Source organism: Hydra vulgaris, chromosome 04 (genome assembly GCF_038396675.1).
Source record: "Hydra vulgaris chromosome 04, alternate assembly HydraT2T_AEP".
Taxonomy (NCBI): Eukaryota; Metazoa; Cnidaria; class Hydrozoa; order Anthoathecata; family Hydridae; genus Hydra; species Hydra vulgaris.
In genome coordinates this window covers 38,400,106-38,472,194 of record NC_088923.1, presented here as the reverse complement: position 1 = coordinate 38,472,194, position 72,089 = coordinate 38,400,106, and the positions used below count along the sequence as shown (strand labels likewise).

The window sequence follows — 72,089 nt, the reverse complement described above, 5'->3', positions numbered from 1 at the left end:
AACATTTCAACAAATTTTCAAGTGATTTTTCCTGTTAAATTCGATTTCATCGCTATCAAGTCTAGTTTTCGTACTCTTTTTCTCTCAAGTTTTAGCTCTAGTAGATTTTTATAAATGCTCATAAAACTATTCTCAACAGTGTATCTGTGTTGTTATTAGTGTTTTTAAAGAAATTAAGTGAGACTTTTTCTGTAGCATAATACTTTATAGATTCAAACATGACCTTTTCTATAATTTGTTATTTTTTCTTTGTGCCTTATCGATTCAAAGGGCATAGTGTAAAACATTAGAAATAACACAATACAAATAAAAAAAATAAATTTAGATAAGCACGTAAGCAAAGGTTTTTGCTACCTGAGAGAATAGCTGAAGTATGGCTTCAACTAAAATGTTTCGATCTTATCTCTCATCTTCGGGTGTTAAATTTTTATTGATTGAGGATAAACTTATCTGAGGCAAAACACTGAAGTTAGGAAAAAGAGTTTCTTCACAGTGTGAAATCGGTTTCATGGCAGAGGAAATGTTAAAATAAACAAGATATTGTTGGTTTTTCCAGTCAATATCTTCCAGATTTAGAGCACAAATATAGTAGTCATCAACATAATTATTGAACCCCCGCGGGGGTCCGATAGTTATGATTATAGTTACATTTCTTAAAAATTTGTCCAATTTTAACTTTTATAAATATTTGTTTTACGGAATTAGGATAATAGTTCCTAATAAAAAATTATTTACAATTTTTCAATTTTTCTTTTTTAAGAGGTTATTTTTTAAGAGGTTAATTTTTAAGACTTTTTTAAGAGGTTAATTTAACACGGTTAAAAAAAATGCATGTTTTGATATATTTGTGAATTGCTTATGATAATAATCAAACTATACTATAACTATATTTACTTATATTACTTAGAAAAATACTTCAATTCATTTTTACGGCTTTGAACTGTATAGAGAACTGACTGATTTTTCTCCTAAATCCTTTGTTATTTATTGTAATAAAATAAAACGATATAATAAATAAACATGCTTTAATGTTCAATAAAGAAAACTATAAGTTTTATCAACTCTTTATTAGCGGTAAATTAAGTTAATCAAGAAAAGAAGAAAAAAACTCCAATTTTCTAAGTATTTTAACGTTAATTAAATATGAACAAAAATGATTACATGATGTTCTGTGTAAAAATTATTTCAAAATATTTAATAGTTCTTGATTTAATAACCTATTTCCCTTTTTAGAAGAAGTGCGACACTTAGTGCGCTATGCTATTACTATAGCAAACCTCATACTTTTTTAAGTCTTTTTAGTCTACTGTCTCAAATGATATGTTCATTATTTGCCGACACTATTTGCCGACACTATTTGCCGACACTATGCGGCGCCTAACATTTACCTTGATCTTCAAGATATGCAAAACAAGCACTTATATGAAAATCAGCAATATTCTTTTCAATTTTCAAATAATGTGTATTATCCACAAATATATATATATATATATATATATATATATATATATATATATATATATATATATATATATATATATATATATATATATATATATATATTAAAAAAAAAAAACATTTGGAGAATTAACGCAACATCTTCATGATAGCATCGTTCATTTGACTTTACAAACTCATTTTATAATGCAAATTTACAAAACCTAGAAAGATTGAAATAAAATCATCATGCAACATAGAACCAACTGTTGTAGGTGACATACACTCATTCATAGTGAGGGATTAGCCGTACAGTATCGATCATATCATACCTATACCTATATACGAAATTTAACGCACAAGGAGTACGGGCTAGGATGTAAATCTAATATATTAAGTATGTTTAATAACTTAAAAAATTGACCTAATTGATCTAAATAAAAGCTAATTTTTAGTTTTGGAGACCAATTTAATAAAAGAATGATGTTTATTTTCTAAATATCAGAAAAAAATGAACTGTTTTTAAACAGCTAAAACTAATTTACCATCAGAAGAGAGTAAGATTTATAATTTATAAATTTGTGTTATTTATTGTTTTGTTTGCTATTCAAATAAAAAATTATTTAAATTAATTAGTTATTAAAAATAAGTATAACCTAACTCTTTACTCAACAAAAAGTTTCTATGAGCAAAAAATTTCTATGAGCAATATGATTCTATGAGCAAATGAACAATTAGCTGATAGTAAATTTTCTATTTCTAACATATTGAAGAAAATTTTTTAATCTATTAATTATTATTATGTAAACCTAAACTTGCATAACTTACTTAAAACTTAAACTCACAAACTTAACTTTCTAACAAGCCACGCAAGTATGCATATATACAAACTGACGTGTGTAGACGGGTGTGTTCTTATTACAAAAAAACTAAACAATGGCTTCTTGTTCGGACAGTTGTCATAATACTAATTTTAGTGATGATCCAATATTTTTTATCTGTCAATCAAAAAAAAAAAAAAAAATGCAATTAAAAGTTAAAATGTTTAATGTCATTAAATACTTATGTATTTTAAAAACTACATGAACGTATGATTTTACATTAATATCTAGAATAAATCTATTAAAAACTAATCATGAGCTAATCATGAGCTACACCAATGTTACGTACATATATAGATACTTATACTGACGCACGTAGACGGGCGTGTTTTTTATTACTAAAAGATAACTTAACAACGCTTTTCACAATCCTTATTTTACCAACAATTTGTTGGAATTCACTTGATGTGAGTTTTATGAATATAGTAAACTTTTTCCAATTTCCAGAGCCTTTTTCTGACACTGCTTTATCACCGATTTTTTCACTGGTCTAAGCAATGTATTTTTATCTTGCATGTATTGATTATTTTGTTTTGCAATAGATGATATTATAACATATTGGTACTAATATTTTTGCATATTATTAACAAATAAATATTTTTAGTCTGGAAAACTTCCGAGTGAGGAAGTTAGTTAATCTAACTAAATGAAATATGAATTTAAAATTTTTTTTTTTTCTCAAAACTACTTTGTAAACCGTAAGTTTGTAACAGGTTAGAGATTGTATCGGGCATTAGTTGGTATGACGAAATTCTTTTTTTTTTTAGATACAAATAGCTTTAGATAAAGTTCGATTTTCCACAATAAACTTTTTTCATACGTTAAATTATCAACAATTTCCTGCATAAATATTGATCAAAAAATCCGCTTTTTTTATTTCCTTAAGCTAAATGCTTCCTTAAATACAACTATATATATATATATATATATATATATATATATATATATATATATATATATATATATATATATATATATCAACAATTTTTATTAAGTATTTATTGAAGAAAAATATTTACTTACAAAATAATAAATGAAAAACATGGTGAATCAATTTGGCACCACGCGAAAAAAACTGTCAATTTTTGTCAATTTTGTCAATTTTTAATATTTTGTCCATAATCCTTTAGCTTTTTTAACTGCTGCTAATCTTCTATTTGTGCTCTTTACAAGATTTTCGCAAAGGTTTAACGAAATATTTTCCCACTGTTCTTGAACTCGTTCATATAACACATTAATGGATGATGGAGAGTCAGAATAGTTATTAACGAGCGCTTTTCTTAATTGTGACCACAAATTTTCTATTGGTTTCAAATCAGGACTTTGTGCTGGCCATTCTCGCACTTGAAAGTCCTTCGAAGCTAACCAATTCTTAACCATTTTAGCAGTGTGCTTTGGGTTATTGTCCTGTTGAAAGATGACCTCATTTATTGGGTAAGGCATATTTTCAACAGTTTCCAATAATTCGTGCTGTAAAATATTAAGATACATTTCCTTATTTATGTTTCCAACTATTCTTCAAATTGGTCCCAATCCATAAGCCGTCATACACCCCCATAGTTTAATATTGCCTCCCCATGTTTTACTGTCTGAATAAAATCTTTTTGGGTTAATGGTTCACCTTCTCTTTTCCAGCTCCATTGGCGCCCATCAGTGGTATACCGATTAATTTTAGTTTCATCTGACCAAATAACTTTTTTCCAATCATCTTCGGTAAAGTTTAATCTTGCTTTGATATTTTTTTTACTAAGTAATGGTTTTTTTTTCTTTTCAATTGCTTGAAGTTTACTTTTTTTGAGATCTCGCTGCACTGTCCACCTGCTCACATTTTTTCCTATATCACGTTGCAAAAGTATAGCTGTATGAGATGTCGATTTTGCTTCTCCAGTAGTCAAATATCTGATTACTCTTCTACTGTCTACCGCACTCAACTTCTTTGGTCGACCGCCAACGTTTTTTTTTAGAATATGTCCACATTTTTTTCTAATTCGTTGCACAGTACTTTGACTAACTTTTAATTTAGAAGCAATTTTACGAGTTGTATTTCCTTCTTCGATCATCTTTTTTATTAAATCACTCTTTGTCTTTGAAATTCCCATTATATTAAAAAAAACTATCAAAAACAATAAATAAAATTTATGAAAATAGAAAATTATTTTAGATATAAATATAGTCAATTGATTTGCACACAAAATTATTAAATTAATTTGAGAAAAATAATGAAGATATTGCCTTCATCAAGTATGGTGCAAAACTGAGTCAAAAGATGTTTGTCACTAGATAAAAATACTTGTGCATTGGGGTAAAAGGAGGAGGCGTAAAAAGTCGTAAAAATTAACTCTTTACTACTGTAATAATCCCGACAGCACTAATATATCGAAAACAAAATAAACCATAGTTTTGTATTTTTTTAAAAACTCTGGTTCAGTTTTGCATCATACTGTATATATATATATATATATATATATATATATATATATATATATATATATATATATATATATATATATATATATATATATATATATATATATATATATATATATATATATATATATATATATATATATATATAATTATTTGGCTTATAGAAATTCTATAGAACTTCTATACACTTTCTATAAATTAACAGATATTCTATAAAAATTCTACAAAATTTTTAAAAATTTCTGTAGGCCATATGTTTTAAAAGTTTAAAGAAATTCTATAAAACATTTTTCCTGGGGTTATTTGACCAGTGACGAATCTAGGGGTACGCATCCTTCTCCACCAGAATCTAAAAGTCCTAAGATATCTTAAAAATAGAGAATCTTTTTTTTGTTGTTTTTTTAGGAGATGTAAATGTGATACAAAATACAAAAATCTTTCAACATTCCTATAAACCCCCTTCCCTTCCCCCCTACCACCACCACCAAAAATTTCTGGATCGATCGCTGCAATTGACAAGCTAAAGGCTGAAAACGTAGTTCAGAATACTAATTAGGTAAAATTATCCACAAAGTAGTTTTATATAGCAATTAATAATGCTGTTATAAATGAGATGCAGGAACTTTTTTTTTGGAAAAACATATGTTTCAAGGGGTGAAACCCTAAAATCAGGTTTTTAAGAAACAATAATTTTTTTAATAAAAAATAATTTAAAATCTGTTTCCTAACTTCTGTGCTAAGTATTGACATGTGTGTTGGGTGTATGTTCAAAATTTTAATCAAAGGTGCAAGTAGGGAGACTGGGGTTATTTGCAACACATTTTGTAAAACTATGTTCATTTTCTATAACATTGGTTTATTTTAAAGAAATTTTTTTTTTTAATTTAAAGAGTAATAAAATAGGTCTTATTGACGTATTAATCCAACATTGATATATGGAATAAAAAACTTAGTTATCTCTCAATGATGAAAATAAAATGAAAAAAAAAACCCGCTCTGAGACAAGTTGTAACAGTGAACGGGGTAAGTTGCGACACAATCCTTTAAAAGTATAGGTCTTGCAAAGAACATAAAAAAAAACTGTTAGTTGCTTTGTAACTTATATTATTTCACATAAATTTGATTTTTATAATAAAGAAAAGGTAAAAAACGGAAAATATGCGTAGACTCAAAAGCATTTTCTTTGAGCAACAAAATTTTCATTATATGAAACTTTATATAAGCCTGACATGTTTACTGAATTTATGATTAGATTAAGTTACAAACAATTTTTTGTATCAATTTCATCTTTAATTACAATAAAAAAATTATATTTTAGAAAAGTGCTCAAACTAGAAGTTATGTTATGATTCAATTTTATGAATTTGATGCCACTTACCCCCGTAGGCATCATGATCACTTTAATCTATGTAAATAACTATTTACTTTAAATAATTCTATAATTTTTATTTTTTTGTGTTGGTAAAAGATTTTTTTGCCTCCCATTATTTTAGTTTGTTTATATACCTTTAAGTTTTCAGTAAAACCAAAAAAGCTTTGAAAACGCAATTTAAAATTTTAAATTAGAAAAAAAACTTTTTTAAAACTTTTTCAGTTTTTATTTTAATACTTTTTTTGAGGTTTTATCTTTATAGTTATATAATGCAACAATATTTCGAAAGAAACTTAAAAAACATCTGTTAAATGGCACTGTTTCAACTTACCCCTGTTGCAGATCAAATTTTAATAACTTGAACTTAATAATGATACCAACCTGCAAATCTTACATATTTAGAACAATCTGCAAATTAATAATATTTAGAACAAAAAAACATTTGCATTATTTTAGGCAACTAAAATATAAAAAAAATTTTATCCCAAAAGCTATCAATTTAATTGCCGAAATGTTAAGAATCGTTAAGAAAACACAACAAACAACAAAGCTTTAGTTTAGCATAAATAAATTGAATCGCTGTTGAATAATAAAAAAAAAATATATAAAAACTTTTTAAAAACAACATTTTACAAATGGACTAAATAGTAAAAAATAAAATATTTCACGAGACTCAAAGATTTTGTGTACATACACCACCTAAAATATCTATTAAAGTCATTGCAATCTCCTCCTACTATCTATATTTTTTTTAAGCAAAAACTAGTGGTAAAAATATTTTTAAACGCTACGTAGACTTTTATGCGCTACTTGACTATTACGTGCTACTTGACTATTATGTAAACGCTACTAGACAATTATGTGACACGTGTACTTTATGAAAAAAAAATTAAAAAATTGTTTGCTCAAATCTCCCCTACTTTAGCCGGGGTATTTTAAAAACATGCAAAAATATCCTTCCCAGAAAACACTTTATTTGATATTTTTACAGAATACTCTATGTTACATGCCTTATTAAAAAATATAGATTGCTACATATCTATAGCATATAAGATTTTATTAAAAGTAAATTAAAAATTTTTACATAAAAAAGCAAAAATTATTTAGAGAGATATATGAGCTCTCTATATTATAGATTCATTTTTAAATATTTTATTTTAGCAGTTCTAATACTCTCTTGTTTCTGAACAGCAGTAGCCATAAAAGTACACAGTAGCCAAATTTCTAGACATTGATAATCCTATAGATTTTAAAAACTTCTACTCTTGACTTCGCACCAGCATTAAACTGTTGCACAATTTCTTAAGCTTTTTAACTTTTATTTGTTCCCAAAATTTAATAATAATAATAAAATATATTAAGATATTATATTTTATTTATATTTATAAAACCAAGGAACTCCATTCACAGGTTCATTCTGATCTCGTGCAGAACAATTCAAAGATCGATTGTTTGAATGTTTCGAATCATCATTAACTAAATCAAGCATCATTATGCTTAGGACAAATAGAATGCTGTTTATCTAAGGATTAATCTGCCTAATAATCCTGTTAATAAATTGCCCTGAACCATATGTTTATAATAGCTCACACAACATTTTGAATTAAAGACGTGTTACGGATAGCATCCCCGTAACATCTTTTGCATTTCATCAATCATCTTATCTGTAAGTATATTGCGACCTCTCACTGCTTTTCCATACGACAGCTTTAAACTTCTTCTTCCTTAAAACTTCCCTATCAAATACAAACAAACACTTATTTGCAATACGTACTATTCATTAAAAGTTTAGTACTAATAAAAAGTTTTTTTTGTTTGTTTTGTGCACGTATGACATTCTAAACATTTGGCAATAGCGTCAAGGACTTATTTTTTTTTAAAGTTATAACAAAAACAAAACCAATTTTAAGGTATGTCTGCGACATTGCCATTTTCCATTAACTGTAAAGCAATTCGAGCAATCATTCAACCAATATTTATTAGCTCAATTTTTTCAGGATCTTCAAGTTGTGTAATTTTTAGCAAACGCTGTCGCGCTTGTTTCATTATAACTTCTGCTCTATCTTTGATTTAGAATGGAGATGTTTTAAAATTTTTTTTTGCATGGTGTAGCATTTATAGCAGATGGTAAATCCATATCAACACAAAACCTTTTAAAACCACGCTGGTTTTAAAAGGTTTTGTGACCAATAGTTAAACTTGTGACCAGTAGTTAAACTGGAATAAACAGAGCAAAAATTGACATTAAATGGTTTTATAAATTTCGAATGGCGTAAATTAACATGTAAACTAGTTTAAAATGAACTTTTTTTAAAACAGTTCGAGCATCTAAAAATTAGTGTTTCAGCAAGACCACAATTGTATGACGGATCTTCGAGGAGACTCGAAAGAAAGATTTTTTCCAAGGAGTACACAGTGAAACATTTTTAATTATTTTCACGCAGTAAATTTGCAGGTAAATGCACCCTTTACAATACAGAAGATAAATTGAGATAAATTTCTAAGTCTCTTGTAACAGAACTATTACCAATTATGCGTAAGTTGGCATTTATTCTATAAGCACTCTTATTTGCCAATGTTTAATAAACTTTGACTGGAGCAACCATTGATTTTGCTTGCTGAGAAAAGTCATTAGAACATGAAAAAAAAAACACTCCTTCATTACGAGAATTTCAAAAAGCTGCTTTTGTATCGTAGAAACTGGCTTTAAATCTATAAAAAGTAGATAAAGATTGGGTAGAGTCTTTTGATAAAGATAGAGAATAACATAGAAAGTTTTTAGTGCAGCTTTAGATTTAGCCATCCTTCATGCCTATTTTTGGAAACCTATCATAGAGCAAGCCTTTATACTTTTTATTTGGCACTTCACTGTTGCTTCGACTGCAACTTTTCCACCCATTTCTGAATTTCCTTAACTTTTAGATCTTATTAAAACCTATATGTGTTTTTGGAACTTTTTGGAAACTAAGCTTGTTCCGAGTCGCAATTTAATAGAGGCTAATCAAAACTAGTTGTTTTAAAAAGAAAATACTCATACCATACAACTCATGCAATTACCAATTATTTAAAAAAAAAACATTATTTGACTCATGCCTTGGCCAGCACAATCACTTGATTTAAAACCCAATTGAAAACTTATGAAGCTGAATATACTATCAACTGACTAAAAAGCAAATAACTAGTCAAAAAATGCTTGAAAAAAAAAAGTACTCTAAAAAGTTTAAAATTCCTCTGGCGCTTCAAATTCAGTCAAAGCTTGCAGTAATTATAGCTTTGTTTTAGCTGCAACTTCTTTATCCCCAAAACCAGAATTGGTGAGTTAAGTACCAGGTTTGACGTTTCATGCTCAGAAGCAAAGCATTTCCAATCTTTTTATTAACCTTTCTCAAAACATAGACACTCTGGACAGCTTTTAAACCATTGTAGGAAGCCTGGAGCCCTAAAAAACTTCAGAACCACAAAAAGTAGCAAATTACAATCAACAAATTTGCGTCTTTCAACTGCAGCGCATCTTTTCATACAGGATATTACTGACATCTAGATAGGTCATGTAAAGATTGTGGATGTATATAGCATCTGCTAAAACTTTGCCTCATGGAAGGTGCCAAGTTGGTGAAACTTAAAATCTTGTGTTTCTGCTCCAAGGAAAAAAGGAGGCTAGATTTCAGACTATTCCATAAACATACCTAGAAAATATCATATTAGTAGTTGCATTTAACAAAAATTTCTTAGCTTCCTCTGCAACAGCGTGAAGAACAAAGCCAATCTTTAGATCATATCTTTTCAAGTCCAATTTGCATAAATTTTTCTCTTTGACAACTTTTTCGCAGATTTCACTACTTCTTCTTTAGCTTTACATAAAGACCGCTTCTTAGACCTTTAATTTTTTCACAATAAGAGCAGCCCTATAATGAGATACATGTACTTCATATATCTGTCTCCTACACATTATCCTCTACATTATAACTCATAAAATAAGAATTTGGAGTTCTCCATTAACTCCACCTGTACCTCCAGACTTGTACCAAGATGATACTCAATTGATAATATATTTTTACCTATTTATAATTATTTACTTTTCAACAAAACTATTTTAGCTTGTAAAAAATACAATTTCGTCATTGAAATAAAACTATACCTGTGTTTCAGTCCGTTACCCTGGAAAACCTCTTTCTCTCTGATTTCAGATTTCAGAGTTCTTATTCGTCTTTCTTAACTGTTGAATTGAACCTCTTCTGTCATGGAATCATGTGACACTAAAAAATCATTAATATCTCTTCATTTTTTCTGTCTCTCTAATTCTTTATCTTTTAACTTATCTTGTAACTTTTAACATTTAAGGTTGTTCTTTCTCCTATTTGCATACAGTAATATCTTACTGTAGCCTCCGTTAACTATTTTTCCCAACTTGTAATCTTTATAGAACCTAAAAAAGATCTAAATCTGGTATATTTAATATTGATTGGATTGACACTAATGCCAGTCTTTCTTAATCTCTTATTAAGAAAATCAAATTCCTCGACTTCGAAAATCAAATTCCTGACTTCTTTGAAGCCCAAATCACTTATCTTTAATCCTTAATTTGTTCTGATAACACATATTTATGTGGTAAGATATGTATAAATTAAGCCATATTTGTTCTGGTTGCTCTCGGAAATATAGGAAATAATACACCATGACTTGAGTCACTTCAAGTCAGACAAAAAATCTCATTACTCCAGTGTTACTTTAAAAAGTATTACTTAATGAACTTGCATTTTATTTTCCAGCTTGACTTCATCTGTTCTCATTCTATCAGCAAGGATATCATTTTCAAAATTCTTAGCGGAGATGTCAAAAAAAGTAATAGGATGCGAGGAATTTATTCTCTGACTTCGACTGATTATCAAGACCGCTGTCTCAGTTCAGAGAAGATAATTTAATCAATTTCTTGTATTTTAAATTAAGTTTGATGATTTTGGTCTTAATGTTACATCCTAAAATCACAAATTTCTGGCTAGACCCAGCCTTAATCCCAATTTTTTTAATCCTAGATACCAAGCAGGAGATTTTAGGGTCTGTATAAACACCATTTTCACAAACAAAATCCTTGGATTTTGATTTCAACTGGTAACCAATATTAGTAGATGTGGGTTTGTACTTAACTTCCTAGCAAGCAAGTGACGTCGTGTCAACGTCTGAGCAATATTGAAATTTCAACGTCGGAACTTTCATCAACGCTTCCACGTTGCTTAATCGTTGATAAAGTAACTTTGAACAAAACGACGTTGTTTCGAAGTCTTAGTAAGGTAGATATTTTAAGGTTGGAATGTTTATTTCACGGTTTATAGTTGATGTTTTCAATGTTTGTTGATGTTTTTGATGTATAGTTACTGTTTTCAATGTTTATTCCACGATTTATAATTGATAAACTAACGTTGATATAGTAATGCTTATTCAAAGTTATATCAACTTGCCATTTTACTTTCTATTTAATATCGAGACTATTATCGAGACTATTAGCGAGACTATTAGCGAGACTATTATCGAAACTATGATCTTTTATTAAAAATTTAATATTTAAATGTGTAATACAGACTATTATTAATTTTTACAAGTTATCCAAAATAAATTTTCGATTTATGGATATTAATTAATTAAAGTTTTTTTTGCTCATAATTTTTATTTTATTCTACTTGCAGGAAGTTGTAATGCCAAAATACAATTTTAATATTAAAATTGTATTAATAATTATTGGTAATGATTATTAAAAAGTTTTTTTTATGAAACATTGTGTTCTTTGTCATCATGTTTTTTTATGTAACATTGTTTTACACAGCTTTAATCACAAACACACTTGTTTTTTTATTTATAATTGAAGCTAAAATACTAGTAAAAAAAAAAAAAAATAATAATAAATTAGTATACTCAATAATCTATATATATATATATATATATATATATATATATATATATATATATATATATATATATATATATATATATATATATAAAACAAGGGTCTGTGTTCCTTATAAGCTCCCACTCTAGTTTAAAAAAAATTTTCACCTTAATCTGAACCACCCTAATTTTCTACTAATTTACATAGAAAATTAAATTATGTTTCTTAAGCATTAAGGAATTTCTTAAGAATTAAGAAATTAAAAAATTAAGAAACTTTAATTAAATCTTAATAAAGAAAAGGTTAATTACCTCGTCCCCCATTTTTTATATAAAAGTTTACAATTTTACAATAAGAAATTATTGAACATTGAAATTGTTAACTAAAATTAAATATTTTAAAGATTTTTATTTACCATTTACCAAAAACTATTGAAATAAAGAATAAAAACTATTGAAATAAAGAATAAAAACTATTGAAATAAAATGACTGTATAAAGAATAAATATAGAAATCGTCGATATGGAATAGTTTTACCATGACGTGTATTATGCCGGTCATGGTATAATACATTAAAGTCTATTATTTCACATATTTTCTATTTCCACAAATCTATTTCCATATTTTTTTTAACTTTTTATACCGATTGTAATTAATTAAGACGTTTCAAGCAGATATTCTTAATATTATTTAAACTGCTATTTATTAGTTGTTCGGATTTTATTACTAAAACCTGAACAGCTAATAAATCACAGTTTGCGCAACGGCTGTCGAAGCGTTAAAATTTTTTTAAAGTTATTTATATTATAAATATTTTTTTTCATAACTAAAGGTAGACTATATGTATAGCTTTTATCTTTCTATATATAATTGTTTTTCTATCGCTTAAAATATTGAAGTAAGGAATAAGTACATAAATGGTCGGTGTGAAATAGACTTACCAAGACCCGTATTTTATGGGTCAGGACAGGTAGTATTTATATTATAAAGTTATAACTGAAACACTTGCAAAACAAATTTTTGAAGTAGTATGTTCTCTGGCTCCAAAATTCGTTAACAAAAAATTAATTTTGACGAGCTTGCAACATTTTTATGCGAGATCTTTTAATTACAATTTCGTGTTCTTAAAATAACTTCTTTAGTCTTTGTCGTTGTTGCAACAAAAGAGGGAAAAAAGAAAAAAAACTGCTTGATAAGTTATATCTTTAATACACCCTACACTCGATATACTCGTTACATTTAACAAGCTAAAAGTCTTCGTTAAATAAAAAAGTTTGCTTAATAAATTATATCTTTAATACGCTCTACTTTCGATAAACTCGAAACGTTTAATATTCTAAAAATAAAAATCTTATATTCAAAAATACTTGTTACACGGCTCTTAAACTTTAAAGACAAATTAAAGAGTTTTAGCGGCAAGTTTTGGCGGTTTAAGATATTTTTACGTTGAAATCTAAAAGTGTGAATCTTCCAGTAAGTCGTTCAAACTAAAATTACGGTTACTGAAAACGTCTCTCTTTGGTAATAAGCCTTTTTCTATTATTTTCTTGTTACTCTTGTTTTGAAGAAAGACATTTTTATGATTAGTTTTGCCGTTTGCCGATTCATCAAGGTTAGCAAGAGTATCTAAGTACCTGCTTCTTGTTTTTGTACCGTTCGAGTATCGAGTACCGAGTACCGAGCCTCTGTTACTACTTGAACCACTACTAAGACCACTGTATAGATTCCCAGGATCATAAAATTGATATTTTTCTTCGCTCTGTTTTCTTCTCACAGGTAAGTAATCATATAAAAATGGTTTTGCAAATTTGTGACGTATTGGATAACGGCTGTATAAAGATCTTATACTTTTTGATTGTTTTTCGTTTGGAACTTTAGCGGCATTAACGTCATCAATATAGCGCATTATTTGAGTCCTGGTAAGATTTTTTTTGTTCGCTTCTTTAAACTTTTTAGTTTTCTTTCTTAATTCTATAGATTGCAATAAATCTGGAGTTTCTATATTTTTTTTGCAACATTTTTTACTGGGTGTTTGTTCGCAAGAGTTATCTGAAAGCTCTGATTTTGAAAGCGTTGAACTTGAAAAACTTGTATTAGGAACATTGTTGTTTTGTCTATTAAATCTTTTTAGATTAAGTTTTCTTTTTTTTGATTTCTTAATCAATAAATACTTTTTAGAATTTTTTGAAGGTGCCGATGAACTGCTCGAACTTTTCGCAGCCTTTTGTGTTGCTGGGAACGTTTCTTCCGTAATTTTTTTTTGAGCATACTTTTCGTAGTATGTTGGTATTATATTTTGAGAAAACACACGTTGTCTTCGGGGAGGCGAATAAGGAGGGGGAGGTCCGCTTGGGATAGCGGGCAATCGAAGTATTTCTTTATTTTCATAAGTTTCTTTTGTAATTACTTTAGGTTTTAAAGAGTTGTTGCAACTATTTTTAGAAGGTGAACTTAATGAAGCTAATAAATTTGATTTCTTATTTTCAACGTTAGATTTTTTAGAATTTAATTGCTTTTCATATTTATCCTTTGTCTTATTAAAATATTTTGTCTCCTTTGGCTTTTTGCAAACAGAGACATTTTTTTTTTGAGGCATTTTTTGAAATCCGCGAATCTTGCTTGATCCCGACGTTGATACCGGTTCCAATGGTATTTCCGTAAATGACGATTTAAACGATTTTTCTTGACTAGCTCTTTTTTCGATAATTTCAGAGCTTGCATCAACAAGCAGATTTTTTGGCTTTTTAAAACAAATTCGATGCAAACACTGACAAGAGTAAAAACAAATGCATGAAGTAACTACCATAAATGCTAAAATAAACAATGGCAAAAAATACAAGAACCATTCTTCCGAGCTAATATTTTTTCCTTTTTTTACGGAATCTGACGCTTTCAAAGCTTCTGATGAAAGTTCAAAAAAAGATTTGTCAAGAGTATTACAAAGCATAACCGAAGCATGAACAAGATTGGTAAAAAAATTTTGCATTTTGCCTTGAAACATAAGGGGGCTAGTAGTTTCAAACACTGGAAACAAAAACGGTCTATACGAAATGTTTTGGTTACACGAGTTGTTTGTAAATAAAGATTTGTTAGTTAGCAAAACTGATATACCTTCAGAAGATAAAGATGATAAAACGTTTACTATTCGTAAATTATCTGCATAATCGTCGTAAATATCATTTTGCAGTATTTGGTAAGTTTTAAATAAATCATCTTCTGGTGAATATGGGAGTTGAAACACTAATTCAATATACGTGTTACAACATTGTAGAAACTCACCATTTTTTGTTAATTTAAAAGAATCGATAGCAAAATTTCCCCGATGGTCTGAAGCTTTTATGTTCAAATTTCTAGAAGACTTAATATGTAAACATTCTTTTAAACTATAAAATATATAAAATGTGTCACTTGAAAGTTTAATAAACGAAGAGCCATGCAAGTCTGAAAAATTTTTATCATCAAGCTCAAATATTAACTTCTCTGCTTTCATACTGATAAAATAAAATGCGTCAACGGGTATTTTATAAACTAAGGGTTTTCCACAGGTGATATCAAGATCAGGGATACCATTTAGGACAATTAATTCTCCGTTGGCTGATAAATTAATATTATTATCCGCAAAGTACGCTAGAGAGTTAACTTTAAATATTTTTAAAATTCTGCAGGTTGATGTGGTAGAGTATTGAAGTTTCGAAAAATTTTCCTTTAAGACAGTGCTTGGTAAATTTAAGACTAAATATATGTGTTGTTTGCGTGTTAGATAAAAAAAATCTAATAAGATATCTTTTAAACGAAGTTTAAACTTTTTTGCAACTTTAGAAGCTATATCTCTAATATGCAAAATAATCGGTGGACGATGATCCGCGCAAGTAATATCAACACTTAACTGGGTTCCAGCATGCATTTGAGCTTGGATTTTAATTTCTATATATTTTTCTACTTTTGGACCTTTATCATCGCTCACAATAAGTTTGTACCAATAAGAAACGTGAGGCAAAATAGTTTTGTCTGGAAAACCAAATAATTTTTTTTCCTGGTTATCAAACTGCAACCAATGATTAAACGGTACAAAGCTTTTGTTTGTAAATGTCAAGACAACAGATAAATTGTTACTAAAGTTAATACCATCAAAGATATGCTTTTCAAGATTGCGCTCAAAAAAAGACCTGGAGTTTAAGAAAACTGTTACGTTACCTGAAGTCAAGTTGTAAACTGATATCGGCAATTCAAAATCTTTTTTACAGGAATCAATATTGTAAAAAGACGTTTTACGATGTACAAATCCATATTCTTGATTTATATCCCTGGCAAACAGTGGGTTCATTAATAAATCAGTTATAAAAGTTTTATTAAAGAGATCTTTATCTTCACTGCAATTTTCTATGTTAGAGCAGTTAAACCACTCAATTATTAATCTCTGAGGGATTTTATCACCTCGACGAGTATAACTTTTTATACTAATCGTATCACGGGATGCTTTTCGAAAATAAACTGAAATAAAGGAAGAAACTCTTATAATAAATTTCAAGAGTATATCAACATCAGCAACTTCAGTGTTTAGGTAACTAAGTAGTTCCGTCCTTACAACAAAATTGTAGCGTGGCTTTTTCCTGGGCAACAAAACAGTTACATTGAAACCAATAGATATTTTTGGGGGCTTGTGCAATCTGAGCACATATCTGAGCTCCCTAGATAAATTAAGAGCAAAATCATGTGTAACAAACCCATATATAGCTGAATTTACTTTGTCAAACTGCACCGGTGAATAACTAGGTAATGAATTACCGTTCTCTAAAAGTAACTCATAATGCTCTGTAGTTTCTCGAGCATTATCTAAAAACGTTGGCAGTGAAAAGTGTAGTTGCTGACAAGTCTTCAATTTTAAAACTAAAGGTTTTTTCTTTAGTAGTTCTTTGTTACAACTGTTTCCTTCAGTAACGTTTAATACAACAAATGTATCAGAAAACTCTTTGATAATATGGTCACGAATTTCATTTTTGGAATTTACAAACGTTGAAAAAAATTCTTGCTGTTTTACAGGATTACATTGATTAAAGTGGTTACTACAACTAAATACAGATACCCAAAATATCTGAAATCTAGCTACACTTGGTGTTGATATATCATACACATTAATGCTATTGTTACTTTTAATTGCATCAAACTTTTCTTGTAACTTATTGCGAAGCTCATATGAGTCTGCGAATGATTTTTTTGAAATTAGTTGAACGTTAACAACATAGCTAACAAAAACTGTTGAATATTTAATTGTAATGTTTTTGGATCGAATTATTCCATCATTGAATGTCACATCAAACTTTATATTGAATTTACTTTCAGATGTTGGTATATCTCTTTTTATAGGTCTACCTGTTAGCGTTTGCGTAAACGAATCAAATTTTATCCAGGTAAATAATGGTGCTTTTAAAGACCAATTTAAACTTTTTAATACCGTTTTATTGTCTAGTGATTTATTTGGCAGTTTATAACTTAATGGCATACACAGACCGACAGTGGCATCTTGCTTTTCTTCTGTAGTAATAAAACACTTGCTAATTGATCTACTAACTATGTGAATGGGCAAAATTTTATTATTCATTGCATTTATAAAGCCCTCATTCAACTCACCTTTGTCAGAAGTTAGCGATGAAATAACCCGACTGTAAATGTGACAGTATGGTGTTGTTATACAAATAGAAAAATTTAAAACAAACAAGGTCATCTGTTCGTCAGATGATGTGGCATTGTAGTTATAGAACACTAAGCCTTCGTTTTCAAAATTTAAGAACGTCAAAATATTGTAACGAAACAGTGTTAAAAACTTGGTACTTTCATTTGAAAAATACAAAAGTTTTGACTCGATCTCAAAATACTTAGTAGGTGGAGGTTTCATGAAAAATTTTAACATTGAGCTCGATTTTAACTGATCAGAGTCAGTTGCCTCCAGGTAAAACTCTATATGCCCGTACTTCAGGAATTTATCTAAGACTAAAGTCCCATAAAAGGTTTTCAATAACGAATCATAAGCGATATCAGAACTTTTTGGATAAGTTAGTATTGCTTTCACGTAAAACGCTTCTGTGTTTTCATCCTTCTCATTCCAAAACATATTTTTCTCAAGTTTATAGACAACCTCTTGACAAGGATCAAGGTAAACTTCAATTGTTTTGTTTGTTTTTAGTTGAGAAATTGATTTATTGAAACATTTATTGTTCACTTGGTAACTTGAAGTATTAAAATATTTTCTATAAATATTTTCAATATGCTTCAGCGATTCAAATTCGCAGGACTCGTTTTTATTATTAATTCTCCATGTGACATTATACGTTGATATATTTTCGACATCAAAATTAGTCTTTTTACTTATTTGCTCAATTTTTTTGTAAGAGACCAAGTCCAAATGAAAATTCAATAATTTCTCTCTATGTTTTTTCCATGCTATAATTGAAGGAATGTCTGACTTGGTTGAGAAAGCATAATCTGATGGAATAAAATTGATAATTTCCGTTATGCTAAATATATCTGTCTTTATTGGCAACTTGAAAACAATTTTAAACTTCAAGCTTACCATTGCTTTTCTACTATCTTGAATGCTAAGCATAAATTCATACCCATTCTTTGGCTGTCTTTCAGCGGTTTGGTGACTACCAAGGACAAAAAGAACTTTTGATTTTTCATCAAAATAAATCCAATCATTGTTCACTTGAGTTCCATTTGAATGCAACAATGTTATGTTTAAATTAAAGATGTTTCCATCTTCATTGTCATAAGCTAAGCCTTGTGGTAACCTCTTTTCCACAAATGAAAACGTGGATAAAACATCAATATTAAGTGTACCATTTAGTCTGGGAGGGGTGTTAGCCAAGTCCTTACATGTTGGGCCTTTGTGCACTGATATAAATCTTGGAATGTAATCTGGTAACATAAAACTTAAAAATCCATCAGCAAATGATCCTTCTTTATCTTCAATAAGCTTTAAGAACCTATCGGTAGCAAGGTAGTCACAAGGAGAAAATCTCATCGTACTACTTGCAACAATGATTTCAATAAACATATCGTCTGCTGCTTTAAACGCTGATTTTAAAGACAAAGTTGTATTCAGGTATATTGACATTTTATTAAAGATAAAAAATTTATCTTGTAAACATGAACCTAAAAAGGTTACTTTTTTCACAAAGGTAATTTGAAACAAAATAGAAACAAAAAAACCATATGACATGATTGGCTCAAAAAAAAGGTCTATTGTTGTGTTAGCTACTTTTCCTAACGAATCAGTTGCTGTCAAAACAAGAGAAAGATTTTTCTGTAAATAAGTCTTTATGGTTTTGTCTGAAGCAATTGCGTATATAGTTTGATCTTTTTCAGAAAATTGTAACCAACAATTATCTGGAGAGATTATACTTAATAATAAATTTCTTGTCCATCCATCTTCTTTATCATAAAACATGTTTTTTGGAATTTGATATATCAAATATCCCTTTGAAGGTATAATAATATTAGAAATTGCGTTCATCAATAGTGGAGCGTTATTGAAGTCGCAATGAGTTTGGTTCATTTCAAGGTGCTCAATATAAAACTCTGGTATCAAATATATTTTTGCAACGCAGTCAGCTGAGCACCCACAATCCATTGCGGTTAAAGAACATTTAAAAAAAGTCAGAGAAATACTTTGATTTTCAAAAAGATTATATTTATTTACCGCGTATGAAACGTTTGAAAATAGTTCAAGGGTTGCAAAAAGGTTATTAATAAGAGGAACAATTGATTGGACCGTCTTAGATTTTAAACGAATAAAGTGAAAGTTGCTTAATTTGGGAAAATCATCTAAAATCTCTATAACTAGCGGAATGCGAGCTATTTGGTTTTTGGAATTTTTAGCGTTTAAATAATACTGGTAAGTATTGTTTTTGCTTTCTTCTAAAATAAATAGTACGTGAAGTTTGTTGTTTACCAAATTTATCCAGTAGTGATCTGGAATTAAAGTGTAATTTTCAAATGTGATGAATAAATAAAGATTGTGAATATTCCCATCTTCATTGTCAACAAAAGTATCTATTGGAATATTGAATATATTTGTTTGACAGAATTTTGGTCTAAATCTTAATTCTTTACTATTAACCATTGGGGGATTGTCTCGGGCCTGAAAAATTGAGAAGTCAAATACAACGCAGTTATTGATTATTGTTCCGTTTATTTCTTTTACAAAAACCTCGGCGGCCCCACACCGCGAAAATATAAATTTTATAATGTTTTCGTCAAAAGTATAGTTGTATAAATGTAGTGATGATAGATTTTTTTGAAAGTATATATAAGAAATTTGTTCCAAAATACTTTTAAATGCGACATAATTGTTTTCATTTTGGATCGGACAAGCAAGTTTTACTTCAATGTTATTTTCATGTTTTGGCGTATTGTTACAAATTTTAAATTGAATCCATTTTTTGGCAACTCCTCCGTTATATTCATATGCAAATAGCAAATATCGGTATCCTGTTTCTGGTTCACTCATTCTCACACGCTCTGTCGGAATTCCGTAAAACTCTAAAGCCGAGTCATTGTAATGTAACCAAGAAGTAACAAACCTGGGCATCTTCATTACTTCAGTTATGTACGCAGCATTGTAATTTGGTAAAGGATCGAAGAAAATATTTTGCGAAATTTTATATCGAAAAAAACCACACGGATTTACACATATGTTTAAACTTGTGCGATCTTTTAACGGATTAAGTCTGAATGAGCAAGGGCCTGAAAGCTCGTCAATTACAGAAATATCTGTAAATTCTGGCAGTAGTGCAGAGACAAAACTTTGATGTACGCCTCTTTTTATATTTATAGTTGAAGTAAAATCTTTTCTTTTGAATAGCATCGATAAAATATACTCCACGTGGGTGTAATTACAAGTTTTAGAGTTATTTACGCAAAAACTGAATTTCGCATAGAATCTAGAAGTATTCTGAAATAGATATACAATACTAATAGAATCAACCTTAAGATAAAGTTGTAGCTTTGTTTTGAGTAGATTTATCATGAGAACATCGTTAAGTGTAATATTTAAATTTACTTTAAATGTAATTGAAACAAAAAAATGAAGTTCTGTTACATTTAATGGTGCAATATTAACCTTAAGTGGGAGTAGTTGGTTATTTTTGTCGGTGTATTCGGCTTGAAGAATATACGTCCTTGGAATTTCTTCCAACTTTGTACGTGCGTAACCATAGACTATACTATTATGCTCATTCAGTTGTATCCAAGATTGGCTTGATACTCTAGATCCGTTTTCATATCGTAAAGTTATAATACTTGGTAAGTTTTTTGAATTCAATTTTAAAAAATCTTCAGACACATTATGTACAGTTGGTCTGCATTGGTTTATAAAGATTGATATAGGTTGAACTCCAATAGGATGAACTGCATTAGGTAAAAAAGGCACTTGCTTAGATGACGGATACAAAGAAACATTATTCTCAGAACATATATTCGAATATACAGTCTTTAAGCTCAAAACAGAAAAATCGGGTTTTAAAAGCGAGTGAAAGTTTTCAAGAACATTTCCGTCTGACTCAAAGAGTTTTCTATTAATATCATTTAATTTATCGCGAGGACATGTCTCAAATTTTAAACTGCAAAACGTCCAGGCTAATACATAAATGTTTTGATAATTTCTTTTGTTTTCAAATGATATTGGCAAAATATCGGGGTTGTCTGCAGTACCAAAATAGTTATTAATTTTGTAGATTAAATTTAATAGCAAATTAGTATCTGCTTGCGTAAACTGAATCTTTAATTCCAGTACTAAATGATAGCTCAGCTTTTTGAAGTAATTTCTGGTTTTCAAAGACAAAGGTATTTTTGTTTCTAATCCGGACGAATCAGAAGCTGAAAGCAAGTATCTAAAATCATTGTTTTTTTTATGGATATCCGAAAGTTTAATTATTCCATTTATTGTTGAATTAATGCCTAATATAATGCATGAATCGTTTCGGACTTCTTTAAAGTTTATATCTAAAAGTTTTAATTTTAAAGATGAAGTGCTTCCGTCTTCGTCTGTAAATATATCTTCCGGTATGCGATAAATAAACGGTTGACATAAGTCTACATATTGAGGTGGAATATAACGGATAACTTTTGGCGGCTCATTTGTGATAGCCGTGAATGACGCATTGAAACTATTTTCAAATTTCGGAGGTTGAAAGCAATGAGAGTAAGAGTCTAGTGTTATCTTTTGTACAGAATAATATGTTTTTATTTTATTGACAAATGTGCTACTTGGGGAACTTTTTTCTAAAAGTTTATTTTGTAACAAGTTTTTAGTTTTATGTGGGCAATTTTCGTTTATTGAGGAACAGTTGCTCCAAGATATAAAAACAGAATGTGTTTTCCGCATATAGTCTACAACTATTATCTGGGAAACATCCTTGTCACCCATAAAATAACTAATTTGACCAGCTAAAAAAATTTGCTCAATCAAATCACTTGAATTGAGATCAAAAAACCTGCTCAAAGTTATATTAACAACAAATGGTATTTTAGGTCTAGCCGGCATAGCTAGAACAACCTTTGTATATGCTTTATATCCTCCATTATCAGTTGCTTCTAAAAAATAATCAATGGAACTGTTTAACTCTTTGAAATCAATAAGTTTTGAAAATCCGTATACAACTTGTGTTGATTCCACAAACTGAACCCAAGATGTTTTGGGAATTGGAAGTAGTTCTTCAGTAAGTAAATTAAGTTTTAAGTTGCGTGTATTTCCATCTTCAATATCAAAAAAAGTATCTTCAGGAATTCGGAAACTGAATGTGGAACAAGAGGGCACAATTATATCTTGTAGAGGTTGTCTAGCGACCGGAGCATGGTTGGTATATTTAATAGTAAGATTTTTAATTGATAAACTTTGAGATGTGTTTTGCAATGATGCACACAATAACGAAACATTAAATTTACCACCTATCATTACAAACTCTGGAATCATTGCTAAAGCAAATTGAGAATTTAAGTTTAATTTATTAAAAAATTTATTTTTTAAAAGGTTAATTTCCGGACTACACGGATCATCAATAGTGCAGTTATACCAACTTAAAGTTATATGATCTGATATAGAGGAATCTCTTGAAAAGTTTTTTACCTCAATATTTTTGGTATCCTCTTCACCAAGAAACAAAGCAATTTTATCCAGTATTTGTGATTGTACTTCGGTATCATTTTGACTCAAATGCAAATAACTATAAAAGGTAATTAGATGACTGGGAATTATATTTGGTTCAGCAATAATTATATCTATCTGTTGAAATACAACCGCCCCTAGTTTATCTCTGCAGCATAAATAATAAGATAAAATTTTGTTCCTAGATTCAATAATGTCGGCAGACTTAAGAGTGCCATAGAGGACCAGTAACTTTTCATTTAAACGCAACCAATGTTTTGAGCTAAGGTTTTCTTTTTTTAGTGAAAGTAATTGTAAACGTAGATTTGGTGTGAATCCATCTTCCAGATCATAGCAAAAATTCTCAGGTATGCCAAAGCTGAAAAGCCGGCATTTATAAGCAATTAATATTGGTAATCTAGATTTAATCTCAGGTGGTGAGTTTGATTTTAACTGTTCCATTCTTTGAGATTTAATGTCCTCAATGGTTATGAAACTAGAAAACGGTAAAGGACTTTGGGTATGATTATTGTTTAATATATCTATGCAAGGTTGTGATACAGTTAAAGATGCTCGCGTGATAATCAGGTCAGGTGCAAAAAGGTTAACTATATTATTCTGCAAATTATCTTTTTGAAAAATAGATGCGCGAATATTTTGATAATATTTATTTGAACATTCCAGGTTGCAAGGCGACCAAATGATAGTTATATAGTTGTAATTATGTTTATTTATTGATTGAACTAAAATATTTCCGGTAAATAAATCCTGCCACAGAAGATGTAATCTTTGCGTTATCATAGCGTGTAAATCATTATCATTGGCAAGTTTTCGAACAGTTGTACCGTAAAATGAAATATTATAACCAAGTAATTCTTTTTCTGCTTTTATCACTGTTATGTTTTGAGCCACAGTTAATCCGTATTTATCGGCTGCAATAATTTGAAAAAATGATGGAGAATTAGGCATAAATTGAATTGATATTGTTTGTGTGGTGGCATTATATAAAAATAATTCATTTGTTGTTGTTACTTTAAGGCTGCGAGTTAAACCATCTTCAGGATCAAAAAATACATCTTCGTTTAATTTGTACTCAGTAATTTTGCAAGGAAAAACATATAATATAGGAACTGATTTTAAAACTATTGGTGGTAGGTTGATCATTGCAGGTGAATTGAGAGGATTCGTTGAGAGAGTACTTAGTGTTTGAGTGGGTTTTGGGCTAAATATAGAAGAATTTATTATTCTAAATTGTGTTTGCGCTGGCTTGATAAAATTTGTTGGTTTAGTTTCCGTTTTTGTTTTTTCTATTGCACAAATTTCTTCTACACTAAGTTTAGTTTCTAACACTTCATACTCGGGTAGCATAACGTTGAAAAACTGATTGGACGGATCTTTGCCGCTTAATAGTTTTACATTTAAAGCCTCAATCATTTTATTTGGACAATATTTTTCATCAGTTTCACAAATAAACCATTCTAAAAGTATTTGATTTTCATTAAGTTTGAGAAATGTGATTATTTGTATTTTTGTTACCCCCGTGAAAGATGTAAGTTTGTTCCATAGAGCTGATTGGTGATTCGCTTCAATTCCATTTTCAGATTTTATTTGGAATGTGCTAGAGATTTTATAAAAGTAGCTGAGTCTTTTTATTGGTAAAATAAAGTTGATATCAGCTTCAACTGAATAACCATCAGAGTCTGTTGCTTTTAAAAAGTATTGATTTTCAGACCGGGCACTCATGTAATCGTAATCGCTTAGTTTTAAAAATCCGTAAATGCGTTGAAGCTTTTTGTCCCACTGTATCCACGAAGAGTTGGAAACCTTTACCGAACCAATTAAACAGTTAGTATTTTAAAAATACTAATAAAAGTCAAAAACCGTTTTTTTTTTGTAAACAATGTTTTGTAAAAACAATTTAAGTAAATTACATAATGGAGATTAAAAATTACATAATGGCGATTAAAAATATACTATTTATTAGTATATTTGTCGAAAAAAATTAATTTTCTTAATTGCAATAAATATGGAAAGTTCATCACATCATGTCTAATTTAGAATGAGTCTAAAATGGCTTAGGAAACCTGTGGTTAAGGTGCTGGCCTATTTGTCCCTAAAGCGACAATGCTTTTATAATAATGCTTAAAACCAAATGCTTTTAAAATAATGTTAAAAATTAATCACTGAACACAACACTTTTTTAAAATATGTTGCATATAGCCACATTAGGTTTATAAACCTATTTATCAAATCGTTTCAAACTGTAGAACCTATATAAACCAAACCATTTCAAACTGTACCAAATATTTAAAAAACACACATAATGTGTGTTTTTTAAGTATTTTTGTGAGACACACACACCCACACGCACACACCCACACGCACACACAGATATATAATATATATGTGTGTGTGTGTGTCCTTTTATTGAAATATACAACTAAAAACAAATATTTTTGTAAGTATATTAATTTAACATAGAAATTTTTGATTTTGTAACAAAAATTAACTCTTATAAAAATTTTTTTGCAAACTGAAAACTTATGCAAGTAATGAACTATTATCGTAAAATAAACTTATTGACAAAATATTATTGTTTTATATTAAAATTGTGCGAAAACTAAAAGTATTATCGATTCTAGAAATTTGCTAAGTCCTTAGATGACAAAAGGTCACATAAAGTTGTCAAAAAGAAACAATGTCTGTACCGAAAATTTAAAAAAAGAAAAAAGTAAAGTAAAAATTAAAAATATAAAAATTAGTTTTAAAAATGAATTAAAACAATAATAGTAATAAAAAGAATTCTTCATTGCCTAATAAAAGATTTGGAGCAAGAAAAATACGGAGTGTAGTTAAAGAAATAGCAGGAGTGGAAAAGTTGAAAATTAATAATCTATCTAAAAGGTTTCAAACCTTTTAGATAGATTATTATAAAGATGTTTATAAAGGATATGTTTTTGAAAAAAAGGAATTGGAGAAACATTTTGAGGTCATATGCCAAATTTGTTGAGTTTTTCGTTGTTTGTACTTTGTTGTTGTCATTTGAAAATGGCTGGGTATGGCAATGGCAAATGTAAATTTACATTCTGGAGATAAGAACAATTAATTAATCATGCAAGGAATAAATATTTTTTTATGAGAATGAACTTAGCCAAATCACTATTAAGTCTTAAAACAGTATTGATGATAAACTTCTTGAAAGTTACTAACAAACTGCTGTTAAAAGTACGTTAACAGTTGGGGCTGTTTTCGGAATCACTGGCAACAGCACTTCTGTTGTCACTTCGGTTTCATAAGATGCAACCTGGCAAAAAATAGTTCTCAATTTTTTAAATATTACTATTTTCTAAGTAGCATTAATTTTAGTACCGTAATACAGTAATTTAGTAGATAATAATTTTCAAATAAATAACAATCTTTTTTAAACTTTTAAAAAAGATGCTTTATCAATAGACAACCACCTAACACTACACAACAAGGATTTCAAAACATTCAAATTCTGATAAGGCAAACTGATATTTGATATTTGCTAAGATAAATTCTGATATTTACAAACTGCTTGATCACAAGAATGAAAAAATTCTACAAACCTTGATTTCTTCTTCTTATTGACAGAGCTTCCTTTAAATATGAGGAGGGTATCCATATTGAAATAGGAAAACCTTCATTTAATGTGCAATAAAAATCAAACTACTATTACTTACTTACTATAACAATTTAATTTCTCGATTATCTTACGTTTATTCTATTTCCTTTTTTTTTTACTTCATACCTTTTATAAGAGTTAGTGAATATTAAAAGGGCGGAAGTCCAACTATGTAAACTTTCGGGAAACTAAAAATAACAGCATTTTCCCCCGTAGTAAACTTTTGTTAATGGTTTAATAATTTTTTTCTTGAAAAGGATAATGTTTTTCACCTTCAAAAAAAATTATTGAACCATTAACAAAAATTTACTACGGGGTAAAATATAGCTTTTTTTTAGTTTCCCGAAAGTTTACATTATTGGACTTCCGCCCTTTTAACATTTAGCGATTCATATAATCTTTTTTTAAATTTCTTGGCATTTACTTATTTTATAAAAATGTAACTATGGCTACTATTGTAAAAAACTAAAACAATTTTTATGTAGCTAAAAAAATTCCTTATATACAGAAATTGAAACTAATTTTTTGTACCTGATGATGCTAATTGTTATTGATGAAACATGTTGTTTAAAAGGTTTAAAAAAATTGTTAATTATTTAATATTTAATAACTAATAACTTATATATCTCTGTTTACAAATTTGAAAGAAAGATAATTTATATCAAATAAATAATTTATGTTAAATAATGAGGAGGGAAGGTTTCGAAATTTATGTTGGGGTTTGAGGAGGGAAGGTTTCGAAATTCCGTCGGTAAAACAATAAATTACAAGTATCAAAATTAGTTAAAATCCTCAAAACTGTCCTTTAATTATAGCTTAAGACCAGGCGTAGAAATAGAAGTAATAGCAAAAGTTAAAGCTTTAGTAGAAGTGGAAAGAAAGATTATTTTTCAAGATGAAATATTTACTAATTAAATTCGATCATGTTATTTGCTTAATACACGCGACGCTTTATACACTCGACACTTTATATAGACAACACTTTATACACGCCACAGTTTTTTAACTAAACTTTTATTTAAATTTTTTGATTTTTTTTTTTTTTTAAATCTTTAAATTTTTTTGTTATTTAGAAGCTTAACATTTACCTAAAAATGGTTGAAAATAGAGGAGGTAATAAAATGGTTGAAAATAGAGGAGGTAATAAAATGGTTGAAAATAGAGGAGGTAATAAAATGGTTGAAAATAGAGGAGGTAATAAAATGGTTGAAAATAGAGGAGGTAATAAAATGGTTGAAAATAGAGGAGGTAATAAAATGGTTGAAAATAGAGGAGGTAATAAAATGGTTGAAAATAGAGGAGGTAATAAAATGGTTGAAAATAGAGGAGGTAATAAAATGGTTGAAAATAGAGGAGGTAATAAAATGGTTGAAAATAGAGGAGGTAATAAAATGGTTGAAAATAGAGGAGGTAATAAAATGGTTGAAAATAGAGGAGGTAATAAAGATATTGTCTTTGATGAAAAAAAATGACTTACCTTTCCTTCTATTTTGTGCATTAATTCAATATCAAGTGTTTTAGCATTGCCATCTTTTTCATCAAAAAATGTATCTGGATTCAAATAGTAAACAACAGATTTGCAAAAGCTAACAAATATTCTTGGGAGTGGTAGTCGAATTTCAGGTCCTTTAAACAAGTTTTTATTATCATCAACTGGAGGTAGAGTTGAATTAATTTCGGTCAAATCATTTCCAGTGAGAGATTGAGAAAGTTTGTTTTGAATTTTTTCGCTAAGATCTAAAATGGAAACGTTTTTCTTGCAAATACCAAACGTACTTATTTTTAATTTCATTAAATAAACATCTGGAATTAATTCCAAATTTTTTTTATTGCTATTAAAACTAAGCGCAAAACTCTTATTCTTCAAGCAGTTCATCTCCTCGTGGTCACACAAACCCGCATTTGAAGTAAAGTTATAAACGAAAACAATTGTAGATAAACCATTTTCTCTCGAAAAACTCTTCAGTTCTTTTTCTATTGATGTTTTCATTATGTCGCCAAACTTGATCAAAAGAGGAATTAAAATTTGCATATCATCAACCAAACTGTTTATATCATCTTTGATAGCAAGTTGAACAAGAGCACCTCCTAAAGGGTTATTTCTTCGAGTTGCGATCAAATTTATTGTTAAGTTTGCGGTATGATTTCTAGAGTTTATTGCAATCAGCACAAACTTAAAAGATTTCATTTTTTCTTCTTGCATCATATCTAGAGTTAAAACAACAGAAATCTTTTGGCGCTCAGAGTCAAATTGCATCCATGAGTTTTTTTGCAGCGCTTGTCCGTCTAAACTAGTCATTCTCAAGATTAAATTTTTTGTATTACCGTCAATTTTGTCATAAAATGTGTCAACTGGAATTGAATAGTAAAAAACTTGAGAAGCATTGATGAAAAGAGGAGGTATGTTATTAATAATGTTTAGCTCATTTTTTTGATTTGACGATTCAAGATTGTGGTAAACACAGTGAATGTTTCTCACATGTGGTAGGAAAAGCGTAGCAAAACCAATTGTGGCTTTACCGTCCTTTTGCATAATTTCACTTTTCATTTTTTCAATTTCAATTGTGTTTTTATAATTAATTGAAACAAGAGATAGCCTTATTTCAATAGACAGTGGAAAAATTCCTTTTCGGTCAAAACCTAATAATACAAGGTCATATATTAAATCCCCTCCTCCAAAAAACTTTGAAAACATATGCAATAATTTTGTAATAATATAGTCATTGCTGTAGAACTCATCATAGTAAGCGTCCATGGTAAATGTGAACCACTTGTTAACTAAATTCAGGTTATAGCTAGGTACGACTTTAACTATTAAAGATGATATTTTTTTAGAAGAATCTATTACTGTAATATTAATCGATCCTACGTTAATTTTTTCTTTGTATTGATAAAAAACAACACTTTGTTTATGCAATGTAACAAGAACGCCATTAATTGAGGTGTTATGTATTTGGAGGGTTAAGTTTTCTAGAAATCCATCTTCAATATCAAAAAATGTAGCTTTTGATATTTCATGAACTGTTGTACGATTTTCTGATAAGACAAAACTATCTATTTGATAAACAGTTTGGGGTGAACTATTTTCTCCACACTTTGAAAGCAACACCGTGTTATAATTAAATTTTGGCGCAAGAAACTGTTTAAAATTATTACCTTGATTCAAATTCTTTGATAAAAGAAAAATCTCTTTTATGCAATTGTTACATACTTTTAGAGTAAATAAGACAGAATAAACGGATTTGCCTTTGTGAAATGATCGAAAGACCTTTAGTACAATTAAGTTGGAGGATGTAATATTATTAAATGTTGCAACTTTGTCAATAAGTTCCGCAAGGATGTTTATATAAGGCATATTTTTGTCCGCAATAAATTCAACTAAGAGTACCATATAACCACAGGTTATTTTACTGGGACTTAAGAACGGAGATTCTATTTGAACGTAAACAGTAGTTACAACAGAGGAGTCACACTGATCAGTTGCGGTAGCCAAAAGTGTATAACCACCTTTAGGTTGTTTTTCAAAAATATCATAAGTAGAAAAAGCGTATATAAGTTTTAGGACTGAACTAAACTGAATCCAATCATCAGGCTTAACTTGTACACCATTTTCCCAAGTCAATTTTAGTTTTAACATTTTCAGATTTCCATCTTCCCTGTCTGTAAATAAAGCTTCGTTAATCTCAATGTGACTAAATTCATTTGATTGAAAAGTAAACGTCACACTTTTTTTTTTTGCGACTGGTGGTGTATTGTTTGAACAATCAAGTTTTGGCAAATTGGTTCTAAATATATCAGGAATATCGAGAAAAGGAATTTCTCTTTTGACAACTCGTTTACGTATATATGTCGATGAGCTGCTTATGATTGTCTGAGCCAAGGTTTTAAATTGTTGACAATTATTTTTAAAGTTCAATGAGCTTTCATTGACAGAAGCATATATAACTACTCCAATTATATTAGTGCTGTCATACGATGTTAAAACACGCGTCAGCCGATGTAAATTGCACGGATTAATATTAATTGCGACAGCCAATTTCGAGTTTGATTTCATTCCCCAATTCAAGATGGCTCGAAAATAATTTGCAATGCTATTTACAACTTTATAACTTTTTACGTTTGTCTCGATGATTTGAATAATCTCAATTTTTTTAAGCAAAGTTAGAGACGGTCTATCTTCTGGCGTAAATACTTCAATTGCAACATTAGGTTTCATAAAAGATGACTTAAGGTTTATTTCAATATTAATAGTTTTCATGACTTCATTAACATTTGAATGAAAGTTCGTTCTTATGTTTGACGCACGACAGTTATATGACAAGTTAAAACTTCCTAAGAGTTCCGAATGCGGTAATCCAATTAACATGGTCAACTCTTTATGAAACTGTACCCAATCTTCTAAAGATGACGAATTTCTTTTCTATATTGATAATGTTTACATATTTTAAATAATAACAAAATTAATAATCTTTGATAAAAATTTAAATTGCATTAAAACTGTTTTAAGAGAAATCTATTTCTTTTAAAATAGTTTTAATTAGAAATAGTTTAATTAGAAATCTACTATTAAATAGCTGAAACTATTATAAAAAATTAAGTTGTTATGTTAATTACCTTTACACAATGAACAAATTCAAATCGGTACATAAATATTTTTCCCGCTTGTGCAAAAACTCTTGTAAATTGATCCTTCGATCTAGGATTTTGGTTTGAAAAATTGAAATCAGCATAATTTAAAATTTCCGAGTTAATATTCTGCGAACGTTTGATTTTATGCTTCGGCTCCACTGTTTTGTCTATCTGATTAAGAGATTGGCTTAATACAGAGGATTTAATAAAAGGAAAGTTCAATACTGACAGGAAAAAAAATAACAGCATTTCACAACATCCCGATTTACTCATTGTACGCAGCTTTAATAAAAGTATTAAGTGCTGCTAAATTCATTGCTACGCCGAAAATTCAATTTACTTTTATTTTTTTTCTTAAAAAAAAAACATTTTGAAAATAGTATTTGCCTCGAATAATAGTTTTAATAAATTGATTTTTAAATTTTAACACAAAATGATGCATCTGCTTAAATATAAAATTTTTTAAAATTCAGCGTTCATTTTGTAAAAAAACATGCATCAAATGGTTTACTATCTCAATAGGAAATTTGCTGAGTATGTCTCGTGTAGTCCGCATTTACATTTAACACTAAGCATATAATTATCTGGTAATAAGGAAAACCTTTTTTAAATAAATTTGAAATGTATACAACAATTAGGATATACTGCGTACATATCTTACAAAAATTCAATTAACAATAAAAACAAAATAAAGTTAGTGATAAAAATAAAATAATAAAAATAAAATAATAAAAATATTATAATTATTAGTGAAAAAAATAAAGGTAATAATAATAGCTTAATAATAAAAACTTTTAATTTAATACAACAAATTAATATTTATTTATGCAATAAAAGTAATATAATAAAATTAAAACCCGAAATATCAAAAAAAACGTTTTGTTGTTATTTTCAACCGTTTTAGTGTATTTCATGTTGCACGCTCTTTAGTGTTAATTTGCATCTAGTTGTACTAAACTTGCATCAAAAGTTGCAGCTGTTTAAAAACTATAAAATAGTTTCAAACAAAAAGTAACTTATAACAATTAACATACATATATACATAGTGTAAACAACTAAAATATATACACATGTTATATATATGTTCTATTCATTAAAAAAAACGGATTCTGTGTTTCTAAAAGTATATTTATGATACAGTTACGTATAACAAATTAACTAATTAACCTCATTGTACTGATAAAGATAAATGTTTTTAAAAAATATTAACTGCCTATATTTCCAAGAATGGCTTCGGATTTAAAAGGTACTCCAAGTTGAACACCTAAAAAAAACATAGTTTAGTGTGCATTGTATAAAAAATCTCTTTTTCTTTTTCTTTCGATAACACCTTCAATGTAAAGAAAATATTTGTCTCCTTTATGGTAGACTGTAATCTGTTGGTCAGCCTCTTTTGGCATTTGCTGAACAAAATTCAAAGAAAACCTAAATTTTTTTTGTTTTTTGTTTTTTTTGTTTTGCTTTAGGTGCCCTGGATGACCTAACAGTCTTGTTACAGAGCACCGCAAAAGAGCATTGAATATAATAGTAATAATAGGAATAAAAAGTAAAAGAAAGATTTTTTTTAAAAACTGAATTTCTTAACGTTCTAATCACTGCGTCACGGTTGTTATATATATTTAAATAACGCAAAAAGGTTATCAAAAACATAAAACTATAAAAAAAATAATTTGCATTTATTTTATTCTTAATTATCTCTCTAGGAAGTCTTTAAAAACAAGATAAATTTTTAGCATTATAGCAAAAATGTTTTTTTATCACTCTATTATGACAAGATTATGCCTTATATAAACCCCTTGTGACTTTCTCAGGAGATGTTCGTTTAAAGTTCAAAAACTTCTGCAATTTAGAATCGCAGTCCAACATCCAGTTTAATCTCTTGGTGCTTCAATATTAATGAAGGATGCTAAGTGTTTGACTATTTGAGCAATTTTGGGGCCGGTTTAAAGCAATCATTCTTTATATAGCTGAAAAGTATATTGCATACGCTTTTAAGAATATCAATATGTTGTTCTCGTCATTACCTCTCATCCTACATCATTATTAATATTTTGTCTAATTATTAAGAATACATTATACACTTTGGGGATATAAAATTTATATATTTTGGTTTCTTTTGTAGTCGGTATGCCCTTAAGCAAGTTTCAATTAATCTTTATCGCAGAACACAACTACTCATCTGAACACCTAAAGTATTCATTTCAACCATCAATCTGCGTGATGTCATCTTGCAGTTAGATTTAGAGAGTTTAACCAAAGTTTAAACTTTAGGTTATGAAAATATCCACTTTCTTCTGCATTTTTTTTTACGTTTGTGTGTACCAGTTGAGCCATGCTGCATGTTCTTTTTTGTGCTCGACACAACGCTCTGAGCAATCCCACATTTTAAAGCTATCTGACATTAAATGAGGTCTGTAGAGAGCTTCTCTACAAGAGAATCTTAATATGACAGAAAGATAAATCACTTTTTCCTTATATTTCTGTTAAAGTAAGTAAATAAGAGAACCTTAATATGACAGAAAGATAAATCACTTTTTCCTTATATTTCTGTTAAAGTAAGTAAATAAAGCAATTATATGATGAAGGCAATGTTAGTTTTGTACAGGAAGTTGATAGGCTGGTTTGAGGACCTCAAACTGAGTTATTTCTGATAACCAGACTGCTTGCAAAATAATCTCTACCTAATTTTATTTAAAACGCTCTAACTTCGCAGTGGATCAATTTTTTTTGATAAAATAAAAAATACCTTGTAGATTTATAATCAAATAATTTATTTTTGAAGTTGCAATAGACTTGTTTCATTGCTTCGTCTTACAAAATCAAGCTTTCGATACACCCTCCACACATATTCTGTACAGCATTTACATCTATTTTCTTCAAACAATACTTGATCCGTTGTTTTAATTCATCAACTGAAGTAGCCAGCCAATTGTTCTTACAAACTATTCCCTTTAAAATTAACCAAAAGTTCTCAACTGGACGTAGTTCAGGCACTGCAGGAGGATTATCGGCTTTTTGTACAAAAGTGATGTTTTTTGAGATCAAGTAGCTTGTCACTGATTTAACATAATGGGCGTAAGCCAAGTCAGACCAAAACACAAAGCAAAACAAAACCCTCAGGATGATGATTTTTAATAAAAAGCATCAGTCTTTTGATAATGCACTCTTTTAAATACACATTTTGTTTTACACCAAGGCCCGAAGGAACAAATAGAGCGTTGAGATGCCTCAAGGTGAAATTGCCAACCATACTAGCACTTTTTTTCAAACTTTGCCTTGGACATGTATGTCACACCACAAGAAACTGCTTTTGGATTGCTTGACCAATACCCAAAGTTTGAGTTCTTATCAGAGTGAGAAAATGTGAAGTATGATTCATCATCAATTATGAAATCGCACGCATAAAATTTTCTACAGAATCTGCCACATCATGTTTGTAACTTGGACAATTGCTCAGGAGTACGGGCTGGAGTGGTCTATTTTTTTCGGTAAACAATATTTGTGTGTTGCTGAATCGTATACACAATGTGAGATTGGCTGCACTTTAGCTTTCGAGCAATTTGTCGGGTGGAAATGCCAGAACAACCATCAATCTGCTTTTCAACTTGTTATTATTGGTTTTAGCCATTATTTTAGCTTTTTGACCAGAACCAACAACACGAAGTTTTGATTTGCCTTTTTCCCACATTGAAATGTATCTGTAAATGCTTGCTCTTGGGTGATTTTCTTTCGAAAAATGGTCCACGACGACTTTTCTACCTTCTTTGAAATGCGAATCACAATACCTGTACACACGATCAAGCAAATTTTCATGCTTCATTTTGATGTAGATTAAAAAATAGTAAGGATATTTTCATAAAACTTTACCAGCAGCAGCTTCAGAGAGTGGGCTCTAAAATAGAAACAATAAATGAATCAGTGCACAAAAAAAAATTCAAAAATAAAAACCTTTAATAAAACTTCAAATTTTACTGTTTACCCGTAAATTGAAATTAACATCAGTAAATTAGCAATCTGGTCTTGCAAATTGATAAAGAAAGCAGATCTCTAAACATGTAGAAGATCTAAAAGTGACAAAATTGATATCAAAGTTGATCTTTTTTGGTAGACACTCAAAGTTAAACAAATAAGAGATGATATTTGTCATAGTCAGAGAAACAAATGGTGTAAAACTAGATGAAAATGTTAGCTGCAATATCTTTGCCAAAACCTTTACATCTGATAAACCATTCCATGATTTTATTAAATAAGTCTCTTGAATTTGTTGCCATAGCACCTACTAGTAAAACACAACACTAGTAACTATCAGACTTGGTTTATACTTCTAAAAAGAAAACTTAATTATCAGAAAAAGTCTACAACTGGCTAATGCACTTAGAGATTATATATAATATTATTATTTTTCGCAAAAAAAATCGGGAAAACTGTGTGAAGTTTTGTCATCAAAAACCCATTTTTTTTACTAATTTCATTAGATACCCATTTTGTTTATGATTATATACATTTTTCAATATAGTTAGTCGTGTTATGAAACAAGAAGCATAATTTGGTTATATGTTAAAGTTTTGGGTTTTTTGTCTTACTTATTTTGATATTGTAATTACTCTTAAGATATTAGAAAATTTCCATATAATTGCTTGTATCTAAAACTGCTTGTATCTAAAATGAGTTTTTTTAGGTAAGCTTTTAAGGAATTTCAGACGAAATACTGCCCATGAACTATTGAATTACTTGTGCAATGTTAGCGAATGATTTAAGATAAATCTAATAATATTATACCATGTTTTTTATTAAATTTTAAATACAACACTAAAAATTCAAACTATCCCAAAGCTGTTTTTGATTCTTGTGCAAGAATTATAAAAAAGAAAAAAGAACCTTCTAAGTACAGTGACATTTAATGAAAATACTAGTTGAAATGCTTCTGTTTACGAATCTATAGTATTCACTTCCTAAAAACGTATATAACTGTATAAACGTATATAATTTTTTAGGATTAATTTTTTATACAGGTAAGGACCACAATATGCTATAGAGAATTGAGATAATTTTTTTTTTTCGAGGGGATTAAATAGTTTACTATTGGTCTAGAGTTAAACTTATTTTTATTAGTTTTGAAAAAGTTATTTATAAATCGGCTAAGAACAATTTCAGTTTTAGATTCCAATGTTAGAACATAAGCTAAATATTTTGATATATATTGATAAATAAAATTTTACAAGCATTTATCTGTTTGGCTTATGGGTTTGCATGAGTAAGCTTGTCTTCATATAATATAGTCCTTGAAGCGAGTTTCTGCCTTCTATAGTGAGAACTTAATTTAGTTTCATGGATTTATCCATAAAACTAGGGGACAAACATTTTTTTTTACTGGGAGTAAATACTCCCAGTGAAAAAAAAAGCTTGTTCCACATGGATTTTATGTGGGTTCCCATGAATTCTACACAAAATCCACATTAAACCCGTGTGGAAAAAACGTTTTTTCCACAGGACTTGCTCATGCTATATTGGCGTATGATAGATATGTGTATAAAGATAAAAAATTTTCAATTTTTGAATGATATATAAGGTTTTATCTTATAGAGTATACCAATGTTTTTGAGTTTTTGTATTAATGGCGTTTATGTGAGAGTTCCTTGATAAACTCTTGTCAAGAAGTACATTAAGAACTTAGATAAATAATTTTGTTCAATAATTGTGTTGTTTACTAAGAGTTGGTAAAATTGACGGGAAACCTCTTCTTATTTAGTTGGATTGAAATAAAATATATATAGTTTTGTTTGAGTTTAGTGACAATTTGTTAGCTTTAAGTTACAATTTCCAAGTTTGCGATTACTAAAAGATCACTGATTGAGCTAGAACAATAAAACAGTGTCAAAAATTGTGCTATGGAACATTGACAAGACTTTAGGAAGATTGTAGACAGAAATTAAAAATGGATAAGGAGCTAGAATAGATCCTTAAGGTACCCCAAATTTGATTTTCAGTTGATTTGAGTTTTAATAGTGATCTATCCAAGCACATTGTTGTCCGTTATCTAGATAGTTAGCCAACTATTTTATAGTTTGATATCTTTCCATTTTTCTTTTAGTAGTATTGTATAGTCTACTGTATCAAACGCTTTTTTCAGATCAATAGAGACTCCAAATACAAATATTCTATCATTCAAGGAATGCTCCGTTAAATGTTGCGTTTGAAATCCGTATTGATTTTCATTTAAGATTCTGTGTTCTATTAAATATTTATATTGTCTGTTAGAAATTATTTTTTCAAGGAGTTTAGAAAAATCGGAAGACTTGAGATTGGTTTATAATTGCATATAGCAGATGTATCTCCACCTTTAAACATAGGTACGATTTTTGCTCTTTTTAATTTGTATGGGACAATCCTGTTTTTAATTAAAGAGCTGAATACATTAAAAACAGGCTTATTTATTTCAGAAAAAATATAAAGTACAACATTGATGGAAATGTACCTTAATATCTGGGGTCTTAGTCTTTTTAATTGATTTGATTGTTGTTTCTAGTTTACCTAAGATTAGATCACTATCTGGCAAAGAACACTCAAAGTCACTAAAGTAATTTTGAAATGATTTTTCTAAGCCAATTTTTCTTTAATGTAGATTTAGATTAGTAGATAGATCAGACCATTAGATATATCTTCTTTATTTAATGGGTAATATTTCAAAAATTGATTTACTTTTGCCAATAATTTTTTTCATAACTTCCACGTTTTCTTTATGCTCCCATTATTTTTTTGTAAATCTTTTTTTAGATTTGTTTTTATTTTTTCAATTAGGTTTTTATATTCGTTATAAACATTAAGATTAGTTTTGGTTCTGTTTTTAAATACTTGATGTAAATTTTTTGCTTTTTTTCGAAGGGTTTTTTTATTCCGCTTGTAATCCACGGACATTTATTTTGTATAAGTTCTATTTCTTGTGTTGGGAAAAATATTCAAGAAAGATGTCAAGAAATAGGTTATAAGCGGAATTTGTGTTACCCAGATAACACTCTTGGTATACTTTTATCGAGTTTATTGTTTATAAAGACTCTTTGAATTTTAACACAGAAATCAAAACCTCGTTTCGAGGTTTTGATTTTAGAATTATTACAAATTTTTGCATCTTCAATAAAGGAACAGAAAATCGGAAAGTGATGTGATCTTTTTAAATATTCCTGTTTTTAAGGATTTATCTAAAAAAGAGTTAGTTTGATTATCTATAGCAGAAGTGGAAGTTGTAAATATTTGTTAATGTCACCAATGCAGGATAATGTCTTTTGTTCATTATTGTTTTTGATAAAAAATTGTTGCAGATAATTTGAAAATTAAACAGCATCGCCATCAGGTGGTCAATAACATGTAGAAACTATAGTGTTTTTTTGTATCTTGATATATTATAGTTAAATAACTTAATAGTTTTAGTAGTAGTAGTTTTAGTAATAGTAGTGCCTCTTCAAGCGTGTTTGACACAGAGCCCTTGGCAGCCAATGCAACCATGGTAATGGCGAGAAAGAGTCGCAGGTCTTTTTGTTATAAGAAAACGTGAACGGAAGTGTAAGCAAATATCTAATTTACGTAAATTTCAAATTAACGTACTAAAACATATATCAAGTTTAACAGTTTTACTTTCACTTGAAAATTCCATTGCGGCAGCATCTTTAATTTTGATCTATAGCATTTATTGTTATATAGTTTAAAAATTTTCATTAACTTATTTCATTAAAGTTGTCCGATATCATCTGTAAATTCAAAGACCCCTTACAACAACTTTAGGAAGATGTAACTTCATCAGGGAATTTTTCACCAAATCCAATAACATCTGGAAGAATTTCCTCCAGATGTAACTACATCTGAAAAAAAGTTTCTTCGTAACTACTTGTGGTTAAAATAATGCATTTATATTCATTATTTTTTTCCAGATGTAACTACGTCTGAAAAAAAACATATATAAAACTACATCGGGTTAAAATAATGCATTACTATTTAATAATTTCATAAAATCCTGAAGTTATATTTAATATAATTGAAAAGATGTAACTTCATCTGTAGAAATCACAGATATTGTTGTACAGATGTAGTTATTCTTAACATAACTGAATAAATGTTACTACTTCTATAAAATCTCCAAATGTATTTGCACAGATGTTGTTATACTTGAATAATTGAAAAGATGTAACTACATCTGTAGTAATCATATACTTTTTACACAGATTTTATTAGACATCAATAAAATTTCATATGTTGTCGGACAGATATTGTTATACCTCAGTGTATTTACAGATGTTGCTGGACAGATGTTATTAGAGATAGCAAAAACTAATGTTACCCTGACCAACTGACGTCACTATGCAAAATTTTTTTGGATTAACTTTTAGATTATCGTTTTATAGCTAAGACCGCGTCTATAGTTTTTAATGGTCTAAGATCATGAGCAGTTCTGAACAGCCGTGATGCAATGGTAGCGCACTTACCTCAGAAACAAAGAATCCGTGGTTCATACCCCACCTCTGGACACGTTTTGCGACATCGGTTAGGAAGAAGGGATGAACGTCCAATTAGATTCTCATTCGCGGTGTTCTTTAATAAGACTGTAAGGGCTTCTTTTGGTACCTAAATAAAATTAAAAAAAAAGTTCTGCCGTTTGTATAGCGTTACGTACAAATGCCTGTAAGTGTAAACGTCTTTAGCATATGTTGAGTTTCCATACAGTATATAGAGCAATCGTGTATAATATATCTATAAAATGAGTATATAGAGCAATCGTGTATAATATATCTATAAAATGAGTATATAGAGCAATCGTGTATAATATATCTATAAAATGAGTAGGGGAACATGGGGCAGGATGACGAACATTTCGAAAAACGCTTGTATCTTAGTCAATATCTGTCCCAAAAATTAAAACTTGATTTAAAAGTGATGAAAAATCATTCCGCGTCGCTGATGTATCAAAAAACCACTCTAAAAGTAGAAAATAACTAAGGAAAAACTCATTAAACTTTGTTAACTCAAATCGTCATCTTGCCCCGCATACGGGGCAAGATGACGATTTGAGTTAACAAAGTTTAAAACTTTAAGCAAAGAAAACTCTATAAAGGTATAAACGCCTCAAAAACCATTATCACAAATTCTTTTTTATTAAAAAAGTAATACAAATAAAGGTGTAACTTTTAAAACTAATAAATTATACATTTATATCGAAAATTGATATTTATATAAAAAAAAAAACAGTAACAACCTAGTAATCAGTTTGTAGCAAACTCCAACGCAACAAAATAAAACTATTGTCAAACAAATATTGTATTTCGTAATAAAATAATGACTGAACAATACAAGAATAGCAAACAGTAGAAGGAAACTTCCATTTAATATAGATTACGGACAAGCCATCTTGCCCTCGTCATCTTGCCCCAGGCTAATACAATCTTTAAAATGAATCAGAATCAGTACATAATCAAATTATCATAGCCTAATATTTCTTGTATGGCTTCCAGTTTAATCAAACTAAATAAAAATTTCTCGCTTACCTTTAGCTGGTGATGTAGCGACGTAATAAATCAAGTAAAACGAGGATAAAAAGTTTTTTTCTTAATGTCGGAAAAACTTTTTTAATACTTAACTTTCGTCACAAAAATAATATTTAAAAAGAAACCATTGATAAATTTAGTAAAATTATTCTACTTCCCTTTCAGCTAATGTCAACTGTTATATTTAGTTTTGCTTAAGAGATAACTGTAGGTTGTCATCTTGCCCCATTCGTCATCTTACCCCACGTTCCCCTATATAGAGCAATCGTGTATAATATATCTATAAAATGAGAAAACTTTCAAATTTTATTTTAACAATTAGAAATCTTTTTTGCTGTATTATTATTATTTTGCTACAAATATAAGCAAGATTGAAAATTTTCAAAATTTATTACGGAGAGATCCCAAAACGACATTGATGGCAGCGCACCAAACCACTGAGCAATCAACAATATGCGTTTAGGAGAAAAACAAACCTAACTATAATTTCTTATAAGCTCTACTTATGCAGAAATGGTGCGCGTGTTAATTTTTTTGCTTTTAAAGCAATTTTTCAGAATGAATTATTTTACTAAAAAATATTGAAGTAAATAAGAGATAGGTATAGAAATGATTGGTGCGGAATAGATAAGTACATAAATGGTCGTTTTCGTTTCACGGGTCCGGTAAGCTAGGATATATATAAAAGGTATAAAAAAGTTTGTGTGGAGTTGGTCAGCTAGTTTTTAGTTATTATCTCAATTGTTGGGACCTCATTCTCTGAATTAGATATTGAGAGGTTTTTTCTAGTTTTGATATCGTAGTCATTACGAATGTAAACTAAAATTCCCATTAACCTTTTGAGCATCTTTCTCTCAAATGAAATAAGTTTGTAATTAGTAATGTAAAATTTAAGCTCTTTTGAAATGACTCATCCTCACACCATGATTCTGTTAGACAAGTCATGTTTAAAAAAAATTGCATTCTGAAAAAAAAATTTTTAATTTGCCTGCATTTACATTTACATATCTTATTATGACGTATGATAATCACCATGAAATTTTTTTATATTATTTTCTAACTGCGTTATAAAAGTTTGAATATCAAAGTACTGCAAGTTAAAATTTAATCCTTTAAAAAGATGTATATCTGCGTAGTAAAAGTTATTAAGTAAAACATTGATATCAGTTTCAAAAAAGTTTAATTGTTTTCGTTTTGAAGTTAATTATTTCTCAAGTCATTAAACTTGTTTAAGAGCTTATTTTAACAAATTTGAAGTTGAGCAATTAACTTATTTTCGAAACTCTCGTACAGGTATTTTATTATTTTTGATAACTGCAAGTTTACCATCTTTTCCGTGCCTTTTATTTCTTCCCAATGTTTTTTTCATTTTTCTTCGGTTTCAATTGCGTAATATTGAATTATTTATATTTCACTGCTTTTAAGTTTTTTTGCTAAATATAATATTTTGTCTTTTTCATGAAAATTTAAAAGTTTGAGAATTATAGTCTGCAGCATATCTTTTTTGACATGTTCTACTTCGTGGGCTCTTTCAGTTACTATGTCCTCCGATTGGTTACTATGTCTTCCGATTGGCTATTGAAGATATTTTTGACTGTCAGCACTGTAACTCTGTGTTTTAGAGGGAGATTCGGCTACTCCGTCAACTCAAAGATTATTTTGGCGTGATCTTTTTTTCCAAAATCTATAGTTTTCTTTTTTAATATATTAATTTCATCAGTAAACTTTTGGCTCGTTTGTGCTTGTTTACTTGCGAGGTTTTCCTCTTTGTAAATGTATGAATCCTTTTTTTTTTAGTAATACCTAATGAAAAAAAGGTATTGGGCCCTTATGACACATTTTAGGGGAGAGGCCTTGAACCCAGTAGCCACGGTCAGTTTCTTTAGGAATTTTTTTTTTTGTTTCTCGAAATTTGTCATTATAAGTCGTTTAACATTTTTCATTTCAACAAAATTTTGAAGATAATTTTAGTACTTAATTCAATTTTACCGATAAGTAATTACTAAAACCTTAAATATACTAAATTTTTTTTGTTGTTGCAATTCTTGTAAGAATATTTGTAGCGTAAGCCCCTGCAAAACATGTCTGTTCATGAGTCATAAATTTTCCTTGATGTTCATTCAGTAACTTTCTTTGGTACTCTCCAGCATATCTATAACTTTTTCAGTGAAAATTCAATAAGATACGAAATTAAAAACACATTGTTCTTTGCATAATATTTCAAAAACTAGATGTTTAGCAAGAAGATGTTGATTATTTTTATGACTATGTTCTAAGCAATTAATTTAACAAACTTGATTTTTTAATCTTTTAATTTGAAAAACTTAAAAAATTTTGTTTTTTAATTTAAAAAAATTCTTTAAATTAAAAAACAAAATTTTTATTAAATTATCTCATCATTACAAAAGGGAAAATAAACCCTATGATTCCAACTTCACGAATTATTATCGATTGAAACATTAAGTAGACATTATTTCCGCACAAAATTTCTAGTAAGAGTTGATACAATAAAAACAATCAATACTTTAACAGTTTATAGATTATATAATAAATTGTATTATTTAGTATAAATTCGTTTAAATATAAGTTATGCTCATTATATGTAACACGTAACAAAACACTTTCAAATAACAATGATAAAAAATTACAATGTTATTTTCGGTTTAGTTATGTTTTTTCAGAAAATTACAATAGCAATAGTGTCTAAGATTGAGGCCTAACCTAGGCAAGTCCCTGGGAAAATTACTCCTCCTGCCAGTATAATCCAACATTGTTAGTTATTTTAGGCGTCGAATTTTTTGATATATGGATTTGTTGAAAAAACGATGACCAAATTTAGAGTTTTTCTTAACTTTAAATGTCATAACTTTGTCAATTCTTATCAAAATTCATAAAGCTTGATATCAAAAGAAAGGCCATAAAAAATTGAATGAGTATAAATAAAAGACGTATGCGGGGCATTAAAAGGGCGTCTATAACTCTCTTTAATATATTTTTATAATTTTTATTGTTTTATATATACTATTCACTATTATTTTATAAGATCAGCTGCCGGGTAAAGTTGAGTCATCAGCAATTAGAGGCACTTTTGGAGTAAGGTTGACAGGAAAATTTAAACACCGTCAACAGGGGCTATTTTATTCCGTTTTTAATTGTTATTTTACAGCAGTTAAATTTAGGCATGATAAAAAATTGGCTTAATGAAATAAATTGATTTTTAAACTTATTAAAAATTGATTCTTGTGTAGAAACACGCCACTTTTAAAGGAGAAAAAATTCGGTATAAAAAATGGCTTCTACTAGTATTAATAGTAATAATACTACTACTACTAGTAATAATAAAACAACACATAAAATGACTCCATCATTCAAAATAAGTTCTGAAAATTGAAGATGACCTAACTAACAAGTTAAAACCAAACAATTTTAAAAAAATCAATATTGCTATTTGAGCTCAATTACTAACACCCGATGGAGTAAAGGTTGACGTCATTTTTAAAGTTCAAATGTTTATTATGATATGCCCTCCCCCAACTAACCAGGGTGTATAGCGGAACTCAAGTCAAAAATAGGTATCTAGTTTAGGTAAACTAGTTGGGCGTCTGGGCAGGCTTTTTTTCATGAAGTTTAGCAGGTAGCAGGAAAAAAAGTTTTTGCAAAAGTCTAAATACATTAGAAAAAAGTCCCAGTATATCTTCAATACATACCTGATGCACAAACAACAAGGAAGTTTTAAACAACAATAAATTTATTATATTCAAAATTTTACAAAAAAGAATTCCGTGCAGAATTGAAGTTAAAATATTCTAGTACTCAAAAAAAAACTTATGTTGATACAAATTTCTAAAAATAAAAAACAGCGAAACATATTTTTACCCTGCCACTTTTAAAAAGACTGAAAAAAGCGTGGCACAAAAACGTTCCCGTTAAGGTCGGGTTTATGCATAATACTATATTTTATCATATATAATGTTTTATATATATATATTTTGTATATAATGTTCTTTTATGTTCTTATATATTTTTTATAATGTTCTTATATATATTTTGTATATAATATTATTTTAGATATATTTAATATATATTAATAATATATATTAAGTATATATTAAAGAACATTATAATAATTTTAAAAATTATCATAATGTTCTTTAATATTTACACAAAACGATCCTAAATTTTAACTTAATTAAAATTTAATTTAGTTAAAATTTAGGATCGTTTTTTGTAATATTAGGTAATCTCCATTTCAGATCATGCAGCACGATTAGCCTGCGTTCCTCCATTCTTTATACAATGATTTTACCAATATTAAAAACACTTTAATAAAGTGTTATATAAAGTTTAAAGTGTTGCATAAAATCTTTATACACAATAAGTTGTGTATAAAGGTTTTATATATAACACTTTTTTAAACACTTTATTAAAGTTTAATTATTAAATTATTTTTAATTTTTTTTTGTTAAAATCTCTTTTCAATTAGCTAAAAATAAAGTTCCTTTATTGCTTATACTGTAGACATTGTAATTTTTGAGTAGACAAAATAAAATGTCGACTCACAGACAGACAGATATTTAACTTTTTAAATATTATTCTGATTCACTCCCAACAATGCTGCAAGAAACCACTATTAAGTTGGAGGTTTCTAGAAAACAAAGAGTTTATAGAGTTAAAGAGCAAGGAGAAAGTTTGCAGAAGACTTAAAAAGCTGTAGGTTGTATAAGTCAGGAAAACATGAAGTTGAAAGAGATTTCCAAAGGCTGAAGTATGAGGGAAAAAAGTAGACAAAGAAAAGAGACTTAGCTGAATGACAAGTCAAGCGAGAATGATTTTGGGTTGATGGAACTAGAGCTGATAGCTCCATCAACTCTAGTTCCATCAACCAAAAAAAAAAAAGGAATGCAACTTTACAAAGATGGAAGAGAGGCTCAAGCTTGGCAGATAGAGAAGGTAAAACTATGTTTACAATGCAATTTTGGAGTTTGTCTAGAGAAAGAGCATCATTAGAAGAACAAGCTCAAATATATAAACAGTATTTCATACAGGGGCAGATGAGAGATTTGTAGAGTTAAAGAATGGAATCAGAAGTATGAAAATGGCGAGCACAATAAAGAGAAGCAACGTTAGTAGATGCTAACTTAGCAGTTAATTGAATATATGGTTTCATATATACAATTAATTGCTATCACAGCCATTCATCAATACAGGAATATCGACAGTATTGCAATAGTTGTTTGCAGTAAATAACTGTTACAGAAGTGAGGTCAGATTCAAGATCAGCTGCCAGGAGTATAAAGTTGAGTCATCAGCAATTAGAGGCACTTTTGGAGTAAGGTTGACAGGAAAATCATTAATTAAGATAAGAAACAAAACTGGGCCAAGAAAAAAACCTTGAGGTACCAGAAATTACTGGAAATAAAGAAGACTATTGACTTTTGAGGATGACTTTATTAAAGGGATTAGAAAGAAAAGATCAGATAATGTCAAAATTTGTTGAAAGCTTCAGATTAATCAAGAGCCATAGCTCTAGCCTCTCCGCCTTCATGTAATGTGCAATAAAATCTTCAAGTCACAGCGGTTAGCAAATCGAAAACATTGTTGATTGTCTGACAGTAAGTTATTTGACTCAAAATAGGTTGTTAGAAATTTATTGGTTAATGACTCAAAGACTTTGCTAATAGCAGATAGAAGACTATAGATTAGACAATAGTTAGAGGGGTCAGAATGTTCACCAGAGATATTAAAAATTGGAACCACGGATGCCATTTTTCAGCAGACAGGAAAACAAGATTCAGACTTTTGAGATAAGGTACAAGATTTAGTGAACTGAAAATAATGGAGCTTAGCATCAGACAGCCTTTTTGCATTGATTTCATTTTTGATTGATAGCAATTTCCTTTTATAATAATGATAATAATAATAACAACAACAATAACAACAACATCAATAGTAATATATAGTAAAATTTTTGGCATTAAATTTCAATTTTGAATAAGTTTCCACTTTAAAAAAAATTCAAACATGAAAATTATATTTTTCTTTTATCAATTGTTCTTGTATATCTTTGTTTATTAGTATTTTTTTTTTTTTTTGACACTGAATCTTTAATTTGATTAAACCTAACACTACAATAGGGAGGAAGGTCAATATAGAGATTACAGTTGCACAACTTTTTTTCCACAGTGTTTTTGTGCAAACATGATGAAGCTTCCAGCTAATGATGAGTTTTTAGAGGGTAGTCAAATCTACAAATTTGGCCTTAAAAAATTTAGCTAACTTAATGCTGGCATAACATTACAACCCTATGACTCAAACAGATAATCTTGTCAGGCCAACACCAGAAATGCTATTTTCCAAAAAAGGCGGATTTAACAACAGTCCATTAGGTCATAATTAACAACATTCCATTATGTCATCATTAAATAAACATGTATCTCATGTAATTTTATATTTAAGTCAAGGGTACTTTTTTAGGCTATAAAAAATTAAACAACAGTTCTATTAAAATGAGTACCCTAATAGGATTTCAAGATGATGAGATTATTGAGAGCGTGGACTGGAGCTGTAACAAGTTTGGTGGATTGCCGGTGCGTAGTTTTACTTTTAAATTTTTCCTTAGATATTTTTCCAAAAATATAGAGTTCAAAAAGTATTACTAAATTTTAATATAAACATAACAAAAAATTATTAAACTTTTAAAGTTAAGCTATTAAAATTATTGTAAAACAAGCTCTTCAGCTAGAGGTAATTTTCGAATAATTTATTTAAGGGTGCAATAATTAATTCGATTAGTTTAATAATTAATTTTGTAATTTTTTAAAAAGCAACTATTTATAAGTATTCATTTTGATTATTATTTATAAAATTATTTGGTATCCACAGCTTATTATTTTAAATTTTGACTGAGTTTTATTTGAATTACATTAATATTTCTACTTGGGTTTATTGATTTTTTTCATATAAATGCCTAATTAAACTCACTGTTTTATTATTGATACATAACCAAATTTGATATCAATTTGCTGAGACAGAAGCAGAAACTTATGCTGGTGATGAAATTGAATTCTTAATGAAGTTGTAACAAAAATCTTATTAAATTTGAAATTAATGAAAATAAAATCTCTTTAAGCACAATATGTTTAAAAGTTGACTTGTAATTATTATTTTAAAGGATTGGATGATACCTGGGACTCAGCTTCCAAGTTGTGAGCTTTGTGGAGATTATATGTGGCAAGTAGCTCAAATATACTGTCCACTTTTAGACTCAAATTATCACCGTACACTTAATACATTTGTATGCATTAAAAAGGAATGTTTAAAGAAACACGGAAGGTTAATTTTATTTATATCTTTATTATTATTATTACTTTAAATTTTGTATTTTTACAAATATTTTGCAAACCAGTTATTTTTGTTTTAATTTTTATTTGTTTTACTTTATTATTTAGTTTATTTTTATTATTTAGCTTATTTATTTTATTACTTTTTGCTATTCTGTTAATTGCATTAAAATAGTTTTTCTTTGAGTTATAATAATATTTTTTTAATCTTCAAAAAATTTTTTTTTTTGAAAAAAAAACAAACAACCAATTATTGCGCTGAACAATAATTGCACTATAAAAAAGGCTAAAATAAAAAATAAATACAATTTAAATAAAAAATTCAAATAAAGATGTCTATTTTAAATTAACTTTATAAAATGTTATTTGATAAAGCTTTTTTAGTAATAAACATTTTTTGCTTTACAAAGTGTAAAAGTAGAATTGCAAACATTACCTCATTTTCTTCATTTTATCTCATAAAAAGTTATGCTTTAATTATATCTGTTTATTGCGTTACAGTAGTACCAATAATGTTTTGCTATAAACTTGGTCCTTTTAACTGTAGATCAGTTTTTCATATATAGTACATGCCATAAATGCCTTTTTAAGCTTTGTTTTGGATATTAAATGGATTAAATCACCATTTTAATTTAGTTGCATAATGTTTCAAATAAACATGTTTATGATGAAGACAATGCCAAATTAACCTGTGCACATGGGTGCAGCTATGCTCGACCCTAGGGCCCCAGCAGGGGCCTTTTTTCTTAAATATATGCCAATGCAGTTGTGGGTTTATTGGGGCCTCTATATCAATACTGTAAGGACCTAAAAATGTATAAAATGTCCAGCTTTTGATTTCCAATCATTTCTAAAATTCATTTAGAAAAATCATTAAAGATTTCAACACAACCAGTTATCTTTAGAGAATTATATAAAAAACTCTATATAATGATTTCAAAACTGTTCTCTTAAGTAATCAATTCCGAATTAAGAATTCTCCCTCAAATGGAATAAAAGCTGCTGTGCTAAACTTAACAGTGTTTGAATAACGATAGGAGAAACTGCACATAGTTTTAACATAATTACTTAAGTTTAATAAAATATAGAAATAAGTGTTTAAACTTAATACTGATTCACTTTTTATAAATAAGTATAAAAAGCATAACAGTGAGGTTGAGTTTTTGATATTATTAGTTTAACTAATTGAATTTGTGATTAATTATTTAATATTTCTCTAGAAAGTAGACATTATTCTTTTTATGAAGAAGATATATTCTATATGTATATATAATGTACACCTTGATTCAATAGAGATGTCATCTGTTTAGGAGTTTGCAACAAAATGAAAGAATCTTTTGACTACCGCAAGCTTAAGGGCTCACTTAAAATGGAATTGTTCTCGAACTGAAAAAATTCCTCCTGAACAAGTTGTAGCAGAAAAGCAACCTAAAACAATGCTTGATTTCGCTCAACATAAGAGTTTAAATATAGTTTCTGACATGGCCACAGATAAAATATCCATTAGAGCTATCACCAGAAATCATTTTGTAATTTCATTTGTAATGCAATCAAATAAAAAGGATATCAAGTTCCGAAAAATGTGAGCTGGTTAATAAAGCTTATCGATGCCGATTTTTATAATAAGATAAATCAAATGGTTTCAGAAATTGTTTCAAAAATAATGAAAGTTCAGTATAAGTATTGATGAGTATACAACTCTTCGCAGCCGCTACTTCTTTGGAATAAATCTTCATTGTAGTGAAAAAAAACAAACAAATTGGTATTAGTTTGCATCTTTGGCTTGTGCAATGCTGAAGCAATGGTTGAAAAAGTATCAAATCACTTAAAGAGCTTTTCAAATGGATTTGAAAAAGATTTGGTAGGATGAACACAAGACAGTGCGGCAATCAACAATAAATACATAAAAATTGTCAAGATTATTGACTAGAATTGTATTAATCATGCCATTTACTTGGGAGTAACTGACATTTTGTAAAATTAATGACAATTAAAGATTCACACTCTGATAATTAAGATAGGGTTAAGATTAGGTTAAAATTTTGAAAATAATGACATAAAGGTTTTGCAAGTAGATTATTCAGAAATTGATTTCTACTCTGTTTTAAAAAATGCACAAAATTTTGTCAAATATATTAGAAGTTTGACTGTTAAAAGTCTAATATTTCAGTCAAAAGTAACTCAAGCATTTAGAGCTGAAATGGAACTGTAGCTTGAAGTTCAACATCATTGAAATTCTATCCCCACAATCATTGATCCACTGATTAAAATGAAACTTTGCCTGTTTGAGACATTAACTTAGTAACTGAGTTTATTTATTATTTTTTTTTTTTATTAAATTCACCTCCCCAAGGCCAAGAAGGCCACTACAGACGAGGAGGCTACTTAATTGTGATTATAACTCTCTCTTAAATCTATAACTCCGAAACATGAACCTTTACGAACAAGGCTGCTGCGTAGAGAAAAAAGTTAAGCGCTGTACTACCTGGGGCGTGCTAGGGATTGAACTTGGAACCTCTCGCTTATAAAGCATGTGCTCTACCACTACACCACTAGGTGGATTTTAATGCTTTGTCAATGTTGTAAACTGCCATGGAACCAATCAAAATCTTTGTTTAGCACTGAGTCATGAAAATTCAATGACAGCTGATACTGTTATTAACTTTAAAAACTACTGCTAAAAAAACAATTTAATTTAATTAACAACATTGGAAAGGAGTTATGAAAATCTCAAGAAGCGAACAAGTGAAAGATGGAATAATGATATGATGAACTTACAGGGTTACCACAGTTAGTAAGCGACCGGGGCCAGAGCCATGACCAGGTTTATGATCAGGGCTGCATTAATATGTATAGATCCTATAAAAACGTTATTTTTAATTAAAATTTATGATATGAATTTTATTTAAAAACAATATTTTATAGGATCTATCAATTTTAATGCAGCCCCGCCTGGGTTTATGACTGGGGTTGCATTTATATTGATAGATCCTATAAAAGTATTGTTTTTAATTATAACTCATATTATAAATTTTAATTAAAAATAACATTTTTATAGGATCTATCAATATTAATGCAGCACTGATCATAAACTCATCCCCGGTCGCGGCTATGTGTTATCAAACCTGGCCCCGGCCATAGCCCCGGTCGTTTACTACCCACAGTCCTGGAAAATCCTGGAATTTAAATTCAAGGATTTAAATTTCAAAATTTTTAGTCATATTATCATGTAACATGGGTTCCATAGTTAAAATTTTAATTTATATAATCTCCACAAAGCTCACAACTTGGAAGCTGAGTCCCAGGTATCATCCAAACATTTAAAATAATAAATTTTAAGAGTTTAAATTTTATAGTTCCGATTTAGGAATAATATCATAATCAAGTATATTTTCCTTCTCGCCAATGTAAATACATTTTGATTAAGATGAATATTTAAAAATGTTAAGTATAGTACACAATTGGTTGCTTCTACTTAATATATCTGTAAAAATGCTTGACATGATGAGAATTATATGATTGATTGAGAATTTTTCATATTTTTTATTTTTAAATTAGTTAAATGTTTATAGCATAGTTTAAATTGCTGTCAGTTTTTTAAAATTATGTTTAGATTTTTTCAAAATGTTTTTTCTTTTAGTGTAATTTATTTAAAAAATGCCTAAAAATGAGTGTGTATTTCAAGAAAAATGGTTATATGATGATCAATTTAAACCCTGGGTTCAGAAGATAAATGAAACAATGGCTAAGTGTAACTATTGCTTTAGTAAAATCAATGTTTCTAACATGGGAGAGGCTGCATTAACATCGCATATGAGAAGCAAAAAGCATATACCAAGAAAACCTTTAGAGCAAACCATCAAATCATATTTATCACCTTTAACTTCCCCACCTTCTATTCTAGAAACTTGTTCTGAAGCTATATCACAATCAAGCAAATCAAAAACAATTGATCAATTGTTTATAGGATTATTGACACTTGAAGCTGAGATATGCTGGGTTTTAAATACTGTTTACTCGAGGCATTCAATGAATACCTCATCAAATTCTGGAGAATTGTTCAGAAAAATGTTCCCTGATAGCAATATTGCAAAGTCATTTCAATGTGGTCAAACAAAGGCCGGGTATGTGGCTACATATGGACTTGCTCCATATTTTCGTAGTGAGTTATTATTGACACTTTCAACTGCTCCAAATTACACTATTTCGTTTGGCGAATCACTTAATCAAATATTTCAATGGATCTTTTAGTCAGGTTTTGGAATGAAAAATCTGACATCGTTAATACTCGATATCTTAATTCAGAGTTTATGGGACGCTCCACTGCTGAGGATGTTTTAAATACATTTCTCAGTGGTGTATCTGAAATTGACAAAGCAAAGATTTTACAAGTGTCTTCCGATGGTCCCAATGTCAAATTGTTAATTCTCAAAAATTTCAGTGAACTAAGGCAAGAGGTAGAACTAAATCCTCTTATTGATATAGGAACATGTAGTCTATTTCGTAGTAACCTGAGACTTTGACAATCCTCCAATTTCCCTTAAAGCAGCGTACTTTTCTTTTATTGATTTTGTGTTCATTTTTCTCTTTACAGCGGTAGTAGCCATAATAAAATGTAAAGATAACAAATTTTATTATAATACTGCAACGCGCATTAGTATAACTCATACTATAAACTTAATTAAACTAATATTATCGTATAATATATATATATATATATATATATATATATATATATATATATATATATATATATATATATATATATATATATATATATATATATATATATATATATATATGTATGTATGTATATGCTTTTATTTTAGGTGCCCTAAGAAGTCATTACGGTCTTATAATAGAGCACCGCAGAAATGTATTTAACAAGAAGTTCATGCCTCCTTCCTTACAGATGTTGCAAAATATGCCCAGAGGTGGGTTTAAACCACGGATACTTAGTTTCTAAGGCAAGCCTGCTACCACTGCGCTACACTATTTTATGCTTTATGTTTTGTGTTTTATTAGAAAAGTTTATTTATAAAAATTTTGGTTTCAAGTGGTAATAAAGTTTTTTATCATTTTAAATGGCTTATTTCAAAGGAAATTTTCCGAATTTTTTATAGCTAAATCCTGGAAAGTCCTGGATTTTTTTTTTTCGGGAAAATATTCTGTGAAAGTCCTGGAATTATTTTGCGTAAATCCTGGAAAAGTAGGAAAATGGTCCTGGAAAGTCCTTGAATTCTGATTTTTTTTTTCTGTGGGAACCCTGGCTTATTAAGAGCATTGAGAGATCCAACGAATATTCCATCATTGTTCTTTGCTGTAAAATTGGCAATAAGAATTTTTAGTTTTCAAGGAAATGAAAAAACTTCTGATTCTGATATTTCTGGAGGTCACCAGGCTAGTCCAGCTTCACTAACTCATTAAGAAGAGTTAGATTTATTGCTTAAAACTGAAAAAGTTACTCCTATTTTAACAGACAATGATGAGTTCAAATTGCTAAATCACAGCAAAAAGAACAGAAAATTTTTAAAAATTGTAAAACGCTCTCCTTACAATTAAACTGACGTCCACAGATGTTGATCGAGATTTTTTAATTTCAAACTTTTGCGCAAATATTTGATCACACTTTTTGGGAGAATCTCTGAATTTGCTCATGTTCCTTAAGTTTAAGCTATAATAAAAAATAATGCTAGAAATCAAACTATTTTGCTGTAAATTTTATTCCAAAAATAGAAAACAACTGTTTTCTGAAGCTAACTATTTTTGAGAAACTCTAGTGTGTACAGTAAATTCTAAATCATTTAAATATCAACAGTAGGCAAAGTAACTTATGAAAATAAGATGTAAATTAGAGTTTATGTAATGTAGGGCCTTTTAACTCTACTAACTTATTTTAAAATCTATCTTTTTTATTATTAATTTTATTATTAATTAATTAATTTATGATTTAAAACATTTAAATTTCAATAAATGATAATTTTTACTTTACTAACACAGGAAAAGTTTACAACAAAAGCTGCAACAAAATCAAGAAAGCCTGAGGTTTCAACTTTTTTCTCAAGGCAACCAATTAAAGAAATAATTTCAAAACTTACAGCACAAATCATAGCAAGCAATACAGTCAGTTATAAGGTTTGCATCTTGCATGAGAAATGACCATAAAATCATGTTTAAATTATTAGTGAACATTCAAAAACGCTTTTCAATTAATATTCATCAAAATCATATATACTGGAATCTGGGCTTGACTTGAATTTCTTGGCAATTAAAGAAGTTCTGTACAAGAAGCCTTACTGAAAAACCGATATTAAAACATTGCAAGTTACAAGTGTTGAAGATAAATTCAGCAGCAATTATTTTGAATCTGACACCAAAGTTTTCTCGGTGGTTCTATGAATAAAAACATTCTCATTCCAAAAGTGAAAGTACACTTGCAGTTAGAGATGGGAATCGAACCCTTCTTTTAAAGTTCAGGTCCAGTTCGGTTCGGTTATATCTAATGTTGGAGTTTAGTTTGGTTTGGTCTTAAGCGCAGTTCAGGTTCGGTTCAGTAACAACTATAGTTCAGGTTCGGTTTGGTTTAAGCGCAATTGTTTTTTTATTTGTTTTATTAGTTACATTCACAATGATATAATATAAATAAATTAAAGTAATATTAAGTAGTTAAAGCATTGCAAATTATTTGAAATAACTTGCAATTCTTTAACTATTGCAACTTTAAAAGTTCAAAAAACAAAACACTGTAGTTAAAGTGCTCAAAACATAAAGCAGTAGCTTTCTGAAAAATAGCTCAAGTAGCCTGCTGTCAGTCTACTTGAGCTATTTTTCAGTCATGGGTAGTGCCAAGTATTTGTCAAGTTCATGTCTTGTATCAATACTGAGAACTTTAGACAATGGAGTGGTGTTGTTTTAAGGTTTGCCAGCAAATCATATGATTCAGGGTCAGCTACATTCTTTTTTAAAAGAGGTAGTTGATCTGAATGACTACATTAACTAAAGCTGTCTACATCTGCACTGCCTGAGTCCTTGCGTATCGCCTATGGTGTTAAAGAAGAAATAATTTTATCTACCATCTACTACGCATCTCTGAATAAACAAAATTGCAATTTATATATATATATATATATATATATATATATATATATATATATATATATATATATATTGTAGACTTATCGCGACTTTAGAATTATCTTGTTCTATTTCCATTGAGTTGTTGATAGTGTTGTGTACTTCAGAATAATGTTTTTCTACTGTATTAAAGCCTAAGTTATAAGTAAAAAAGTTGGAGAGAAAACATAAGTTAAAAAAAATTTCGATGTCATCTCCTAAAGTCCTTCTTTTTTAAATCGTTTTAACTCAAAACTTAAAAATGTGGAGTCTATTATTGGAGTGCGAATTACAAAATTTTCACTACTATAAAGCTCTTTTTGGTGTGGTTAGAGTAAGGACAGTGTGGGTTCGGTTCAGTAAGGAGTAAAGTTCAGTTCAGTTTAGTTTGGTTGTAGGTAAGGTTCTAGTTCAGTTTGGGTTCGGTTCTTTTCCCATCTCTACTTGCAACCTACCATCACTAAAGTCAGAAAAAAAGTTATTTAAAAAATTTCCAGTTAAAAATATGTCCTCCAAGAAAAAACCAAGAACAGCACAAAATTGAGGTTTTGTCTATCCTTGGCTGCAGAACAAGAGGAAACTGTCTACTGGCGATGATTCAATAGTTTCTTAAAGTTAAAGATTCAACCAGAAAAGCATTGAAAAATGTTTCTCCACATTTGATGTACAGTGATGATCAAGTAAACATTTTATATGATATTGTTTCAGCTTTTGAATCAGTCAAGATAGCAGCAGAAACCCTTTGCTGACAGAATGCAACTTTTCTTACTGCTGAGAGAACTGCTGAAAGAGTGCACGAGTTTTAAAACATTTTGGAGAGAGAAATCTTGTAGGCTTGTATTGATACCTTTCCAATCCAGAATGTTTATCCAACATTGAAGAACATGAAGTTTTCAAAAGAGTCTATACTTTAAAAGTTTGCCAAAAACTTTCTGTCTAGGCTTTTTCCAGAAGTCATCTGGGTTCTTTCAGTAGATTGACAATCTACAAGAGTATGGTTAACATTCCTTGTACAGGCTTCATGTTGAATGTTTTTTAGTGAGTACATTTTCTGCAATAAAAAATTTTTTTGAGCCTGTATTAATTGCTACTAAGACAGTCTAAAGCAAGAACTTAAAAATGAATATAAAAAAAATTTTAGTTAGCATAAATTGAGTTATCTGTTTTTCTTGAGTTTAAATTAATTTATCTGTTAATCTTAACAGATAGTTGGTTACCTAGAGAGGATAGTATTAAATATTGGCCAATGGTATTGTATCCAGATATTTTTAATTATCTGATGTTCAACCTGTCGGAATTAGGTAGCAATAACCTAAATAGTTATAAAAATTTAATTTTAAGTTTTTATAAAACAGGTTGGCTTAAAAAATAAGCATATCACAGTGAAGAACCCAGAGTTTATTTGGGGATACCGCTTTTTTTTCAGCAACTCCCGGGGGGGGGGAGGATTTTTGAGTACCTCCCCACCCTCTTCTTCCCTATATATATATATATATATATATATATATATATATATATATATATATATATATATATATATATATATATATATATATATATATATATATATATTATACATTTTTATTCAATATTTACATTACATAATATATTTATATATATACATATATTAAATCGCACAATATTTGTAAAATTAACAAAGTAGTTTTACGTCTTGTATTTAAGTAACTATTTGAATAAAAAACAAGCATTTAATAAATGTATTTACTATTATTTTAATTTTAAAATTTTGATATAAATATTAGCAAATCTGTTAATTTAACTTTTATTAAAGGTTAATAATTTTCATAGCGATTTTAAGGTGCCTTTTAAATTAAAGATATTTAAAGAAGAGATAATTATGGTAAACATAATTTTAAAAATGTTACTTTTTTTATTAAAAACATTCTATTTTAAAAAACATTTTATTTTTAAAAATATATTATATTTTTTTAATCATAAGTATAATTTAAAAAATTACTTTAATAAATAAGTTACATTTACTATGGGTTATTTTTAACAGATCTTAATAAAACTTTTATTAAGTTATTTTAATGTTATTTGTATTATTTTAAAAGTCAAAAATAATATGTATAATATTTACATTACATAATATATTTACATATATATATACATATATATATATATATATATATATATATATATATATATATATATATATATATATATATATATATATATATATATATATATATATATATATATATATATATATATATATAATATATATATATATATATATTATACAATTTTTATTGATTGATTAATGTTTTAAATAAATAGTAATTAAATGTTTAAATACTATAAATAATTTTTAATCAATATTTACATTACATAATATATTTATATATTTATATATATATATATATATATATATATATATATATATATATATATATATATATATATATATATATATATATATATTATACAATCCTGATTGCATTGTTACATGCTTGTTGCATTTTTGCATTCATCATTGGTGGCAGTCTAGATTGTATTGTTACATGCATGTTGTCCACTTGCATGTCTTAAAGTAAAATTCCTATTTTCTTTAAATTACTTGCCCCCGCTTGATCCAAGCGTAAAACATCTATATTTGATAAAAAATGATGTTGGTATTTCTTTGAACAAAAGTTATGCGTAATGTATTCAATGCCTTTTACAATTTAGCTGTTACAAAGAACCATCATTGATATTTTATGGTATTAGCCCTTCATGGAAATTCTATTGAATTTGACAGTAAGAAATGAGATCAATTTAAATTTATTGAGTATTACAAATAAGTTATACTATTATTTGGGTACAACTTTTAATGACTTTAGCTATTCGGTCTGGCATATTTTTAATACAGTTTATTGCTGTTGTCTTTATTTTTTCATTGTGGTGCCAATCATAGACTAGTTTTTCAATCAAATCCTTTTTGTTTGTTGAAACCTTGAAAGAGATTTTCTTCTTGAGAATGTTCCACAAATTCTTAATCAGAATCAGGTCAGGAGAGTTCCCTGGCCATTCTAAAACAGGGACGTTTTTTGTTTTAAGAAAGTTTGTAATGCTTTTAGCTTCATGGCATGAGCACTATCATGCATAAATGTAAATGTGTTGTCATTTAGAAACCATTCTTGTATTTGGAGGATAAGTAGGCTCTCCAGAACTTCTCGATAATGTATTTAGATTTATCATCCCATTGAAAATGTATAGACTTTCTGTGCCTCTACCACTGATAATTGACCACACCATTACTTTAATAGTGTGTATAATGCAATCTGGATATTTTTTGTTTGGTCTTCTTTGGAAAAAAAGTGGCTTTGTCCATCAAGATCTCAAAAGTTGATTGGTTTGTAAAACACACCTGAAAATTTGACATAATTTGGTTGTAATTAGGTCAACATTTAAACAATTTTTCAAAAAGATTTCATTCAAAATTGATTACACGTTTCAAATCACGTTTCCTTTCATATGACTGGAAATGTGTAATCAAAATTGGTTATACAATTCCAGTCATATGCTTATGATTTTTTGCTCATTGTCATTTTCCATTTTGTGTTTGATTTTATTGACAAAATGTTGCAAAACTTTAAACATTTGAGCAATTTTCCATTGTGAATGCTCTGAGTGTTGTAAAAGCGCTTTTACTTGTGAAGTTTGGCTTGGACTTATGTGCTTACCCATGTTTATTTTTTATTGAAAATTTCAATTACAACCTATTACAAAAAAATGGTAATAATTTAGTACTATATATTCTCGCTATTTATTGTAACTTTATAAAATGTATATAAAATTGTAAAACACTTTTGACTCAAAAAAACTGTTAGAATATTAAAAAATTTATGTGGCAGATCAACCATTCTTAAAATTGATGAAAATTCACATTGCTGACATGAAACAAACATAACCTCACATTGGTCGTGATTATAATAAAATTTTCTTTTTTATTTTATTCAATAGATAGTAATAATAAGTAGCAGTTAATGAGTAGTTAATGAATTATGAATATATTATTTTATTAGAGTTAATAATGAGTTAGTAATAAAAATATAACTCACCTTAAAATTAACTTTGAATACAAAATATGTGGAAAAACTAACTTTCGTTATTGTTTGTACTAATACCTTTCAAAACTGTAAAGTTTGAATTTGGAAAATGTTTAAGTAAACTTTTTCCAAATTCAATTGTATTAGCAATGGTAAGTGTTCCATCTACAAAATGACCAAAACATACATGATGACTGTCACCTGGATTCCATTTTTTCTTATTTTTTCATTACCTTTTTAATAAAACTCTCCCCTTTTTTTTCTTTGGAATTTCTTAAAGAACTTGAAACGCACATTGTTCTTTTTTCTTTACAAACATTACATTCATTTTTTTTCTACTTAAAAAGCTTATAATGGCTATTCAAACTATCTATGATTGCATAGTTACCTCTTTCCATCGTGTTGAATTTAAAAATAGAGATAAATACTAAGTCTTAACAAATATTTAAAAAGCTTTTTATTGAATATTTGAACTTCGACTACCACAACAATAACTCAATCCGCCGCCCAAAATGGTAGAACTTTAGGTTGGATAGGTGTATTATAATAGTTTAAAAAAACAGTAAAAAAAAAACTTTTATTAAAACTCCATCACAGATTTTTTTAAGCAAAATATTAAAATAATTTTACACTGCTATTCTGCAACATTACCCATAAAATCTACTAATACTAGTTGTAAAATTAAACAATGTACAACAACAGTTTTCCTTAAAAACTAAGAAAGGTTTATCAACTTTATTTTGCTCGCAGACCTTGCTTGACAACCTTAAGACAATAGTTAATTATAAGCATTAGCTATAAGAATTACATTATGATAAGTTACATATTACATATCTAAAAAACTATTTTTGCCTCTTTTTTTTGTTTGTTAATGGATGTCGTCAGCTTAATATGTACAAGTGGACACTACTACTATTTTAAGTTCAGCATTATTATATAGAGATATTAATTATTTTGAAATAAATTTATTATGGCATTATTATCATCAGATTATTTTGATAGCTTTAAAATTGCTCATATAAATATATATGAATTATGTTAGTGTATTCTACAAATAGAGTTCTTAATGTTCTTTAAGAACAGAGCAATAATAAGTTAGTCTAAACACCTATCTAATTTTTTCTTCAACAGGCTGTTTCTCCTTCTGTATGTTCATCAGGAAGCAGGAGGCTTGCTGAGAACTACAGAAGGAGAAACAGCTTGTTGAAGAAAAAATTAGATAAGTGTTTTTACTTTACACGCACACATACTGACACACTTCAGCAGATTTAAATTTGTACTGTTTTTTGTGCATTGTATGTTTTAAAATTTGACTTTAATCCAAAACATTTTTTCTGATAAAGAAAAAAATATAACAAAGAATAATAAAAAAAATATGTACAATTTTGATACAATTATATAGTACTTTATTTGTAGATACTGTCTGCCTAAACCCTTAGTTGATGTATGTGCTGAAACTCCAAATATGGTGTTATTGTTATCACTTTGGATTTAGGGGACTATGTGAGGTGTTTGGTTTTGGTGTCTTATTTTGTTTAAAACATGTTTACACCTATATGTGCTTTGTTTGTACCTATATATAAATTTGTATTTTCATTTTACCTTATTTATAACTTACTTATAGCTATTTGTAACTTACCTGTATGTAAATTTTTCAAATTTTCTAGTGCTACAGTGTACAGAAGTCAAATGGCTGAAGTAACGTCTAATGCTTCTAAAGTTAATTTAGTATGTATTTATTGTCAATAATATGACCCACAAGTATTTTGTGTTTGTGTGTGTGTGTGTGTGTGTGTGTGTGTGTGTGTGTGTGTGTGTGTGTGTGTGTGTGTGTGTGTGTGTGTGTGTGTGTGTGTGTGTGTGTGTGTGTATTAACACACAAGTATTTATGAATGATGATAGAGTGAATTGATTCGTTAAAGACTCTTTTTTTTAATGTTTTTTAGCATTGCTCTATTGTTATTTGATTTAAATTTAATTTAGGTTGCAGAGGTTGGGTACTAATATATTTAGGTTGCAGAGGTTGGGTACTAATATATTTTTCCTGCTTTAATTCTTTTTCAAAAGCAAACTTTAGTCAAACATTTTTTTAGGCAAAAAAAGAAAAAGAAAAGAAAACTTTTTTTATTATTTCTTCAATAAATGTATTTCATATGCAGATAGTATCCATGCTTATACCCAAAGTTCATGTCTTGGAGATCCTTGCAGATTTTTGTTTAAGCCATCATCAAATGTGATGTTTTTGTTCAATTGTTTTCATTCATCATTAGTGTATTAATATTGATTGTTTCCAATTTTAAATACTTACAATTGGGCTTGTTTTCTCCTGTTAATGTCATTCTACTTATGTTATCCATGACAACTATCTATGAAACTTTTTCAAGTTTTATGGCCTCAGCCATTTTCTCCAAATAAAAATGTCAAAACCCAATATCTATATGTTCTACATCTACAAACCACTTTGGCTCTCCTTAGATTTAATGTTTCTCCATCTTTTAATTATCTCCTTAATGCTAAGTTCTTTTAAATGCTAAAAGCCTGAGATTCAATGTTATCTCTTAAATGCTAAACAACATCTTAATACTAAAATTATACAAGTTTATTACTACAATCTTTTTTATTACTTCTCTTTTTTTACCTTAAAGTTATGTTGTCCGAAAAAAATTAAAATGAATACATTGGTAAAATAACAGAAAGGGGGAAAAGAAGATGTTCTTGAAGTTCAATTTTAATATTTAGAAATTGCCCATCCCTGACAATTGCAACAGCACATAAGTTTTATATTTTTAAGATTCCAGAGAAAATAAAAGATTATAGGATTAAGATGATTTATACAAATTTAAAAAAAAAAAATCTGAAAAATGTTGACTGAACTATACATGGGTAGACGTAGTGAGTGTACTTAACAAAATTATTGTGGTGTAGTGATTGTACTTAAATTGTTATTGAATTCACAACAATTGTATAGTTGCGAATTCATTGAAAAACATTCTGACAACCTATCTAGTTATTTTCAACTTCTTTTTCTTAATAAAAGTTATCAAGAAAAATATTTTCTAAAATTTTGAGATAATGGTTTATGATTTTATTTTTTAGAATCAAGATGATTGGGGCACTAATGATTGGGTGTCGGATCCATTTTCACAAGATAATATCAGTAAGTAAGTGTTTTTAATATTAGTTTCACAAATTTTTATGCTTTAAGATATTGTTGAAAGATGTGATTGGAATAACATAATATAAAAGATATTATTTGATTTGCCTCCATAAAATTTTATATTTTTTTTTTTTTTTTTTTAAAGTGAGGAAACTGGAACAGCTGATTCTCAAACTTCAAAGTTAGAGTGCATTGAAACTAAACAAAATACAAAAGATAGTTTAGATATTTCTTGTTTTCGCCCATATTATGTGTAAGCTGTTTACATACGTTTACATACTCTATATGTTTACAAAAGCATGTGTTTATACTTTTTTATTTGCATTATTTATGTACGTTTGCCTATATACTCTTGCATGTATGCTTACATATACTTGCATATCTGATCTTGCATATATGCCTATATACGTTAGCTTATACACTATTCAAAAAAGTATTATAAATGGCCACTGGTCATTCAAATGCCTGTTTTTGTTTCCAGTTTTGTGTTAAATGAATCAGAGGTGTCTTATACAGATAACAGCTCTTATGAACAGCGGATGTTTGAAGAGTACGTTGTTAAGGAATTCAATCAGGTAAGTTTGAATAATACCGAAGGACAATCTGAAATATATGAAAAAACACAAGTAAAACATGGTGACCATGCATTTCATCGTTTTAAAAAGATTATTTCAAATTCACCAACACAGTGCATGAGGTAAATAATAAGTTAAATTATTTTTACAAGTTTGGTTATAACGGCACTTTGTTATGCAAGATTTTGCGTACTTTGTTGTGTACTTTGTTGCACTATGTTTTGCAAGTTGTTTTGTTGTTTGAAATGTAAAAAGACTATTATATTATTGATTTTCATAGGTATAAACGAAACGGGGAGCCTCTAATATTGTCAAGTATTTCTACACCAACTGCATCATTTGAAAATGTTCCACCTTGTTCGTATTGTGCTAATAATCGAGTATTTGAAATGCAGTTTATGCCCCATATTACCACATGCTTGGTAGAGATGAAAAAAATAATCAATAAAAATAATATGGAAGCTATTAATTTGAATACAGAAAGTTTTTTGTTATCGAAAACAAACCCTAAGGAAAATAAACAAGTGTGTTTAGATTTTGGTTGTCTATATGTGTTTACATGCAGCATATCTTGCTGGAAGGATGGCGACTGTGCTAAAAGTGAATACGTCATTATTCAACCTGACCCAGACGAGACTATTTTGTCCGATATGTTAAAAATTCAGTGATATAGTTGACTAACTTTTAACAAATTATTTTAAATTGTTTCATTAAATTAGTTTTAGAATTAAGTTTTTTTTTTAAAAAGTTGAAAATCCATTAAGGTGGTAGTATGGTCAAAAATCGTTTTTTTTTACTAAACAATATTGATTTTTTCATACAACATTAGAAAACTGCATAAAACATTAAAAAAAAATCAAAATTTTACATTTGGGCCCAAGTTTTGGGTTGCGAAACCTGACAAAGTTAAAAGGCGCTACGATAGATATTGAGACAATGGTAAGTGCTATAGAACTCAAACTTTTAGTGTTTCCTTGTAATATATTAAAAAACTCATGGAAGCAAAATTATAAAGTTAACCTAAAACACCAAGGAGATACAGCATATACAACTAACGGGTCAAACTTTACCCCAAAACAGCCCCCTTTAAGAGCCCATAATACTGCCAAATAATAATATCAAAAAAATATCCTGTTTCAATGAGTTCATCATATATATTATTACAACTGTACAAAATTTTAAAGCACCTTAACAAGTAGTTCTTAAGTTATTTATCGCACCCTACTAAAAAATGTCGCTCTGGGGCCGTATTCTCATCTCTTCGTTAAGCCCAACGGAGCTTTTGTCTGAAATTTCATTACAATATTTCTAAGTAAAGAAATTACGAAAATTTCTATAAATTCGTTAAAATAAAACTTATATATTATATATTAGAAATAGGAGGGGTTCTAATATGGATTTTTGAGGAACTCCACATGAAATATTTAACAAATTAGATGATACATTATCATCCGCATAAACAAATTGTTTCCGATTATTTAGGTAACTTTTTAGTCAAATTAATATATTTCTAGTAATATTTCCAGTAAGGTTTTCACAGAGTTTATCCCAATTGATTTTATCAAATTAATTGTTCATTTTACTGTTGTTCCCTTTATGATTCATATATTTTTTAATTGTATGATTCCCTTGCAATTTTATTTGATAGAGTAAAATTATAGCAATAATTATAAAAGTAAGAATGTGATGTCCATTAAGTCCGTGTTGAAGTGGTGGGTGATGTAGTAAATTAAAAAATTTTGAATTTCTTTCTTTTATAACTAGATTTAAAATAATATTTTTTTAAATTATTTTCAAGATGAAATGTTGGTTTTATTACGTTTTGGAACATAGAATTTATCTAAGAAATCTATAAATAATTGCGCTATTTTGTTTTTTCCAGTTACTTTGCCTACAGAACCGCTCCAATCGATTTGGGGGAAATTAAAATCTCCACATAAGAAATAAAATTCAATATCATCTTGTCGGCTGCTTCAATTGACCTCATTTTATTTACGCAGTTTTATATGTCACTAACTCCACTACGATAAATACATCCACATATAAGTCTCTCTCTATCAATGTTTAAAGAACACCAAATCCGTTCGATTAGGTTACTTTGAAGTTCAGTATTGGAAATTTTGAAAGAGTTTAAAGTTTTAACAATATGTATACACACTCCACCACCTTTTCCGAAGGCTCTATCATTTCTATATAAGTAATACCCAGGAATATTAGTTACCGAGTTATCTATCCAGCATTTCTCGTATACCATAATTATATCCGGTAAATTTCTTTCAACCTCAATTAACAACTCATTATATTTATTATTTAACGATGTAGCGTTTGCGTACCAGTATTTTAAATAACTTTCAGTTATCTTGTTTTTTTCGTGATTTGATTGGCAACTTTTTTGTGATTTAATTTGCGTGAGGATGTTTGAATTAATTTCTTGGCTTAAAAAAGTATTTAATGGCTTGTTTGAACAGTTTTGGGCTGATGTAGATAATTTTATAGTATCACGGATATAATTGTGTATTGATTGGTTTTGAACGTGCAATACGGGCTTTTTGCCATTCAATAAAATGGGTGTACTGAACGGCTGTCGATTTCAAAGGATCTTAGATACATCGATGCAGGGGACCCTGTCACTGTGGATGACAAATCGAAATGGGTAATCAAGTTTACCATGTTTTTCAAGATTGTTGTTTACTGCTTTTCTTTTCATGTTAAGCTTATTAAACTCAGCTTGTTCCGTAATTATTCAATCAGGTCTGATAAAAACATTCTTGTGTTCAGTTTTAGAAAGATTGGATGCTACTGCTAATACCACATTTCTCTATTCTACACTTTCAAATTCCACAATAATTGAATTTTGGCTGTTTTATTAGAGCCGTTTGTTACATTGGTGGTTGAACTGAAATTGGGCTTTATTCTACGAGTCGATACAATTATAGCGTTAACTTTTAAACATGTATCGTTATCGTGTGTAATATATAAGAAAACATTTTTAATAATTGCGAGTCTTTTTTGCTCAAACTGTTTTATTTTAAATTTTTGTATTTATGTTATTGCATTTGAAAAAAATTTAAATAATTAACTTTCCACTTAGATGAGCTCATCCAAGTGACAAAATTTGAGACCTTCATATTTGGCAGCCGTAGCGCTGTGGTTAACGCGCTTGCCTCGATATTCGGGGTTCGACGCCACCTCTGGGCAAGTTTTATAACATCAGTAAGGAAGGAGATTTCCTTAAGAACTAAGAACTTCCTTTCAAATGCTCTTCCACGGGGTGCTCTGTAATAAGACCGTAAGGACTTCTTGGGACACCTAAAATAAATTATTAAATTATATAAAACTAATTATATAAATTATATAAAACGTATATTTTTATAATATGTAGTTATATAAAACATATGTTTTGGCCTGCAAATAAGGCCCAAATTGAGACATTTTGGGTTCACCTAAAACAGAGAGTCTATCCCAATGATTTTAAAGCAAAACATCTTAACCACCTGAAAAAGAGAATTCAACTTAATTTACGAAATTTCAGTTCAGAATACTTTGAAAACCTTCTTTACTCGCTTAAAACTAAAATTCACTACGCTGTTGATCATGGGATACTTTCAGTTATAAGATGATCTATTATTGCTATCCTTAATTATTTGATCAGTTGTGAAACAATAATATAATTTGAATAGCAATTATAAGCAATTCTTTTTTGTGCAAATTTTTAGTAGCCTCGTGTTATTTTATATAAAACCGTCTATTTTTCATATAAAAAATAGTACTATAAAACATTGCTCCTTGCAACAGCATAGCAACAAAGGTAAGTATCATGTATATCATCTTATTGAACGGCCTGAAACAAGTATTTTCTGTAGCAAGTTATAAGAATCTACTTGATGATATTTGGCTTCTTTTTTCCCGTGAAAACTTTAAAACTAGCACTAATATAAGCTGTTATCACCTAATTTCTTGTCAAGATTGTTAGGTAATTTTCATAATATGTAATCTATTTCAGTTACTGATGTTTAATATAGCTAGAGTATAATTGTTTATTATTGTTTTTAAATTATTTAGTGTAGATTAAAACAAATTTATTGTTTCTAATCAATTAATATGAAAACTGAAGCTTTAAGAAGAAAAAAAATTGGTGCCTCAAGAGTTTTTAAAAAAAGAAAAAACACTTCAAAAAAATCGAGTTTGGCAATTTTTCCTTAAAATGAAGATACTTCTGCGAGCAAAGAATTGTCATTAATTGACAGAAAGCATTTTACCTAACTTTACAACATCAACCAGCGATGTTATTGCCAATAATGAACCTATTCTGCAACCTCAAAGTAATAAAAACGAGTCTCACTATGTTTTAGTGATTGCCTTGCACGCGATGTGTGAAATTGGAAAAGGGCATAGCGCATTAGAAAAACTTTGTGGTTTTTTAATCTTACCACCTCCAATTCAAAAAGCCACATTTAATGATATTCAAAATAAAATACTGCTTTCATACAAATATATTGCAACGCAATCATTGATCAATGCTGCTCTTGAGTTTAAAATGAGAGATGATACTGGAGTTTCAGATATTACTATTTCTTGCGACGGTACATGGCAAAAACCAGGACATAACTCCCTAAATGGTATAGTAACTGTTATCACAGTTGATACAGGAAAATGCCTTGACTATCGTGTTCGCACAAAAAAATGTAAAGTTTGTGAACTCTGGGAGAATAAGTTTAACTCTGATGAATATGAAGAGTTTATATAAAAACATAAAAATGACTGCCACCTTAATCATATCGGATCTGCTGGATCTATGGAAGCATCAGGACTTGTCGAATGTTTTAATGGCTCTGTTTTAGAAAGTAAATTAAGGTACATAAATTATCTTGATGGTGACTCTAAAGCGTTTTCATACATTCAAAAACAGAATCCATATGATGGAAAAGAAATAACCAAGCTTGAATGTGTAGGGCATATTCAAAAAAGAGTTAGAGCAAGAATAAGAAAATTAAAAGCAACTAATAAGAACTTGTTAAGTGATAGTAAAAAATTAAGGGGTGTTGGTTGTCTTACGGACAAAAAAATCAACAAGCTAAAAAATTATTTTGGAATTACGATTTGTCGATGTTGTGGGAAATCTGTTTATGAACTAAAAAAAGCTATAGGAGCTGTATTACTTCATTGTTCTGAGGCATCGTCTTCTGATGAAAGACATGCTATATTTCCTCAAACTAATAATACTTGGCGCAAATATCAAGCAGATAAAATTAATAAAATAAATGCTTTTCAAGATAAACCCCGACTGCCTATTGTTATTATAAATTGACATAATAAAATTAGTATTTATAGATTTATCAGACGAAAGCTTGTTAAAAAAGTGCCTTCATGGAAGAACTCAAACTATCACCCGTTTCTTTTCGTAACTTGTATTTACAAAGAGATAGAAATAAATATATTTTAAGGAACGATAATTTAATTCGACAACCATTTTCCCAAACCAATTTTGGAAAATTTTTTATTTCATTTCGCGGACCATTTTTATGGAATAGTATAGTTCTAAATACATCTAAAGATTTTTCTCAAGAATGTAATTTTGATTCTTTTGAACAAAATCTTAAAAAACTCATTTTTTCAACTGAAAATATACAAATCTAGTTTTAAAATTTTGAAAATCCCTTATCTATATTAGTATATGTATATATTTAATGTATATTCTTTTTTATTTATTTTTTGTTTGTTTTTTTATCAACATTTTATCAACATTTTTTTAAAAACATGTTTAGTTTTAGTGAATTATTTAACTTGTTTTAGTTTTTAAGTTTTGGAACTCTTCTATTGTAATATTGTATGTTTATTTTAATTTATAATATTATATTACGAACTTTATATACTTTTATTATTAAATCTAATTTTGTAATAAACAAAAATAAATAAATAACAAGAGTAAAAACATCGAAAAAAAAAACAATAATAATAAAAAAATAAAAATAATAAAATACATAAAAAAAAAAGAAAAGAAAAAATAATGAATGCATGCGTATCTGCCAATATATGCATGTTGGCTACGTTTGGAGGTGAACCATCCTTTGGTAGTGGCTTGGTGTTTTTTGTTGTCAGAAGCGTAAACGGAATTTTGGATTTGGCTTAACACACAGCGATAGCCATCGTATCTAGGTCCTTTTGCACAAACTTTTTGAACAATCTGGAAATGCATTATATTCAGTCTGAAAATGAAACTATATTGATTATATTCAGTGATATATAGTGAATAATATATAGCGATTAATAAGATTCAGTGATTATTTTCGGCAAATTAGATTCAGTGTGCGCAAGTGATTTATCTAGTAAATTATGGACATCATTGTTCGCATGAGTCAGCAGTTCGGAAGACATAGTAGTTTGATTGATGCAAGCCGTAAACACCATAACAAAAAGAAATAACCATTGAAAAATAAAATTAAAAAAAATTAAAAAAAACGTTCTAATTTTTTCAATAGCTGTTTCTCTGTGACAAGACCTGATGGTGTTCTTTGAGTATTCGCGTTCTTTATATTTATTTTTATTATTTATTTCTTAACGATATCTTGACTTGTTAACATTTCTTTTTTTTTTATATATTTTTGTATATGTATCATAAATATTGTAATAAAGAACAAAAAAAAAAAAAATTTCAACGCAGACGAGTGTTACAATAAATGGTTACAATATTATGAAATGGCATGCACTCTATATATCCCGCAATAAAATATGAATAAAATCAAAAGAGCACCTTGGCCTAATAAAAAATAAGCAGCATTGATAAAGTTGAAAATAAAACTGTGGATCAAGTGCAGGAATTCCAAATTTAGAGACCAAAATTTATTAAGGGAATAGAAAAATATCAATAAAGTCACAAAAAAAAACTGTAAAATCAACAATCAGAGAGTATGAGTATGAAATTGTTCATAAATCCAAAGAAAATCCTAAGTTTATATACCAATATATAAACAGTAAAACTAAAATCAATCAGAAAATAAGTGCTCTGGAAATGGAAGATAGAACAATATCGATAATTGAATCAGATATTACTAAAGCACTGAATAATGTTTTTGATTTAGTTTTTTAAAAGGAAAACGACAATGTACCAACGTTTAATAAAGCATTACCTAAGCCAATTGCAAATCCAGATATAAATATTGACACCGTTATTAAAAAGTTAAGTAAAATGAGTGATAACAAATCTACTGGAGAGGAGAAAGTGCACCCGAGAGTTTTAAAGGAATGTTCTAATAGTATTTCGACTCCATTGTCAATTATTTTTAATCGATCCTCCTCAAGTGGCATAATTCCGAGATTATGGCAGTGGGCAAATATTATCCCTATATTTAAAAAAAGAGACCAATTTAAAGCAACAAACTACCGTCCTGTTTCATTAACGTCTGTTGTATGCAAAGTAATGGATAGTATAATAAGAGACGCTTTGATGGAACGTCTTGTTCAAAATAAATTAATATCTGATTCGCAACACGACTTTGTCCGTAGTAAAAACTGTTGCACAAATTTACTAGAGTCTTTAGATTTAATTTTACAGTCTCTCGAACGTGGTTTTTTAATTGATATAGCTTTTTTGGACTTCTCTAAAGCATTTGATACAGTTGCACACAAAAGGTTGTTTATAAAATTAAAAGCATATTGTGAAAATGAAGTTTTAGTAAACTGGTTTAAAGTATATCTGACTAAAAGAATTCAAAGAGTTGTGTTTGGTACTTGAAAATCAGAATGGAATGAGGTAACAAGTGGAGTGCTACAGGGCTCAGGAATAGGTCCGCCATTATTTATTATCTACATTGATGATATATCACAAGAAATAATAAATTGCTCTAAGTTGTATGCCGACGATAAAAAAATTATTTTCGGTAAATGATATAAAATGGAAAAATCATATAGATATGATCGCAGGAAAAGCAAACAGAATATAAGGTCAAATAAAACATTGTTTTATATGCTTAGATAAGGACCTAAAGAAACTACTGTATGGTTCGTTAGTCCGACCCCACTTGGAATCTGCTTCACCAATATGGAATCCTTATTATAAAAAAGACATCAATAAAATAGAACAAGTACAAAAAAGAGCAACAAGAATAAGATGTTTAAAAGGTATGAACTAGGAGGAGCAATTAAAAGAATTTGGATTGACGTCATTAGAAAAACGAAGAGAACGGAGCGAACAAATAAAATATTATAAAATTAAAAAAAACATTCATAAAGTAAATTGGAGATAAACAATTTATATCCAAAATTAAGAGGTCATAATTAACGGTTGCATAAAAAAAAATGTTTGTATTTTGGAAGCAAGAACGCATTACTTTACTAATAGGATTGTTAATAAATGGAACAGTCTAACCTATGATGTTGTTAACTTTGCTAATTTAAATACTTTTAAAAATAAACTCGAGTAACATGAGAAGGGCAATTCTAAATAAAAATAAGATTGTTATTATTTTGTAATATCACGAATTTCAGTAGTATTTTTTATTTTACTGTTAAAGTCACGCAACTAAAGTGGAGTGACTCACATATTTTCATATGTACAGTTAACATTATTATTAGAAAACTTTATAAATGGATTTTTTATATTTGCATATAACATATGAAGACTAAACGGGTAAAACCACAGATGTCCACATTTTGAAAATCTCAAGTTTTAGATATTTTTTTAGTACGAAGCTATTTTAGTTTAAAAATTTATAACAAAAAAAAACTATGATTTAAGGTTCAATGGTCATTTAAAAAAAAGGGCAACTTTGAAACAAACTTGATTCTGATTTACAATATGCTTCAATTTTATATATTCTTTTATTAATAATATATAATTATTGATGTATTTAGCAAAAGACATATATGTCCCAAAAAGGTTGTTTTTTGATTAGAATTTTATTTACATAT

The 72,089-nt window shown here is 28.6% G+C and overlaps 2 protein-coding genes across 3 annotated transcripts; one reads left to right on the top strand and one right to left on the bottom strand.

The window, feature by feature from the left end:
- Positions 1–13,183: 13,183 nt before the first annotated feature.
- On the bottom strand, positions 13,184–31,912 carry LOC105846337 (uncharacterized). Of its 2 annotated transcripts, none has more exons than XM_065796268.1 (3): positions 31,401–31,912; positions 28,264–31,206; positions 13,184–24,964 (listed from the first exon to the last, which is right to left on the bottom strand). In XM_065796268.1, exons 1-3 carry the CDS (start codon positions 31,686–31,688, stop codon positions 13,451–13,453), a joined length of 14,745 nt encoding a protein of 4,914 aa, XP_065652340.1. In that variant the 5' UTR covers positions 31,689–31,912; the 3' UTR covers positions 13,184–13,450. The 2 variants fall into 2 exon arrangements, with proteins under 2 accessions (XP_065652340.1, XP_065652341.1); XM_065796269.1 differs by having other exon boundaries at positions 28,264–31,184; positions 31,401–31,840.
- A 15,473-nt stretch (positions 31,913–47,385) lies between these two features.
- Positions 47,386–63,909, top strand: LOC101234479 (programmed cell death protein 2-like). The gene is made up of 7 exons (XM_065796267.1): positions 47,386–47,532; positions 48,117–48,277; positions 61,118–61,178; positions 62,547–62,611; positions 62,753–62,860; positions 63,089–63,304; positions 63,463–63,909. Exons 1-7 carry the CDS (start codon positions 47,452–47,454, stop codon positions 63,848–63,850), a joined length of 1,080 nt encoding a protein of 359 aa, XP_065652339.1. The 5' UTR covers positions 47,386–47,451; the 3' UTR covers positions 63,851–63,909.
- Positions 63,910–72,089: the final 8,180 nt, after the last annotated feature.

Bases quoted from the DNA above. Each gene is read 5' to 3' on its own strand.
- LOC105846337 (XM_065796268.1), bottom strand. From the start codon at position 31,688: ATGAGTAAATCGGGATGTTGTGAAATGCTGTTATTTTTTTTCCTGTCA. The intron at 31,207-31,400 runs GTAATTAACATA...TTATCAATATAG, and splicing joins AATTTGTTCATTGTGTAAAG to AAAAGAAATTCGTCATCTTT. The intron at 24,965-28,263 runs GTAAGTCATTTT...GGTTCGGTAAAG, and splicing joins TGCACAAAATAGAAGGAAAG to GTTTCCAACTCTTCGTGGAT.
- LOC101234479 (XM_065796267.1), top strand. From the start codon at position 47,452: ATGAGTACCCTAATAGGATTTCAAGATGATGAGATTATTGAGAGCGTG. The intron at 47,533-48,116 runs GTGCGTAGTTTT...ATTATTTTAAAG, and splicing joins ACAAGTTTGGTGGATTGCCG to GATTGGATGATACCTGGGAC. The intron at 62,861-63,088 runs GTAAGCTGTTTA...TTTTGTTTCCAG, and splicing joins TGTTTTCGCCCATATTATGT to TTTTGTGTTAAATGAATCAG.